Source organism: Eumetopias jubatus, unplaced genomic scaffold (assembly GCF_037043125.1).
Source record: "Eumetopias jubatus isolate StellerSeaLion01/CBP00866 unplaced genomic scaffold, mEumJub1_p1.0 scaffold_12, whole genome shotgun sequence".
NCBI lineage: Eukaryota > Metazoa > Chordata > Mammalia > Carnivora > Otariidae > Eumetopias > Eumetopias jubatus.
Genome location: NW_028274818.1, coordinates 24,924,436 through 24,994,769, shown reverse-complemented (window position 1 = coordinate 24,994,769; position 70,334 = coordinate 24,924,436). Strand labels below are relative to the sequence as shown.

The window sequence follows — 70,334 nt, the reverse complement described above, 5'->3', positions numbered from 1 at the left end:
TATTTTCGGAAAATACAATTCCCATGTTATGGATCAGTGATGAGTTAGAAATTGCCTACCTGAGCATAGAGCAAAGAATTCACATTCCAGTGAATAAATTCCCTGTAGGTTGGGTGCTAGCAGAGCTGTTCTATCAAACTGATATTTTCCCACTATGACCTTTTATAGACGGAATAGGGATTTTTTTAAAAAAAGTCAACCATTTCTTTAAAATCATTCTGGTGATAAATATATGTATATATAATACATGCATATATATGATACATACATATATAATACACAGATATATATGTATTTTATTGTGGTAACGTATACAACATATACATAAACATAAGTTTTACCATTTTAACTATATTTAAGCTCGCAGTTCAGTAGCATTAAGCACATTCCTGCTGTTGGGTATGGATGGTTGGGTATCACCCCCACCCATCTCCAGAACTTTCCCCTCATCCTAAATCTGGCAGTATAGTTTTGAATATTTATTTCCGTTTTATGAAGTGGGAAAAACTTGCATGTTTTCTCAGCCCATCCCGTGGAGGAAATAAGAGCGAGGCTAGCAACCCCCGCGGTGTATTAAGCTCGTCACGTGCTGCTTTCTGGTACCACTACCTTCAATCCCCAGGCCAGCTCATGAAATCCGAGTCTGGGCTCTATGTTGCCCGTGAGGACACTGGAGCTGACCAGGGGCACACAGCAGGCACGGCTTTGAGTCCCGAGAAGGCGCTCCTTCAGGTGGCCCTTGGCTCTTACCCACTCACCCCTGTGCACGTGAGAGCCCAGAGCACGTCTCTCAGCTGGCCTTCTCTGTTCCCCAATCCCCCTGCTAAGCTGGGACAAAACAACAGACCCTGGAGGGCAGCGGCTTCCCAGCCTCACCCCTCCTCACTCACCGGTTCCTCCTCTCCACTTCCCTGCCCTCATTTCATTATTGCTGAGCTTCCCCACCTCTGGTGTTTACTCTACCTCCCCCACCCCCACCCTGCCATGCCCTTGGTGGGGGGCTTGCCTGCAGAAAGACAAACTCCCCTCACTCTCCCTCCTCCAGGGTCCTCCCTCACTTCCCTGGCTTGGCTGAGCCCTGGCTTTTCCTGGAGTCTCTGGACTTTCCCCCTGTCGCCCTCACCAGTGGGGGCTATCTCCATGTGTCGCTCACCACAGACCTCAGAATGGGCTTGCCTGGGGCCTCACTGCCTCTTTCAGGTCTCTCTCCTTCCTCTCTCTGAAGAGCAAAGCCCCTCCCCTGGCTTGGATGGACTCCCCTCCACCCCTCGGAGTCATCACCTGCTTGTTGTCATCCTCACCCTGTGCCCCCCCGCCCCCCGCTCAGGGTAGCCTCACAATTCCTGCCCCCCCAACAGAATGCATCTTCTCTCCACTTCAGCCTCTTCTTCCCGGGTCTTGACTCAGGACCTCCATCAAATATTGAATCTGGCCTCCCATTCTGTGACACAGTCTCCTTCCCTTCGACCTCCTTCCGCCCTCCTTCCTTCTGCTCTGCCCTTCCGTCTTGGACACTGCAGCTGCCTGCTCCTTCAAACCTCCCCTTGGCTCTCTTCTTTCCTTGGTGGCTTGTCCATGCCCCCACACCTCTACTCTTCAGCTACTCTTGTCTGGAAACACCTTAGTCCCAGGTCCCTCGTTCCTGGCTCCCCACCCACATGTGGCTGCTGGAGAAACACCCAACCTGCAGATGCCAGCTTTAACTCCTGGTCTCCTTCTTTCGCTGAGCCTCTAGTGTCACCCACCAGTTCTTATCTTTGTCCTTGACTTCTCTCCAGAGTAACTGGCAAAGCTTCACCATGATTCCTGAGACTTCTACTTGGTTCCCTTCCTTCTCCTGCTCAGTAGAAGCTGGTGCCTCTGATTTCACTGAGAAAAGATCACTCTCAGGCTTGGAATCCTTCAACTTCCCACTCTATGACCTACAGGTTCATGAAGCAGGATGTTAAAATGGAAGTTTCAGCAGAGGCACTACAATTTGATGGATGTCAGATATAAAGTGGGTTGGGAGACAGACCGCCCCAGGACCTTGCCCATTTCCAAAGGTTCATGACCAAGAAATTGTTAGATGGCTCTAAAACCCACAGCATGAATATAAAAGGATGAGAGGAGGATTAGAAAGGATTTCTTTGGAAATAGTTGTGTTGTGGGTATATGCCTTACCCTCCTGCAAGAGGGAGAATAGGTAAAGCCTCACCTCTAGCCAAAAAAAAGGAAGGCTTCAAGGAGGCCACTTGAAAAGCTTAACATACGACCCCTGTAGTTTGGTGGATACCGCAGACAGGCGCCTGGCATGCCTTCGAGGGATCTAAGGCAAAAGGCAACAGGGCAGAGAGAGAACAGACTGCTGTGAGAACCAATCACCCTTGCTCCTACAAGGGAGCCAGAATTCGAGGGCAAGCCTTGTGAAGGAGATGGAGGCTCCACAGAGAGCTGGCCAGCCTGGGGCTGTTGTAAATCTCATCAGGAGGGCTGCCTGCAGGAAGTGGTGCCCTCAGTTGGGTGGAGGATGAAAAATCAGAAGACGAGGAGTGAGAGGCGGAAAATGCAAGACGCTTGTCATAGGAGGGACAGTAAATGCTTCCAGTGGAGGCTTCTTATGGATCCAAAGGTAACCCATGGAAGAGACGACTTGAAACACCTGCCGGGGCCAGAGAGTACAAACTATCTTGTGACAGTACCCATCAAATAAGGATTTTCCTGCTCTGCTGACTTCTTCTCCCTCTTGCTTCATTCCTGACAGGGTCTGAAACCACAATTATCCAGAGAAGGGGAGGGAGTGTAGGCCACATAAAGTTGGCAGTGATAGGCAAAGGACCATTCCCTCCACCTAGACCATAGTTTCTCACCTATAACTGCCCCAAGTGGAAAAAAGAAAGGGAGACAACTTGCCTTTTAATGAACTTAGGACTTTGATTATTACCTGAGACTGGATGTTTGCAATTAAAGAGTTGACACTAAATTTGAAACCTGAAGTGACCATTGAATTGATGATGCCTAGATTTCTATTTCCAGCACAGACATCTCCTTTGAAGTTTTATTCTTGTATATTCTACTGTCATCTCCATTTAGTCGTTCTACAAGTTCCTTAAACTCAGCACATCTAAACTCATCTCTTTCTGAACAGAAGGCTCTTCTTAATGATGGTGGTAGCTTCATTGGAAGCACCATCATCCACCCATCCATCCACCCATCCATCCATCCATCCATCCGTCCGTCCATCCATCCATCCATCCAACCTGTCCATCTGTCTGTCTGTCCATTCATCCATCCATCATTCCAAATGTGCCTCAGTTCTATCCTTTTCTCTATTTGAACCGTTGTGAAAATGTAGCTCAAATATGATGGCTCAGTTCCTCATTTCTTTTCTCCCTTTGAAACACTAAGACAACCTTCTTCAAATGGCTCTTTTTGGTGTCATTTAAGCTTCATTTGGCACAAGAGCATCTTTTACAAATTAAGACTACCTCTCTTGTTTTTTTCATTAGTACGCAATAAGGAAAGAGCTCTAATCAATTCCACTATAGCAGTAAACACCTACACGAGTGGGGTCACTATAGCTATGGAGCAGACCGGCTGTCATGTGGTTAGCCAGATAATCTGGAATACACTCATGCTGATAAAATATATTCCCAGAAAATTTATAGAGTCAAGAATTTATAACTGCAATCCCCTGCCTGGCCCTGGGTAGAAATACTGTTCTATAAGAACTCAAATTCCACCTGCCTTCCTCTGATGCCTTAATTCTTCCATTCCCCGTCTCTAGACAAAATTGCTTTCACTTCTCAACTCACATCATGCTATTTCTTGCCTTTGCTCATGCTGAATCCACCTCCCCTAGGAAGCCCTTTCTATATTCTGGGCTTGAGTAGATGCCCTTTCACTGTGGTCCCCAAATATCCAAGGTATATCTCTATCATTGCATTTATCATAATCATCTTTTAGAGTGTCTGTATCCACTACTAGACTACAAGATTCTTAAGGCAAGGACTGTGTCTGATTCAGCTCTCTATGTGTGGGCTCTACCACAGGGCCTGGTGTGTAGTAGGTGCTCACACAATGTTTGGTGACTGAATGAAAGTATGGACGGTACCTGCCGGTCTGCGAGATCAATCTTGTTTCCCAGCACCACCATGGGGTAGGAAGGCTCCATTGGAATAGTTTTGGCCAGAACATCACCCCGCCAGGTATCCAGCGCTTCAAAGGACTCTAGGTCGGTGACATCGAAAGCCAGGATGCAGCCATCGGAGCCTTTGTAGAATGTGGACACCATGGAGCGAAACCGCTCCTGTCCGCCCGTGTCCCAGATCTGGAGGGGAAGAACAGCCACCCCGTTGGGCTGCAATGAGTGCCTGGAGGTGGGCCCAACTGGATCACGTGATGGCAAAGTTTCCTTTCCCAGGTAGGAAGCAGACACAGGCGCTTGTGGTCCATTCACCCACAGGCATCTTAACCCTGTGGCCCATGTACACTACAGCATCTTTGCACTATCATCTGAACTCTCATTTTTCCCCTGGGTCATCAAGGCAGGCACAGTTATTCTCATCGGATAGATTTGGACCTTGGGAGTGACTTGCTCAAGGCCACTTACCAAGATTTCCAGTGAACCTGAGACTAGGAGTGGGGCCTCCCAACCCTTGGATTTGTCCTTTTTTTTTTTTTTTTCCAGATCAGGGATCAGCAATTTTTTCTTAAAGGGCAACATTGTAAATATTTTAGGCTTTGCAGACCATACCGTCTGTTGCAACTACTCAATTCTGCCATTGTAGTGTGAAAGGAGCCATAACCATAAGTAAACAGTGGACATGGCTGTGTTCCAATAAAACTTTATTTACAAAAACAGGTGGTGGACCACATTTGGTCCATGAGCTGAAGTTTGTTGATCTCTGCTCTAGACCTTTGTAGCTCCTGGTGCACACTACTGTCTGAGTGGCTAGCTAGGGAATGTGGGATGATTTTCAGGTATGCATGCTGAAGAGGGGAAGGCAGAGCTGCTCACCTGTAGCTTCAAAGTTGTGTCGTCCAGGATGATAATCTTGGAGAGGATGCTGGCCCCCAGTGTGGTCTGGTAGTCCTCGTAAAACGTCTTGTGCACATATTGGTGGAGGAGGGAAGTCTTTCCTACACTGAGGACAAATACCCAGACACATGTGAACAACATACATACACACACACACACACACACACACACACACACACACGCACCATTCTCAGATCTTGCCATGCCCCTCTTGCTGCCATCTCTCCAAGATTCTGAATTTCTAACACTTGTAGTCCAAGGACCACAGTGAGCAGCAAGGGATTAGGGAATGGACTCTAGAAGCCAGGACCCACCCAAATAAAGCAGAAACCAGGCAGCCCGAATCCCAGGCTCTTTTGCCATCTGAGCTCTCTTCCTGGGGGTGGGATGTCCTCCCTGGTGCCACTCTGAATCAGAAAGGGACCCATGGTAGGTGGGAAATATTCAGGAGGTCTCACCGCCCTTGGGTAGGGGCTGCTTCCCAACCCCCACACCCTGAGCTGATCTTGGCTTACCCCAGGGCTCCGATGATGATGAGCTTCAGGTCCACCTTCTTCCGGGGATTCATGGAGGGGCTTCAGAGCCTGTAGGGAAACAGGAGTCAGCTGCATGCTGGTCAGAGTCCCCTACAGCCAGAGTCCCCTGCAGGCTGGCCTCTGCTTTCCCTCCCTTGATGTGCAGATCACTGCTCTGGGCCCAGACTCAGGTGGGGTTGTTTTCCAAAAGAGATGGATGATCAGCAACCTTTACGCCACCTCCCCTCCAACTTCCTCTTGGGGCCTCCCCAAGGCTGGAAGTGTGGTGGTCCCATAGGACAGGCACATCACTCACCCTTTAGCTTTACCAACCCTGCTCTTGGAGGCAGCCTGGAGCGCCAAGAAGAATGGACGGGACTGAACAGAGGCCTTGAGGACAGTCAAGCCTGGAGCCAGGGATGGAGGGCAGTGTGGGAAGAGGAGATGGGGGCAGGACAAGGGGTCCATTGTCAGGACTGCCTGAGAGGCTTTGGATGGGAGAGTGCCCCTCCCCCATCCCGAGGTGTTGCTGTAATCACAGAATCAAAAGGCTCTTCTCCAATGCAGCTGGTGGGGGTATAATTGGTACATGTTTCTGGAAAGCTACTTGGCAGCAAGTATTGACAGCCTTAAAAATGTTCCTGCCCTCCATTTCTAGGAATTTGTCCTAAGGAACTAATCTGAAATGCAGGCAAAGATTCTTGTTCAAGAATGTTCTGCACAGTATTATTTATGAACATCCAACAACAAGGAAGTGGGTAAATAAATCATGGCACACAATGAACTATTAATGTGGAGTTTTTGAGAATATTATATTAATGTGGGGAAATGCTTATGCATAGGGTCTAAAGACTTTTAGAAATTATTTTAAAATTATTTAAAATTTTAAAAATTATTTAAAAAAAAAACTTATTATTTGAGAGAGGGAAAGCATGAGCAGTGGGGACGGGCAAAGGGAGAGGGAGAAGCAGACTCTCTGCTGAACAGGGAGCCCGACCCGGGGCTCAATCCCAGGACCCTGGGATCATGACCTGAGGCGAAGGCAGACACTTAACTGACTGAGCCACCTAGGTGCCCCTCCTGGGGTCTAAATGAAAGACAGAAGACACTAAACTGTATATACAATACCACCCCAGTTATGGACATGAGTTCCCACTTACATAGAAAAAGGGCTAGAAAGAAATATACAACAAATTTAAGTGATTAATTCTGGGTGGTAGGAAATTACACAATTTAACATGTGTTCTCTGTGCTTTTTAGTATGTTCCTTTTTTTAAATAACAAACATGGCAAACAGGTATTGTTCCTATAAGAGAAATACACATACGTGCGTGTGTGCATTTTCTATAGACATGCACATATTGATTGTTATTATTATTTTTTAACAAGCTAAAGCAAAACTGTCGCAGGGGGTTTGCTTAACTGGCTTTTTGGGTTCTGCCCTTACATGCACACTTATGTATACACAATTCCCAACTCCTGAGTCTCCTATCCTTGGATGTACTCGGTAGGCATACTGAGCAAACCTTGATCTGACTCTGCCTGGCTGAGGTATTAAAAGAGCCAGCTTGAGTTTCCCCTGGTACTTGGAAAAAGCTCTACACTGGATGTCCTGAGGCCTTGGTTCTCATTCTCTCACTTTGCCACTGTGGGGCATTGGGCCAGTTACTTCCCCTTTCTGAGTCTTGGCTCTCCAACGAGCGAATGAACAAGTTGGGCCCCAAAGACTCAAGGTCCCTTCTGGTTGAAACCTGCTTTATCTACTGGAGCTGTAACTCACTGGCCACAAGAGGCTTGCCTTGCATTGCCTAGTTAGTGCAAAGCTCAAACAAAAGCCCCCAGAGGCTGAGGGCTGTTGGTGACTCTCCATGAGCCATGCAACGGCCCAAGAGTGATTTGAGGCTCTGCTCAGAGCTGCTTGTCCCAAAAGCCAGAGTTGGTGTCACTGGACCTTCTGCCATAACCTAGGAGGGCTGGGTTGGCATGGTGGGCAACAGGTCTTGGTGATCCATGACAGTTATTCCAAAAAGACCTACATGTCTATTGCATTGCAAAGCCCTGCTTTTGCGACAGACACAGGGAGGAGCACAAAGATGGAACCAATAGGAACTTGGGAGAAAGCACAGGGCTGAGTGATGACACCAAAGAGAAGGTGTAAAGCATCCCAACAGGAGCACAGAGAAAGGGCTGTGGGAATTTGCGGGTGGGGAGAGAAGCCAGCAATCCAACTGGGCCCTGAAGAAACAAGACTTGTGGTTAGGGGGTGATATTTCAGAGGGAGGGAATGAAGTAATCAAAACTCTGGGAACAGGTGAATGGAGAAGGTGGACGATTTGCTTCAGGGAAGGGAAGACCCTTTTATGACTATTATTAACACACAAAAGGAGCTTGCGGGACCGACACTATTGGTCTCTATTTTACCACTGAGGATACAGATGTTTAGAGACGGGAGGCAGTTTCTCTCTAAAAATACAGTCTATCTTCCTATGGAGATAGGAAAGCAGGGAGAAGAAGCAAGTTTTAAGATGGGTCGTGGGGATCAGACCAAGGATTCTGTCCATTCATTCATTCCTTCATTCTTGCAGCAAACATTCCCTATGCTCCAGACAGGTAGATGAAGGTAATTCCAGGTATTAGTTAGGGTGGCATTTTGTAGGGATGTCACCGCCCGGAGGGAAGGCACCCAAGGGAGAAATGTCTCAGAACCCTCAGAAAGGCAGCATGTCTCCGAGTACCAGTTACGACCCCAGAAGGGGAGCGGGAGCCACGCTGAGCTCTTTCCTAAAGGCTTTGGTACAAGATGCTAACTTAGCTTCGAAAGCTAATACAGTGCCTTAGAAAGGGAGTCAGAACCACAGGGAGGTGGAGACAGAGGGGAAGGAAGTCGCACCGGCAGAACACCCGCTGGGCCTGCTCTGCGTTCTCGTAGAGCCCAGGGAATCCTCCCAAGAGTTCTGTGAGGTGAGTCCTTGAGACTCTGAAAAGCCGCCTCACTCATAAGTCATCCAAGGCCATCCAGGTGGTACGTGGATGAGCCAGGGTTTGAATTGAAGCCCAGAGAAGCTCCTCTGCCACGTTGCCTCCTGACCTCCCGAGTCTGGACCCGTAGAATCTGCGTGCATAAGATCTGGGGCCCTGGGCTTGGGTGTGGTGTGCCCCCCCAAAACCCTAGCAGAGCTGGAGGAGATGGAGAGAAAAGCAGCCCAAGGGACAAGAGGTACAAATGGGAGCAGAGGGAACAGGTCTGCCGAACAAGAGCTGTTGTGTGAGGACTGACCACCATGGTCAAGACTCGGCGTGCTTACTTGGAGGGCAGTGTGTTCACGCGCTGTGATAGGGCCATGCCTCCATGTTGGAGACGTCTGTGATCCCACTATACGCTGTTAGCCTGGCACTGAGTTGAGGATTTTGTGAATATGCAAATTCAAATATGCATCTCATTGTGAGGTTAAATGAGTGAATACATTATGAGAATATATATACTATATTATTGTAATACATTTACTGGCCCACATTAAAGGTTCAAGAAATGTTAGCTCTTTTGGACTTCTCTCTTTTTTTTTTAATTTTTATCTGGTTCTTTTCCTTGTTCTTTTTTTTTTTTTAAGATTTTATTTATTTAGTTGTCAGAGAGAGGGGGAGAGCAAGAGAGAGCACAAGCAGGGGAGTGGCAGGCAGAGGGAGAAGCCAAGTTCTTGTTGGGCAGGGAGCCGGATGTGGGACTCGATCCCAGGACCCTGGGATCATGACCTGAGCCGAAGGCAGACGCCTAACGACTGAGCCACTCAGGCGTCCCTTTTATGACTATTATTAACACACAAAAGGAGCTTGCGGGACCGACACTATTGGTCTCTATTTTACCACTGAGGATACAGATGTTTAGAGACGGGAGGTAGTTTCTCTCTAAAAACACAGCCTATGAATGGTAGGGCCTGGACTGGGAGCTGGGATTTGAATCCAGGCCTACCTGCTCATTCTACTGTCTTCCATAAGACTAGAACAAGGATCACACACCTGCCACTTGGTGCCCCTGTCAGAGAGGCTCAGGGCTGGGTGGTGTGGGCTTGACGTAGGGCAGCGAAGCTGGTGTGCTTACGAAGGGGAATTTGGGGGTGAGGGCGGGGGAGGTAGACAGTGTGTGTGTATAACAGAGGATCAGTATGCACTACCTGGGAAACTCCCAACAGGTAATCAAAAATAACATACAACATAAAAGCGGGCAAGGAATATGAATAAGCAACCAACAGAAGTCTTATGAATGATAAGTAGTAAGCTCTGAAAGGATACTCAACCTTACTCATTTTTAGAGACATACAAAATTTAAAAATGCCAATTTTTTTTACATGCCAGAGAGTGGCAAAAATTAAAAAGACTGATGGTAACATTTAGTGTCGGCAAATGTACAGCAGAAGCGCTATTTGTATATTGTTGACAGACTACGAAAAGCCTGGCCTTTTTTGGAGGGAAATTGACAATATCAAACTGTAATACCCCAGGTTCTAATTTTAGAAATCTGTCCTGTAGAAACGTACCTATGCTCAAACATACCTTTATACAAAGATAATTGCTGGAGAACGTTGTTGTGACCCAGTACCCATCGATAAGAGAGTCTCTACATAAATTATGATCCATTCAGACTTTGGAATACTAGGCGGTTTTAAAAAGAGGGAAGTAATGAGGTAGAAAAATATGATAACAATTTAAGTAAAAAAGAACATCCCCGAACATTTTGTATAGTATGATCTCAATTGTATAAAAACAACAACCTCACATGTGTTGACCATATATTTAATATTATACTTGTGCTTGTCCTGTATATACAGAAAGCTATGGAGAGAGACACTCTAAATGAATAATAGGAGCTGGGGGAAGGGAGATGAGAAGCTAGGAGCTATTGTTTTATTTTATATATGTCTTGTTTTAAAATTTGCTACATAAGGCTCGGTGTTATTGTAATTAAACAATATCAAATATAAAACCTTAAAATTTCTTTAAAAAGAGCACATGGGTGGATGGCAGCCCAAAGTCATCTGAGTGTGACTTCTTTCTTTCTTTCTTTTTAAAGATTTTAAAAAAATTTTTATTTGACAGAGAGAGAGAGAGAGAGAGCACAAGCAGAGGGAGAGGGAGAAGCAGGCTCCCCGCTGAGCCAGGAGTCCGATGTGGGGCTCGATCCCAGGACCCCAGGATCATGACCTGAGCCAAAGGCAGACGCTTAACCATCTGAGCCCCCCAAGCACCCCTGAATGTGACTTCTTGACAAGACTTTTGTGTCTGGGGCAGAAGAGGGAGGTCCCCTAGTAGCAGGGATTGATCACGAGTTTTGGAATCAGAGTTCTCCATACATTCGTGACCTTGGGTGAATTGCTTGACCTTGGTGAGTGTGTTCCCACGTGGGTGAAGCAGACATGGCTCATGGCTGTGGCTTATTCTGCAGGGTGGCACACGTCATTTCTTAGAGCACAGGCTCCCCCAACTGGGGAAGACCCAGATAAATGGTTAACAATTGCATGGGATGGGGGTGGTGGCAGAGACCAGATTTGTAGCACCTGCCACCTTCTGCCGTGTAGATACACCCACCACGGCTGGTTTCAAGCTACCAGTGGGGAGCCAGCTCCAGCGCACTGTAGAGGGACCTCAAAGATGATCTAGTCTAACCCCCACCCAATGCTTGAGCCATCTCGACTACATCATGGAAGACAGAGCTAGACCTGCCCCCATAGAGCTCCTTCCCTCCACTAGCTGTGGATTTCTCCTGGGGCCACATAAAACATGCTCAATCCCTCTGCCACATGCCAGGCCTTCTGAGGTTTCAAGGCTTCTCCTTGAGTTTTTCTTGAGTCTTTTCTTCTTCAAACCCTTGTGACTCACCTTGGCTTTGACTCTGAGCTCCCTTTCCCTACCCCCAACCCCCTGCCCCCAGGCCCCTTCCCTGGATGTGCCCTTAAAGTATTCTGCTGCTGTAGATATTTGCTGAGCTTGCTATTTAAAATAGCCTGGTCCTTGCACGCAGGATAACTAGCAGCAACAGGAAGGTGACCAGGACCATGTCATTGGTGAGGGAAGGCATCTTGGCAGAAGACACTGGCTGGGCTCACCAAGGAGGCATGTGCAGATTTCAGACGTGGCTGAGTCCCTTCCCATGTCCTCTGGGCTCTGCCCTTGGCCAGACTTTGGCAACAGCTGCCCTTTTGAGCCTCCTCCCACTCACTCAGCTGCCTCGGATGCTTCAAACCTGGGCATCCTCCTAGAGGCCAGGCTGAGTCATCACCTTCCACTGTTAAATAACAGGGAAAAAAGCAGGCTGCCTTCAGCCAGCCCCGGTCCACCCAGAGAAAAATGTGCAGGCGACTCACTGTCTACTGCATGTGACTAACTCGTCTCCCCTTCTTGCCTGGCAATCCTTCTAAGCCTGGAGCCCTGGTCCTGCCCACCCAAGCTACGGTGTAGGTCAGTCCCTGGGGAGCAAGAAAGACTGGGTTGATGTCCGCCCTCCCCCCCGCCACACAACAGCCCTAGGGCTCGGGGCCAGTCTTACAAGGGCTCTTGGATCTGCTCTGCTCTTACCTTCTCACTTTCCTTCTCTCCCTACCCCACTGGCCCCAACCAGGACCCAGGTACAATCTCCTGCATTGCTGGTGTTGGGTGAGGTGTCGTTTCTGCCGACTAGGAGCCAGTGAGCAGGGGCAGAGGGGAATTCTGAAGCAGGCAGTCTCCCCACCTTGCTCCTACTACCTTACCCCACTTTCAGTGCCTCCCCTCCCTGATCCCACATCTTGGAAAATGATAAATATATCCACCCTAAAAATAATGGGATTTACAATCATGGGAATAAAGTTTGTCTTTGAAAAGAAGCTATCTATGGAGTGAAAGCTTTATTGCCTTGAGGGAAGGCTCACAAGTCTGCCTTACCCTCCTAAATCCCAGCAGGTCTAGACCTGCTCCCTCCAGGAAGTGCACCCATAGCCCTGGTTTCAGGAGGTTCAGCGCTTGCTCGTGTTCTTTAAGTTCTTTGGAAGTATTAGTCTTGTCTCCCTAAGTAGAATGTCAGTGCCCAGAGGACAGGACACTGCCTCCCACTTCTCTATCCCTCCACAGAGCCTGACCCATGCTGGGAATATTGAATCTCCAATAAACAGTCATTCATTCATCCCCATGTATCCATCCATCTGTCCGTCCATCTGTCCATCCATCCAGCACATGTACTATGTGCCTACTATGCATCAGCACTATGTAGATCTGAGGCTACAAACTAGTTATTATCTCTATCTTGTGTGTTGGGGCATCGATTGACAAGCTCAAAGAAATTATTTTTATTAATGCATAATGCCTAGCGCTTATAGGGCACTTGGCAATTTACAAAATGCCAGCAGAGTCCACTGGGTTCCTGAGTCAAGAACAACTAATTAGTGGCAAGCTGAGACTAGAACCCAGATCTGTCCAGCTCTGTTCATTGCTTGCTTAGCATTGCAGAGCCGTGCCGGAAGACATTCACGATTTAAAACAAGAAGGACACTTTCTTAACTCTAGGAGTTCCTCCTTCCCCGGTGAGACTCTTTGGCCAGAGGGTTCCACCCAAGAAGGTGCCCTGTTGATGTGGCAAGCCGACCCAGGGCGTTAGCTGGCCCTCCTCAGCTGAGTCAGTAGCTGTGTCCTCCTGCTGAGACCGTTGCAGAGCCCTGAGCCGGGCCCCAGCTCCCTGGGCTGGGCGGGGAAGTCCTTCCTGCCTGGCTTGCTGCCATGCCCTAGATGTTTCTCTGGCGTGGGGGGTCTTGGGGTTGGATCTAAGCCCTGAAGCTGCCAGATTCTAAGCCTCATCCTTGCATGCCTTGCCTCTACTCCCCCCCCACCCCACCCCCAAACCCCAGTACCTCTGGGGGTTGCTGGGACAGACAGAAGAACCGAAAAAAACTTCCAGGGCACTTACAGCTGTGGCCGCTTAGCATCTGGCCTCCGAGGGCAGGCGGCGTTTTCTCTGAGTCCGGCGGTCTCCTCGTAGAGCGAAGTTCTCAGCTGGTTCAGAGGAAAAAGGCTTTGGATCAGAACAGCTTGTTGAGGCCAAGCGACTTCCTTCTGTTTCCCTCCTCTCCCTCTCATGCACAGACTTGGGAAAGTTGCAAAAGAGGCCGGCCCTGGTGAGCTCAGCTGTGTGGGTGGAGGGGGTGGGGTGCAATGTGAAGCTTGGCTTCAGAGCTCACTCAATGGGGTGGGCCCTGTGAGAATTGGGTTTACAGGATGCTGCCTCCCACCCCCCCCCCGGGGTAGGGTGGGGAGGAACAAGGAATGGAAGGCTCGAGGGTGGGAGCGTGTGGGTCAGAGCCTGCAGGACAACATGCAGGTTAGTGGGCACCATGCAAAACCTCTAGCTGGTTTAGGAACTGCTTCTGGGGCTGCTGGAAGCCCCCCAGTGAAGGGGACCTTCTGTTTGTGGAAGTATTAGATTCATATGTGCAGTAGACTCGGTCCCACCACCAGCCTGGCAGGACGACAGTCTGGTCCTCACCCTAGTACTGTACACCCACCGCATCATACCACCTTGCCACGCACGCACGCACGCACGCACGCACCAGTCTTAGGACAGGGAGGCAAGTCCTGACATCTCCCTGGGCTCTCAGATGAAGATGAGTGGCCCCACCTGAAGTACTAAAAGAGACTACGGTTATTTTCAGTACTGTTAGCATGCAGCTAAGTTCGGTATTCCTTTGAGTTGCTGGAACCATGCCCTGAGTAATGATGGTTGGCACATAAAAGGGGGAATAAAGTGAGTTTAGACAAGCCCAAATTAAATGGGTTCCCAGCTCCCCAGGGCTCTCCTTAAGGCTTCTAACACATTCGATGTAGCCTTCCGTCCCCATGTTCCTTCTTTCCTGCCTGGTGGGCTGTCCCTTTGTTTCATGAGCCTCAATATCAGCTCATTCTTCCTTGTGTCCTTTGAGCCTCTGGCCCCGCCCCATTGCTACTGTCTACGTCCGTCTGGTCAGCCGGACTTGCGTTCCCTGAAGGCCAAGCTAGTAACCTCGAACCCCACACCTGGCCACACACAGTGCCAGGGACAGGCCTGGGTCAGGAGTTTTCAGTGGGACACAAGTTCCAGCTGAACCTCACCCGCTTGTTCCAGTTAACATATGTGCCCGGAGGGAGGGCACGGCTGATCTCCCTGAAGTGCGCTAGTAGACAGGGGGCACCATGCTGGAAAAATTCCAGGGCACGTTTACCCATCATATGGTGCTTTGTTTGCTTGGGAAAGGGTGCATCCATCCACCCTCAGGATAACCACTGGTGTATGACGTCTGATTTGTTCTTAAATTCCCTATATTCTACTTTTCTGAGACCAGGTTTTATTTTTTTAATTTTTCCTTTTTTTAAAATTTAAATTTTAGTTAGTTAACATGCAGTGCCATATTGATTTTTGGAGTAGAATTCCTGAGACCAGGTTTTCAATGAACGTGTTGTGTGTGGGTGAGAGCGAGAGAGAATGAGGAGGAACCCCTGTAGAGCGTGGAGGCATATGTGAGCCTCTTGCAGAGAACATGTGAAAGTCGCCAGCCACAGGGTCTGCCTCTGTGGGTGCTTTTGGGGAGGGGAAGTGAACTACCCTCGCCTAGTCCTTACAGTCTCTGAACACAGGACTGAAGCTTAGACTTTCAGAGGATGTTTGCAGAACCGGCCTTAACACCTTTGAAAGCCACCCTCAGGCTTTAGTTCTCACTTCTTCTGTCTACACGGATCAAAGGTCAGCAACTTCCCTTTCTCTTCCTCTGACACATGTCCCAGTGGAAAATGATGACCAGCCTCTCGCCTGCAGGGGCGGCCCTGACCCTGCCTTCACTGAATTTCCTTCCTTCTTTCCCTCTGGCATGCATTCATCCAATCATCCGAGTATGTCCAGACCTTTGGGGGACACAAGAGAGATACTTGCATTTAATCAGTGGAAATAAGACACAGTACAAATAATGATATAAGAAATGCAGCTACAGGGTTGTGGAGGATTTATAGGAGGAAAAGGCTTTGTGGAAAGGAGGGATTTGAAGTTGGAGCTTGAAGGACAACAGGGTACGAACATGTGCAGATTGTGGTCGGCAGAGGAGAGAGTCAAGTTCAACGTAAGAAGTGATCTGTGGATGGATGGAGGGAAGGAGGTGCCGACTGTCTGTTTGGCAGGAGAGTGCACAAAGGAGGCTCCGAGTCAGGGCTGATGACCCGCAGGACAGCAATGTCAATCTGGTTTTTCCTGGCACCGTGTCTAACATTTCTTCGCCAGAATTTTTTTTTTTAGATTTTATTTATTTGTTTGAGAGAGAGAATGAGATAGAGAGAGAGCACGAGAGAGGGGAGGGTCAGAGGGAGAAGCAGACTCCCCGCTGAGCAGGGAGCCCGATGCGGGACTCGATCCCGGGACTCCAGGATCATGACCTGAGCCGAAGGCTGTCGCTTAACCAACTGAGCCACCCAGGCACCCTCTTCACCAGAATTTTAACAATTGTTGTAAAAGGGATGATTTTGGGGAAACTACTCCTCTGGTGAACAGGTTAGAAGTGTTCCTTGGAGCAAAAGCGTGTGAGTGAGAAAATGGGGATGGTTGGGTTTGATCCGGAGCAGAATAGTTGTGAGCGGAGGACAGGAAGTCAAACCGAGGCACAGCCCTAGAGAGCCCTCATGTCAGCTTGGATTCCATCCGTGTGCTGTGGGACCACTGGGAAGTTGGGAGCAAGGGAAAGGGTGTGATTCCAGCTGGGTTTCAGAAATACGTCTGGAAGGAGGAGAGACCAGAATCAGAGCATCAGGATGATCCTGAAATACAGCTGGTGAAAGGTAATGACCAGGGACATGGGGACAAGGAAACAAGTCATAGGGGCAGTTTTGCGACAGCACCAACGTGGCAGTTGTGAAGATTCAAAATCCCTGACTGTTGGGTCATTTGGCAGATGTTACAGGGGCTCTCCTGTGCACCAGGCACCGAGCTGGGCCCTGAGTGTTCAGTGGGCAGCAAGACACCCTTCCTTTGCTCACTCCTGGCAGTTAGCTCTCAGTAAATCTTTTTTTTTTTAAATAGATTTTGTTATTATTATTATTTTTTAAGATTTTTTATTTATTTATTTGACAGAGAGAGAGAGACACAGTGAGAGAGGGAACACAAGCAGGGGGAGAGGGAGAGGGAGAAGCAGACTTCCCGCGGAGCAGGGAGCCCGATGTGGGGCTCGATCCCAGGACCCTGGGATCACGACCTGAGCTGAAGGCAGACACTTAACGATTGAGCCACCCGCCGCCCCTATTATTATTATTATTATTTTTTTTGAGAGAGAGAGAGCGAGCTAGCACATGAGTGGGGGAGGGACGGAGGGAGAGGAAGAGGGAGAATCCCAAGCAGGCTCCACACCCAGCACAGAGCCTGATGTGGGGCTCCATCCCACGACTCCGAGACCATGACGAAAGCTGAAATTGAGTCGGGTATTAAATGGACTGAACCACCCAGGTGCCCCGAGCTCTCAGTAAATCTTAATTATGACGGAAGATGTGCTGGGGGCGTAGGAAGGAGTGCGGGGCAGGTGGAGGGATGAGCTGGGGCTGTGCTCTCTGAGCTGCGTAACCGAGGGCACGCCGCTGCCCTAGCTGAGAGGGGAAACAGTGAGATCGGAAGGGGATGGGGGCGCTTCTGTTTTGTCGAAACTGAGGTTGAGATGTCAGCAGGACATCTCCGTGGCACCCATGAAGGTCTTCCGGGGCGAACTCTCCCTGTCTTGCTCATGCTTTTGTCCCCAGACCACCGCATGGTGCCGGGCGCAGGCTCGGTGCTTGGCCCTGACCCCCATCCGCCCACCCAGCCCCAGCCCCTCATCTCACGTCAGGCCAGAGCGATTCTGGTGATGGCTCCTGCCGTTTTCCTGGTCTCAAACCCATGAGCGCTACCACCGCGGGTCAAGGAGCCTGCAAGCAGCCTCCTGGAGAGGCCAGGAGTACACTTCGGAAGTGCAGGGACCCGGTGAGCGTGGGCAAGACTCTCACCAATGGGGACGGGAGAGAGCAGGAACCGGCAGATAGTTCGAGCTCACCTGCCACCCCGCCACCTTGTCATGGGGCCACTCTGAGCTGCGCCCCGTCCACATGGCCTTGCTGACGATGCCCTGGGGAACCGGGCAGCAGCTGTGCTTGCTGTGAATGTGTAGTAGTCACATTCACCTAGGAGATGAGGCGCCTCCATGTGGGTCTGAGCAATGGAGACAACCCCCACGTCACCTCACACCTCAGGCCACTGCTACAAGGCTTTTGCAGCCCAGCAGATAAGGTGTGGCTGTGGGTTACGGGTGAGCCAGTGGATAGAACGGTGAACCAGACAGAGCTTCTGCCCTCATGGAGCTCAAGTTGAATAGATGTAGAGGAAATGTCCTGCTGGCCCCTTAGCCTCCTTCAGATCTGGTGTGTTAACACATGTTGCGGGATCGGCCACTCTCCCTGTCTGTGGGACACAAAGAATAACTCTGAGGTCCTAGGGGCTGTGGGAACCACAAGACAGAAGGGATCCCCGTTCTTGAATCGTGCGACTCTTTACCTGGATGCTTCATGTGAGAAAGAAACTCTTATTGCGTTGAGACACTGTGATTCGGGGTGTTTATCTGTTACAGAAGTTGGTGTTACATCATAACCTGGCAGGTGTTGAAAAAGCAAGAGGCAGATGTTGAGGCTGAGGAATAGAAGCATATTCTGGTCCTGAGGCCTGGCCTTGCATGTCTTTCACACAGCCTAGGTTTGTGGTCTCACATGTCTCCTCTCCCCTTACTCTCCTCATGGGCACAAGTTCTTCCGGATGAGCTCCCCAGCCAGGTGGCTGAGCCCTGACCTGGAGCTTCACTTAGAGAAGGGATCAGGCTTCACAGGCCCGAGACCTCTGATGCTCACGGCAGGACAGTCATCTGGTCACCCTCCGACAGCGGGATGCATGGGCCAGAGCTCCTCAGCTGAGAACAACAGAAGCAGCAGGAAGAGATGGACAACTGGACCTTGGGAAGGACAGAGGCAGGGTTGCCGGGGTGGTCTCAGCACTGGGGACTCGGGAGCTATCTCTCAGTGTGCCTGCCAGGCCCCCAACACCCGTCCTCCCTGTGAGGCCCACTCAACATTCAGCTTCCCAGGAGAGAGAGAGAGTCTGGTGGGTGTGACTGAGGCCTGTGTGGTCCCCTGTAATGTGGGTGCTGATGACAGGACTGCCAGCCCGCCAGGCTCACATAGACTGGGAGAGGGACGACTCCTCAAAGGAGGTGATGCCCAGCCCAGACATAGCAGGTTCCCAGAAATCCTCCTAGCAGGGTCTTCTTTCCATAGAGGAGCAGACAGAAGGAAGCCATCTAGAGCCTCTTGGGATCAGCAACCATTGACTTGTCAGCAGCAAATCCGTTTTTATTTTAAAAGGTAAATATTATTTAAAAGGTAAATATTTGGGGGGACCGACCAAAATCTACCTGCCATCCTTGCCCTGGTGACATCCTGAACTGACAGATACCTGGGCTTGGGGGAAGGGGTGTAAATTAGAAGCAGGGGGGACGCCTGTGGCTCAGTGGGTGAAGCATCTGCCTTTGGCTCAGGTCATGGTCCCAGGGTCCTGGGATCGAGTCCCGCATCGCTCCTTGCTCTGCGGGGAGTCCACCTCTCCCTCTGCCTGCCACTCCCCCAGCTTGTGCTCTCTCTCTCTCTCTCTGCAAAATAAATAAATAAAATCTTTAAAAAAAATTAGAAGCAGGGGTGAGGGGCCAGGAGACGTGGATTCTACTTTCACTCTACTTTTGACAAATCATTTCATTATTTCATCACTCCAATTTCCTCATTTAGAAAACAGGGTAATAAAACTTGCTCGGTCCAATTTACAGATTTTTTGTGTGTGTGTGTGAGGGGGGAAAATAAAGAGAAGAAAGGGAAGAAAGACAAAATACCAAAATCTCCTGAAAGGACTTTAATAAGCCGAAAATCAAATAGAGTGGCTGGTTAACGACGCCTCTGTTACTGGTTGAATTGTGTTTCCCCCAAATATATGTTGAAGCCTTAACCCCCAGTCCCACAGAATGACCTTATTTGGAAAGAGGGTCTTGGAAGATGCAATTAGTTAAGTCGGGATGAGCTCATACTGGAGTAGGGAGGCCCTCAGCCAATACAACTCGTGTCCTTAGAAGAGACACAGAGACAGACGCACAGTGGACGACGGGGCAGAGATTGAAGTGTCACTGTTATAACACGAGGAACGTGAAGGACTGCCAGCCATCACCCGAAGCTTGGAAAAGGTAAGGAAGATTCTCCCTTACGAGCTTCAGAGAGATAATGGCCCTGTTGACCCCTCGATCTTGGACTTCTAGCTTCCAGAACGGTGAGACAGTCCATTTCTGTAGCTTTAAGCCACCCAGTTTGTGGTACTTGCTCATGGCACCCCCAGGGAATTGAATATACATCCTTTAACAAATTCCCAGGGTGCAACGAAGCTTGGCCAAAGCTCTTGGCCCATCACTGAGAGGTTTGTGACCTAGGGTGAGACATGGGACATGGGACAAAGACCTGAGTTTCAGGGCTAACATCACTGATGTGAAGGTCACAAAGAGCGAAGGTCAGTTTTGGAAAACTCACAGCACCTAATAAGGCTAAGTAGGTGCAGAGCCAGCAGAGTTTAGTCCACAAGGACTGAAAGCATCACTTCTGCCTCGAGAGACCAGCGTGCTTAGAGCAGAACTGGCTCTGGGCAGCCTCCCACCTGCTCTCACTTCCTGCGTGCACGGATTAAGCATCACCCTCAATGCCCAGGCCTCCAGCTCTCAGGCTCCTGGACCCACAGGGACCTGGCTGCACATGCAATCCATCAGGGTAGCCCACTGTGCAGAGATCACCTTTAAGGAGAAAGCCTGCAGCGATGCTATCTACCAGTTCGTTCCCACATGGCTTTTGGGTGCTTTGTTTTAGAGGAGAAATCATAAAGCTTTTTTACTCTAGGCCCTTCTACCCTGTGTGAGATTTGTCCAGGCTGAGTGTGGGTCTGGTCCCTGTGTGATGAGCAGAGGCACACAAACTAGTTAAGTGTTTCTGCATATGCATTGTAGCTATTGGATCCTCACAATAAACCTATGAGATAGTTACTGTTATCATGTCCATTTTACAGGTGAAGAAACAGGCGCAGAGTTCCCACAACTGGGATTAAGAATCAAGCCCAGGCCTGTGTGACTCCGGAGCCTGTGATGTTAACTGCTCTGTTATATTGCTTTGATGGTTTATTTGGATCAGGCTGTTCTGAATTAACTCTGGATGTAATAATTTAGTAAAAGAAAAAAGGAAAGAAAGCAAGCAAGCAAGCAAGCAAGCAAAACCAGAAAAGCATGTGTGTATGTGTGAAGCTGGGATCTACCTTGACCTTATACTTAAAGGCGGGGGGGGGGAGCTAACATTATGAGCTAAGTGCTTCCATCCAGGTAAACTCATTGACTCTCCCCCATAGCTCTGTGAGGTAGGCATCTCAGAGACATGAACTAACTAGCCAAGGTCACCAAAGTGATTGGGGCAGGGCACAAATGTGAATCCAGGTTATCTGACTGCAAGCCTGATGTGTTTTCCACGACCTCTGTGCCAAAAGTGACAGTTGGGATCTGTCCTACCGATCTTGAGGGTCTTAGAGTAACTCCCTTAGTGCCTGGCACAAAATAAATATTTATGGGATTGGGTTGAATTAAACCAAAATGAATCTAATGTTCATTAGGAGAGGATTTGATGAATAAATGGACACCATGCAGATGTTACAAGGAAAGAGCTGACTGTGCTGATGTGGAATCTGTTACATGAGCAGTTTAGAGACAAGTATATGTAGTATGATCCCTTTTCTTTTTTGAAGAGATTTTTTATTTATTCATTTGAGAGAGAGAGAGAGAGTGCGAACGAGAGCATGAGCAGGGGGAGGGGCAGAGGGAGAGGGAGAAGCAGACTCCCTGCTGAGCAGGGAGCCCGACACGGGACTCGATCCCAGGACCCTGGGATCACAACCCGAGCTGAAGGCAGACGCTCAACCTACTGAGCCACCCGGGCACCCCTATGATTCCCTTTTTTGTAGGAAAAAAAAATTCCTTACCTATGGCTATCACTATTTGTATATTCAAAGGAAAAGTCAATGTGCGTTAAGCAACTTCAAAGTAATAATAATGCTTATCTTTGAGGGTAAGGATCATGGAGGACTTTCACATATTTTATAATAAGGAAAACCCTGAAGATACTTGCATTTTGCAAAGTGCAAGAACAAAAGGAAGGAAAAGAAAGACCTGTTGTTTCTGGTGGCAATAGATCCCACCAGAATGGGGATCAACTCGGACCCGGATTCACCATGTCAGCTCCCTCAGGATGGGCCCTGGGGCCCCATAAGAGAAAAGGGCTCATTCAGAGCCCCTTCCCCCCTTCCATCTCCTTGGACATTCTGAAATATTTTCATTTACAACAAAATTATGAGCCCACAGCCAGGAACCAGGACTCCTTGGGAACAGGCTTGGAACATCTTTTTGTGTTGGGGTCAAGTCAAAAGTTCCCAGAAACTAACCTGAAGGGGCACCTGCAGGCTAAGTGTGGAGTGCTTTGAATATTGAAAAAACTGCATTAAGTTGAATCACACTCATTTTTCTGAAAGCTGCTAAATAAAGGGAAAAAGCCAAGTAAGCTTGCCTTTCCTGTATGAACTATACCTAATAGTAAGCAAATTGTTGATGAACGGTTTTTTTGATTTTTGTTTTTGCTTTTGTTTGTTTGTTTTTGAATAGAAGAACTCTGGCTAACAAACACAGGAGGGAAAAATAGAATTAGAAAAAAAATCTCTATTTTGCAGCCCTAATGATAGCTTGGATCTAAGCAATGATAATTAGTGGTTGCCGAAACCTTTGGGTAAAATGCTTAAGGAAATTGGTCATGGATGGATGGATGAGCCTAACAGCTCCCGAACCCACTCGTCAGTTCTAACCTTGTGGCATGATCTACCTCCTGATGGGCTACTGTGGGATGTACCCAGCACTACGGATGAAATATTCTTGCCACAAAACCAGGCTCTAGAGCCAACTGCCATTTTGTAGGAAAGATGGACTCAGAACCACATTGTATGATACCTCTGGATTTCAACCCGCAAAATTCAGAATGCGGTGAACTCTACACGTGGAAAGAGACATAGAGACAGTTCAAATAAACGCAATTTGAAGACTTTATTTGCATCCTAATACACACAAGTCACTGGTAAAAATGACCCAACATTTCCCAGACAATAGGGAACATTTGAACACTGATTGCCTATTTAAGAATATTATAAGGATTTATGGATAAATCTTGGATGTGATGATTTATGATGTGATGCTAAGAATTTGCTTCGGGATAATGCAGGTAGGTGGGCTGGGTAGCAGAGGGTGGTGGTGCAAGCAGATAAAACAGGCCTGGCCACGTGCAGGTGAGTTATGAAAGGTGGGGGGGGAGGGTGCTGCGTGGGGATTTATTGTGCTATAATCTCTGCTTGTGTACATGTCTGGAGATTGCCGAAAGAAAATGTTAGCAACAAGCAACAAAAAGTATGGGCATACAACTTAATTCTTCCATCATGATGGCGGTAGAGGTGGTGTATGTGGTGTGTGTGAGGTGTGTGTTCTCATGCTCTATTTGGACCCAATTCAAGTTGCAGCTCTAGAACAACTGTATCCTCCCGAAAATGACTTTTTGACCATTGTGAAGAATGCCCCAACCGAACGGGCCCAGCTGGATTTCTAAGGGGTGTCAGGCAGCCAGGCTCAAACACAAGGCCGCGACTTAGGGGACTGCCTGGGCCAGCCCAACACGGTTATTCCCACGATCGAAGACTGAGTAAAACTGCCTAATGAAGACATCGCCCAGGATCCAGAGGGGCCCAGCGGGAGGCTGGATGTCAAGCCCTTGAAAGCCGCTGCTGCAGAATTCCATTCCATCCACAAAGTCCTGGGGTGGGAAAGAAGGTGTAAGTGACATAGAGGGAGAAAGGGAAGTAGGGCTGCCTGGAGGCTGTACCGTGTGGTAGTGATGGTGACTATACCAAGCGGCCTTGGTCGGTCACGATGTTGGCTGGTTGGTTCTTCCTTCCGCTTCATACACCTCCACTTGTGTTCACACCGTTTTGTATATGTGGACCTGGGCTTCTAAGTTCTACAATTTTAAGAACTGTTCATCTGTCATACATGCTCCCTGCCTCCCATTTTACAACTGGGAAAAGTGAAACCTTGCTCCATGATTGCAAGAGCAAAAGGTTTGGTTTTAGAAGATCTTGGCTTAAGTTCTGCTTTCTTTAGTTTCTAGCGAAGCTCAACTTAATTTTTTAAGGGAGAGAAATTACACTGCTCTTTTCTTGATGTTCTGGGGAAGAATCCTTTTTTAGGTATAAGGCAAGTAGGCATCCATTGTCCTGTGAGGAGAGTGTAACGTCCCCCCACCTTACTTTTTAGTTTGGCAAAGACTTGGGGTCTACCAGGCGGGTGTGGGCTTTCCAACAACCATTTGAGATTTGAGGTTGCTGATGAGGGTCTGGGAAGTTTGCAGAGAGCTTAAAGCACCTTCCTGAGAGGAAGGGGATAACCATGCACTGCTGTTACAGCGTTCTTGGCAGACTGAGGTGGCTCTGATTGAAATCTGCCAGCAGAAAAGGACAAGGGCACCACGCTGGGCATAGGGAAGGAAGTGGGGTGAGCAGGGACTCACATAGGGTGCAGGTGGGAGAGTATGAGGGTACCGGAATGCCAAAGGGTATATAGGCTGACCGAGCTTGACACAGTTAAAGTGTCTAGCTTGTCCCCAGTTTGGTGTTCATAGTGGCAGCTCCAGAATCCCTTTGTTGGAGAAGCTTAGGGGGCTTGACACGAAGCTGTGAAACATTTGTTTTCTTAGTAGTGCAATTACTGGACCATAGGGTAGTCCTATTTGAGGACCCTCCATACCGTTTTCCAGAGTGGCTGCACCACATTGCATTCCCACCAACAGTGTAAGAGGGTTCCCCTTTCTCCACATCCTCGCCAATACCTGTTGTTTCTTGCCTTGTTGATTTTAGCCCTTCTGACTGGTGTGAGGTGATATCTCATTGTAGTTTTGATTTGTATTTCCTTGATGATCTGTGATGTTGAACATCTTTTCATGTGTCTGTTAGCCAACTGGATGTCTTCTTTGGAAAAATTTCTATTTGTGCCTTCTGCCCATTTTTAATTGGATTATTTGTTTTTTGGGTGTTGAATTTTTTAAGTTCTTTATATATTTTGGATACTAACCCTTTATTGGAATATGTCATTTGCAAATATTTTCTCCCATTCTGCAGACTGCCTTTTAGTTTTGTTTCCTTCACCATGCAGAAGCTTTTTATTTGATGAGTTCCCAATAGTTTATTTTTGCTTTTGTTTCCCTTGCCTCAGGAGACATATCCAGAAAGAAGTTGCTATGGCCAGTATTAAAGAGGTTACAATCTGTGTTCGCTTCTAGGATTTTTATGCAATCGCGCTTCTAAGTATTTATCCAAAGAATACAAAAGTACTAATTCAAAGGGATACATGCATCCTGATGTTTATAGCAGCATTATCCACAATAGCCAATAGCCAAATTATGGAAACAGCCCATGTCCATAGACTGATGAATGGATAAAGAAAATGTGGGAGATATATATATATGAATCTTAGTCATAAAAACAATGAAGTCTTGCCATTTGCAATGTTGTGGATGGAGCTACAGAGTATAATGCTAAGTGAAATAAATCAATCAGAGAAAGATAAATACCATATGATCTCATTCATATGTGGAATTTAAGAAAGAAAACAAATGAGCAAAGGGGAAAAGAGAGAGAGAAACAAACCAAGAAACAGACTCTTAACTATGGAGAACAAACTGCTGGTCACCAGAGGGGAGGTGGGGATTAAGGAGGGAACTTGTGATGAGCACCGGGCACTGTGTGGAAGTGTCGAATCACTATATTGCACACCTGAAACTAATATTGCTCTGTATGTTAACTAACTGGAATTTAAATAAAAACTTTAAAAGAACATCTGTTTTCACTTGCATTGTCTGTTTATGCTTGGTGGCTTGGGGAAAGGGTTCATGGAGATCAAGGTGTGTGTTGCGGGGGGTAGGTAAGTCCCTAAAGTGCTCCACACCTCAGCACCTCCATTCTGACGCAATCACCCTGGTGCTGTGGGTGACTCTCCGGTAAAGTTAGTGTGTTGAGTATCACCAAGGAACTGCATGTGATATTGAAAATCTGGGCCAACTGTGGTGTGAATCGATCATAGATTTCCCCCAGGAACTCCCTTTCTACCTCGCCCTACAAACTTAGGAACCTACTGCAATAAAAGGCCCTTTCTGGTTTGAGGAGAACGTTAATCTGAACGTGAGAAGATACAACCTCATTCCGTACCTCCTCCTCAAGTAGCTCATACCTCGAGCCTCTTAACTTTCCGAGTCTCAATATCCTCATCCCCAGAATGGGATAATAATATCCAATCTTACTGGGTGTTTGAAGGATTAAACTTGGTTAGTTGAAAAGTCCTACGTGACAATGTCGGCAAACTTCACTAGATGGCTTGTCCAAGGTTTGCTGCTGCTTCATGGCTGGACGGGAATGGAGAGAGAACCAGCCCGGGGGTCTTTCCCCCACAGGCAGCTTTGTCCTTTCTAGAGGGAACACCTAGTGCGGGAGAAGATGGGAACGGGGCTTGGGGCAGACGCAGCCTGGGTGTAGGTGACTGAAAAGAGGAAGTGGTGGGCTCGTGGGGAAGGCCCTATGACTTGCAGAATAAGGAAACAGTTCTTACCACCAGGGTATAGACAGTTGGTTGGAGGGTGTAGGAGACGCCATTGATGGTGAAGGTGACATCCGGCATGACGTTGAGGTTGGCACACTCCACCGCATACTAAAACACAACACAGAGGACCCATTTACAGGCCTCCCCGCTCCCCTGCTCCTGCCTCTTCCCTACCCCAGGTGGCACTGACTTCTCCATCCATGGGTTCGGCTCCAATGGCCTTCTGCAGCTGCTTGATTTTGTCTGAGGGGCCTGTGATGAGGGAAGTCCCTGTGTCCACAATGGCCTGGCAGCCCTCAGAGCAGAACATCACGGCGCCTCCCACCTGGATTCTGAGGACAAAGAAAATGTCATCAGCCAACCCCCCGCCCCCACCCCCTTCCCAGCTGTCCCCCTTCCCCTCAGCCCTGAAGTTTCCCAGCCTCCCCAGCTGCTCTCACCCCCCGCTGGGCTTTCAAATACAAATGATTTCAAGTTTGACCGTCTCACACATCCGTATTTCTGTTTTTCTGTGACTGAGATCCATACCAGAAAACACATTTACTTTTGGACCCAGTACACACACACATACACACACACACGCACATGAAATAAAAATGTCATGAAACAGGGCTCAACCTTAGTATGTGAAGTGCACTCTGATATTTTCTATTTTATTCCATTTCGTTAAAAATGCACGTCATGATCCCCTAAAATGGGATCATGATCCATAAATGGGTAAGTCCCTCTGGCTTGAAAAACCCTCAGTAGACTGAGCACTGATGATTTTCGCTGTTACATCCCCAGTGACTAGCACATGCCCTCACCTTGCAGAAGCTTATTCTTGGCGGAATTGAAACCTGAGTTGCATTTCTTTAAATTCCTGCATTATCTGACACAGTGCTCAGTATGTGACAGGCATCTGGTCCCATGTCCCTGATTGCTCCATGCCCAAACACACACACGCACGTCTGCATGTATGTATGTCAAGGCCCAGTCCATGTCACCTACTTCATGAAACCCTTGCTTGAGGAGTTCTTCAGATAGAAGCTGTCTTGCCCTGTCTGCCAGGCCACTCCGGTGGCACGGCTTGTGGAACACTGATCACCTCCACCTTACAATGATAGTGGTGTGTATGTGTCTCATCTTCTGGACATGCTTCGTGGAGGCGAAATCTGAGTCCAGGTCACTCCCGTACCCCTATGTCACCCACCCCTGGTCCTGTGTGTGAATTGACGTTAAATGAGCCCCAAGTAATTGGCAGAGGATTTTTATTTATTGTCTGTTGACTTGCGGGCACAGCACGCGTACCAGGAGGGAAGCTGAGACGTGGTACCTCGTGCCTGTTGCCCTGGCAACCGCGGCCCCTTCCTCCACCTTTGCTCAGCACCTCCACACTTCCAGCCTCCCACGGCGAGCCCTCAGGCTCCTCCCCCAGGGACCAGCACACTGATTCAGGTCAATTCAATCACACTTTTTTTTCAATTCAACTGGCCTTGTGCCTGTCTTGAATTCTTGCCTGTACCCTAACTACTTTGTGGAGAATACTCACGCATCCAGGGCAATCTGCCAGTAGCCTTGCTTGGTGATAGGGACCCAGTTCAGATTCCCCGAGAAATGGGAGTGGTCATAGCCTCCGAAAATGAGTTCGCTCCCTGCACCACCCTCTGGGTCACTGCAGGGAAAGAAAAAAGGACAGATTGTCAGGGAAGGGCCACTGGGGTACCCTAGGAACAAGCTGGTCATGGACACCAAGTACCCCGATAGGCAGAAATATCAGCCTGGGCTTTGAGACCAGGGCTCCCAGCTACTGCAAGTTGATTGACCTGGGCTTTTGGGGGCAGAAGGACAGAAGATAGAAATAGCTCTGCTTGATGATTTGTGAATGTCCTCTTGCTTCTTGGATAAAAGGGCTAGGGAGGAGGTCGATGGGGACAACTACTCTGGTCATGCAGAACTCATGAAGAACCAAGGCTAGGACCGTTGGGGTATGCACACACCATGTGACTTATGCATCCCCAAAAAGCCTTTTCCACCAAGTATCTTTCCCACTATGGTTTTGGTGGTGCCTGGAGTTTCCATATGATTCACTCCGTCGTGTTAAGGTGAGGAAGCTAATGGGAATGCAACACGACTTATGAGAACTTGAAAATTTATTAATTTTCACTGGTGTTGATTTTTCAGAGTGTGATCTGGCACCTAACAGGATTCTGGGGAAATAGGACATGAAACTGATTCATTTTTAGGAGGAAAAGGATCAGAAAAATACAAAACTCAGGGCCCTGAGAGGCATGGTGGTAAAGGGGGAAGGAACCGGGTACTGGGGGCATCTTGGGAAAGCAGACTTAGGGAGGTGGGGGGGAGAACCGCCGTTAGTTGACGGCCTTTTGGCAGGGCCCTGGGCGAAGAATTTTACCTGTTTAATCCTATTTGTTTCTTACATCAACCTTGTGCCCATTTGAGGAAACAGACTGGGGGCGTCAGTCCGTGTCAGCCAGACGGCAAAGCCTTTGCTCTTTCCCACCCTCCTCCCTGTCTTTCCAGGCTGCAAGGGAGCAGGGGGGCAGCAGAGGGGTCTGGGCAACCTGCCCTCTTGCTCACGGTTCTGCCCCGGGGGTTGGTCCCAACTACAGCCGTGCAGTTTAATAAAGGAAATTCAAGGCTCTCCACGTGGAAGTGGAAAACAAGGGCAATGGGCTTGCGTGAAAACAGGGCAAGCTGAGACCAGATATGCCGGGGAGGAGTTAGAAAGGTCAGAAATCTCCGTCCTATGTAGGGGTGAAGGTGAGATGACCCTTTCAGGATCCCAGGCAAGAGTGGCCAGAGGCCGGTGAGCCACATGACCTTTTCCAACTGCAGGAGGCAATTTTTTTAAAAATTGCGTAAATTGGCCATTTTTAAATGTACGGTTCAGTAGTGTGAAGGCTATTCATGCTGTGGTGCAGCCAGTCTCTAGAACCTTTTCATCCTGTGAAACCACAACTCTATACTCATGAAACAACAGCTTCCTTCCCCTCCCCCCACACCTGGCACCCACCATTCTACCTTCTGTCCCTGTGAATCTGAGCGCTCCAGGCGCCTTCGTGTAAGGGAACTCATGCACGATTTGTCTTTTTGTGACTGGCTTGGTTCACTTGAAATAAGGTCCTCACGGTTCATTCTCTGGTAGCCTGTGTTGGAATCGCCTTCCTTTTTCAGGCTGAATAATATTCTATTTTATGTAAATTCTGCATCTCATTATGCCTTTAACATCCCATTATTTTATTGTCAGCTTCCTTTGGAATTTTTTCCTGCCTCCTCCCCCAGGAATCAAGCTTCCTGAGGGCAGGGACTGTTTTCCTTGTCTCTCTATTGCTCTCCGTGCCCAGCACTGTGGTCGGCACACAATAGGAGCTTGATAAACATTTATTCCCTGCACAAATGAATATCCAACCCCAGAGATTCCTCCTCTTGGTTCAGTGCGGTACAGTTTATAAAGTGAGGCAAACCCCATTTCCTCAATATCCAGAGAAGGTAAGCCCAGGGTCTCACAGCTGGTAATAGGTCAAGCAAGAGATCCAAGCCAGGTGTTTGACTGCTAAGTCTAGTGCTCTTTCAGCTGCACCCATGTTGTCTCCCTGTGGTCGTAACTGACTTTCACCTTGGTGGGCTTGCCAGGCCTACCTGCTCATGTACACAGAAAACATGGGTATATCCACCAGGTTCTGCGCCATCATGTTGTCAAACACCGGGGTCACCCCTCCCACAGCCAAGGAGGGGTATCCCAGGCCCAGAATTCCATCAAACTCTGCGTTCACAAAGGTCTGGCCTGGCTCCGTGACACTCTCTCCAAATTGCTGGCTGGCCACAACCAGTCCTTCCACCTGATGGGAGAAAGCCCGAAAGAAAACTGCTCAGGAGAGCTTTGGTACAGTCTCAGATTCCCGGATTCTCCCTCTGGTCTGAAGCGAATTCTTCCCCCACCCAACCTGATTAAATGAGCACAGTGATTTCACCACATTCCCACACCCTTAATTTTTTTATGTAGACTTTTAAAAAAATTGAAGTTGAATACAGAAATCCTAAGTGTACAGTTTGGTGCATTTTCACAAACTCAGCCTGGTCCGCAAGCTCCCAAACCGGAAGCCACTTCACGCACCCTGCTAATCGTTGTGCCTTTCCTCAAGAACAACCATCTGCTGGCTTCCAACATATATTGCTTTTGCCTTTTCTTGAATTTTACATAAACGGAATCATACAGGATTAATTCTTTTCTATCTGGCTTCTGTCACTCAACATTATGTAGTGTACTATGTTGAAATTTCGTTCAATGTCCTCAGTATCCCGTGGTATGAATAACCGTCATTATCCGTTCTACCATCGATGGGTATTTGGGTTGTTTCCTGTAGTGACTGTCGTTAACAGTGCTGCTTGGACATGGCTTTTGATGAACATGCACTCATAATTCTTCTTCTTTTTTTTTTGAAAATTCAGTTGTACTTTTTTTTTTTTAAGATTTTATTTATTGGGGCGCCTGGGTGGCTCAGTTGGTTAAGCGACTGCCTTCAGCTCAGGTCATGATCCTGGAGTCCCAGGATCGAGTCCCACACTGGGCTCCCTGCTCAGCAGGGAGTCTGCTTCTCCCTCTGCCCCTCCCCCCTTCATGTGCGCGCACGCTCTCTCTCTCACATAAATAAATAAAATCTTTTATTTATTTATGTGTGAGAGAGAGAGACAGCGAGAGGGGGAACCAAGCAGGGGGAGTGGGAAAGGGAGAAGCAGGCTTCCTGCTGAGCAGGGAGTCCGATGCGGGGCTCGATCCCAGGACCCTGAGATCATGACCTGAGTGGAAGGCAGTTGCTTAACCAGCTGAGCCACCCAGGCGCCCCTGTACTCATACTTCTGTTGGACACATGCCTAGAGGTAAAATATCTACAATGTATTGGAAGTTTGATAATGTGTGAGGTCGGAGTCCAGATTTTTTTTTTTAACTATATGGATATCCAAATGACGTAGCACCATATTTAATAAACACACTCTCATTTCCTCCACTGCCAGTTTCATGGCCAATAGAATTCAGAGTAGTTTCTGAGTTTTCCATTTTGTTCCATTTGTCTCTTTGCTTATCTTGTGCCAATACCACACTGTCTCAATTACTATAGCTTTATAATAGGTCTTGATATTCGTAGTGTTTTTCTTTATCTAGATTGTCTTGGTGTATTACATATCCATATACATTTTAGAATTAGCTCATCAATTTCTGTTGTTTTGATTGAGGTGACATTAAAATCTATAGATCGATTTGAAAAAACTTCAACTTGTCCATAATACTGAGTCATGAAATACTGAGTCATTTCTGTTTATGTAGATCTTCCTTAATTTCACTCAATATGTTTTCCAGGTTTTGGAGTGGAGATATTGCACATTTTTTGTTAAATTTATTTGTAGGTATTTGATGTTTCTGGTGTTATTATAAGTAATGTCATTAAAAAATCTATTTTCCATTTGTTTTTCCTGATACTCAGAAATACAATTTTGTTTATCTAGTAATCAGCAACTTTGTTAAATAATTATTAATTCCAATGGTCTGTAGATATTTTTGGATTTTTTACATAGAGAATCTTGTCATATGTGAATAATACAACATAGTTTCTTCCTTTACAATCTTAATGCCCTTAGTTTCTTTTTTCTTGCCTTATTGCACTGAGAGCACCTTTGACTCATTCTTTTTTTTTTTTTTGCCTTAACTCACTCTTGAAAAGCTGCCCCCTCAGGCTTTCTGCTCTGTGCACTGTTTCTCTGTGGAATTCCTCCGTGCTGCCATTCTAGAACCCAGCACCCTGAGCAGACTGGCCCACGGCCATTAGTTCAAGCAGGGAGTGCTACTCCTGCCTGGCCAGGCTTCCCCCTTTCCCTGGAAGTCAGCTCCTTGTTTCCACCTCTTCCTGAGGCAGATCTGAAAGTATTCCCCTAAAGGCTCTGAACAATATTCTGTATCCCAAGTTTCTGGCCAAAAGAGAAAAGATGAAGGAATTGTACTCACATAGACTTGGTCAGCTCCGATGATTCCAGACAAGCTCCCAGTCCCATACTGAATGGAGAAATGACTCCCCAGCACACTGTACGTGTTGGACTGGGAAGGATTGAACCTGGCATGTGTCTCTGGAAAAGCAAGGATGCCGCTGTTGCCTGGGCCACCAGCTCGCTGCCTTCCTTCCTGCCCTGATACCCCACAGATGCAGGATCTCTTCCCTCAACTCCCAAGATTGAGTGGGGGCCTCCAGAAAGGTTGGCCATGGCCCACCTTAGTGAGGTACTACATTCTTCTCTAGCCACATGTGGTGGCCTAACTGGTGACCAACTCGTCATCCCTGGGCAAACGTGGCGCCCACAGTGACCTCATGAGGCACACGGAGATAAGCGTCATGTGTCAGGAGCCAGCAGAAGTCTCTGTCAACTAGTGGGGGTCAGAGCCTGGCATTCAAAAGAATCCCAGGGATTAAACAAATGCCACTCCAGGCAATGACTCTCAATTCCTTGCCCGACCTGTAGACACCTAATCTAGGGGTTTTCTGAGACATCGTGTCTCTAGAACTTATCCAGCATAGACTCAGACATCTTTCTTTAGCTCTTCCTTTCTAATGCTAACAAAGACGCCTGAGTTACCTCTGGCCAAACGGACCCACCCCTGTATCGTGCCCCACCAGCCCCAACTCTGATATCCTGGGATAGGCCACCAAGCCCTCTTGAAGCGGGTGAATAGTCAGCACTAGAACCCAACCCACCTACCTGCCCAGAAACAGCCATTTGAATGGAACGTTCCCCCTCACATTCTTTTGGGTGTTCCAAAGGGAGTGAGTCATGGAGTATTCAAAGATTTGTATTGAGTTTGTATTTTCAGTGGCTGAGTTTTCTCCTATTAATTCTGGTCAGTACGAAAGTTGCTAGCTTGGATAGCAATCAAATTTTAGCTCTCTCCCTGGCCCAGCCCTGTTTCTACCGTAGGTAGTCCCAGGGCAGACTCAGAGGTGGAGAGGGGAAGCTGGTGTGGCATGCATGGCCAGTTTCTGGAGCTGCCATTCCCTGCTGGGGATCCTGGCTCTACTTACTGCAGGCTGGGCTGGTGCAGTACACAGAGGGGACCCAGAGGTTGGAAGAGCCAGTGTCAAAGATGACGGTGAAGTTCTGCGGTGGAGAGCCGATAGAGATGGTGCCGAAGTATTCCATCTATGGGGGAGGGAGGGAAGGGAGCCGAGTGAAGGTGGTAGGAAAGGGGAAGGTGCTCACCAGGGAGCCTAGGGAGAGCTCTCTGGGACCAGAGCCCGGGATAGCCACAGACTGGAGCTTACAGAGCCTGGGGGAGTGGCAACAGAAGGTAGAATGAGCGGACAAAGACTACAAGGGAGGAAATCAAATCAAATCTCCCACCCTCTACTACTTCTTTAGCTCTCATTTGCGTTATTCCTCATAATTCCTTTGTGAGCAAGGCAGAAGAGGCAGTAATCCTTTTGTTCTACAATCAGGGAAGGGAAGCTGGTGAAGGTTAAATCATTTGGCCAAGGACACACAGCAGGGCCCTTCTGTTTGGGATGCCATTTCTTTTGCAGAGAGCTCTACACATTTGGGCACACTGGGGCTTGCTCCGTCAAATCCATGGGGACCCAGGGGATCAGTCCCTATGGGCTATCCTAGAGGAGAAATCCACACTGGCCTTCACTTCACTGTTGCTGACCTGACACTGGCCACGCCCAGAGGCCAAGCCATCCTCCCCTCACCCCCTTGCCTAGCCCCTGCCCCAGAATGCCTCACATCCAAGTAGTTGATGAGGGGCTCGTTGGCATCCTGGTTCATCGTGCAGGACTCAGTGAACTGGATCATATCCAAATTCTGGGATTTCCAGAACTCAGAGAGCTGGCCCCGTGCCCGCAGCTTCTTCCGGAGGGACTGATGCCTCCTGAGGGGCACCCTGAGGACAAAGCCCCGTGTGAGACAGAGATGCAGTTCTGCCTCTCGCAGACCCTCCCCTCTCCCAGCCCATTTTTCCAGCGGTAACCTGGGAGATTACACAGGAGAAGATCTGCAAGGCAGCAGAGTTGCCAGAATTGGCCACAGTTTGGCAAGAATTAGTGCCCTCTCTGCCCCCCGCCTGTCAGTCTTGTCTCTGCTCCTGGAGAGTCTCAGAATCTTTGACTTGAAGTGGCCCTCCCTCTCAGAGATGAGCTCTTTGAGGTCCTCCAGGAAAATGATCTGCAGTTGTGCATGAACCTCATAAGGGGCTGATTTAAAGGGACAGAGACTCTTGGAGGCAGCCGTGGTCAGTCCCTTGGGCAAGTACTCGGTCCTTTGAGCTCCGAGTACTTGCCCAAGCTGCAGGTTCCTGCTCTTTAATAATGTGAGAGGCTCCCTGGGACTTGGGCAGGCAGTTCCATCAGAGGTGGGGCAGAGGGATGGCTTGTCGTGGGCTGGGGGTCAAGACCACCACAAGATGGCCACTTTCCCCAGCCCTCAGTTTCTTCTCCTCTTCATTTCCCCATCAGCTTTCCTCTCCCAGGGCAGCGCTAAGCTTGAGGGCAGGCAGCTGCCCCTGCCACACGCAGTGCTAGGGATGTGGCCTTACCTGTGGAGCCGATGTTGAGCCAGCCCCAAGTCCAGGAGCACCAGCAGCAAAAGAATGAGTGTTTTCATCGTGGGCCCAACCAGCAGCTTCTTGCTCGCTCTGCCGTGGCCTTCTTTGCCCCCTCTCCTTTCTGCTCTCCCACAGGCCAGTGGGGACAAATCTCCCTAACTCTCAGATCTGCCCTGCCCAGCCCAGTCTGAGGACCCAATGATAAGGCCTCTTGCGTCAATAGCCAGACCCAGAACAAACACAGCATGTATAACAGGGCGTTTCCCTTCCTCCCCTCAGCCCCCCTTCCCTTCCAGCAGGGGCAGGGGTGGGGGCTTTGTGGATCTGAGGTGGGACTTGGGGGTCTGTGCACCCTCTAAGAGCAAGACAGCGGTGCAGGTTCAACTTCTCCCAGAAATTTTGGTGTCCTCCCCTGACCCCTAGAAACCCTGTGGTCATTCCTTGAGAGAGCACTGTGCCCCTGGGCCCTGGGCCCCCTCCACCCACGTGTTACCACAACACGAGTGGTCTGGCTGAGGACTCCCAGCCAGAAGTGGGTGGAAGCCCAGTCGTCACCTGTGGGACAAGATTCTCACTCAAAATACCAATCAGGTTGTTTTCTCTGTATTTCCTATTCTCCCCTCTTTCCCTTGGGAGCCTCAAGGGCAGTTGACCCTCCCTCCATCCACTTTGAGGCAGAGACTAGCACTCCTCAAAGCCCCTAAAATGGAAGACTGGGCTTGGGGAGCTAGTTTTTTGCATCCCAAGGACTTGATGAATCTGGGGTGGAGGGAGGTTTGGAAAATACAGAAGCAGCCCTGGGCAGGGTGGGTAGCAGGAGGTCCTGCCCGTGGCGGGGGGTGGCCATGATTCTGGAGCAGGGGCCCATATGGGTTTGCTAAGGCTGCCATAACAACTTGCCACAGATTGGGTGACTTAACAGAAATGTATTTTCTCGGGATTCTGGAGGCTAGAAGTCCAAGATGAAGGTATGGACAGGGTTGGTTTTCCCTGAGGCCTCTTTCCTTGACTTATAGAGACGGCCACCCTCTCTCTTCCCTCTGTGTGTGTCTGCATCTTGATTTCCTCTCCTTATAAGTCATATTGGATTGCGGCCCACCGAAAAGACCCCATTTTAACATAATTAACCTCTTTAGAGGCTCGATCTCTACATAGTCACATTCTGAGGTTCTGGAGGTTAAGACGTCAACCTAAGAATTTGGGGGGATACAATTCAGCGCATAACAGTGTCCACAGACAGCAGGACCCTCAGTCTGTTCTGGTGAGTAGGGGGCGGTGGAGCTCAGTGCTTGGTTATCCCAGCATGATTAGCTATTGCTATGAACGCATCTCTATGGCCATCCCACTTCTTAAACAGAGGGTGGGCTTTATCGCCTTGAGTGAGGATGGAGGGTGGTGGGGAGGAGCACCTTCCCCTGACCATGACCCGGAACTGGGGCAGTCGAGGCTCTGGAAAGAAGGCAGAGAACCAGGGTTCAGGTCAGTTTTGCTCTGACCAGCCAGCGATCTGGCAGTGTTTTAGCTGCTGCCGTGGGCTCTGTTTTCCATCTTAGAAGCCCAAGCAACAGACAAACTTGGAGTTTGGAGCTAAGTGGAACACTGCCTTGGGCTCCAAAAATGTTTAAAAGGCCATCAAAGGGACTTAGGGAACAGCCTGGACCCTTGAAGCCCTGACCCCAAGGGCACAAAGCCTCTTCAACATTTACCCACCTGTCAGTTCTCTTTGACCTTTCACTGGGGACGGACGTCTACCCCCAGGAGGGCAGGGTGAGCCAGAAGAGCTAGAGGTTGAGATAATCCGTTTTGGCATTTTGCTCTGTCATGGTTTGCCCATAATTACCCGACCACTAGGTACCTTAGATTTGTTATCTGCCAAGTACCCTACATACATTGTTGAGTTTTAAGGAGGATTAAAAACACAAAATATGGTATGTGGAAGTCCTTGAAAAACTGTAATGTGTCATCTGACTGAAGATCTTCCCTATAAAACCCATGCACCGGGAGACTTCTTCTTGCCATTAGGGCAAGCCTGCTGACATAGCAGATGAAGACACCGAGGCACAGAGTGGCAGAGTGACAGCCCCAGAAACATGTGGTTCCTTTAGTGGCAGAGTAGGGTTAGGACCCCGACCTCCTCACTCCCAGTCCGGGGATCTTTCTGCTACAGAATGATCGTCATTACCACTGCGGATGATTTGGGAACAAACGCCCTTGGGGGTGCCTGGGTGACTCAGTTGGTTAAGCATCTGACTCTTAATCTCAGCTCAGGTCTTGATCTCAGGGTCAGGAGTTCAAGCCCTGCGACGGGACATGCTGGGCATGGAGCCTACTTAAAAAAAAAAAAGCCCTTGGATATATGCCTGTTGGGGGTGTGTGTGTGTGTGTGTGTGTCCTTTAAGAAAAGAGAGGGAAGAGTATTTGGGGAAATGGTGCCATGTGGGCAAAAACAGGCCATAGTATGGGCAAGGATCCTGTCCTTCAGCACTGAGAGAGGCTCTTTGGAAAGAAAGAGAGATCCTCAGGGATGTGGACTGGAGGCTGGTCGGATGCAGAGCTTTTGCCTGTTTCCAGAACATTTGAAGGCTTTTGGTGGGACACCATCCAATCAACTTCTCGTTTCTGGAGCTTCAGCTTGAGAAGATAAATTAACAATAAGAGGATGGTTTCTCAGTGCTCTGTGGACATCAGCTTTATCATACTTATCTGGTAGGTATTATTTTAAAGCCCATTTTACAGATGAGATAACTGAGGCGCAGAGAGTTTAAGCAACTTGCATAAGGTGCTGTAATCAGCATTCAAAGCCAGCGTTGCCTGACTTTAAAGTTGATGATCTGTATTGGGTGATCTTGAGGGTCTGACGTTCGAGAATTTCTTCCCGGAAGAGAAAGACCATGAGAAAGGATGGGAGGGAGGAGGAGAGGGGAAAAGGGGGAGAGAAAACAATTTTCTGCGTGATGGAAAATTTGAGGCCTTTTAATTGTAAGAAGAGAGAAGGGTGTGTGCAGGGTGGCGGGTGGTGGTGAGGAGCTGTGTGATGAACAATCTTATCATTGCTTCTTTTTGGCAAATATTTTCTATTTTGCCTTCAAGGAGCCTCCCCGCAAGGATCATTGCTGTACTGCTGACAGGTGCAAAAATCCCCCCGTACCCCCCTCTGCTAGTTACCCCTGACCCAGACGCTGACTTCTGAAAACTAAAAGTTTAAGGTTATTTTTTCCTTGTTGCTGAAAGAGAGCTCCTGACACAAAGGCTTGCTTTTCCCAGTGGCTTGATCTGCTTTGGTTTGGCAAAGCCTCTTGTTTTCATGCAACTGGAAAAAAAGAAGGATCCGATGTCTCCAGCATCTCGCCATGTCAAGAATTCAGTTAGTGTGAGTCATTTCCAAAACGACTGTCAACCCTATTCTGGGAAAGTGCCTTTCAGACCAGAAATGATTGCAGTTCGCCCTGCAGAGGACCCAGGCACTGGGGCAGTCTCTCACTTGAAGACTGCACGTGTGTGCGTGTGCACTTCTCCTGTCCTGGGATCTGGAAGAACAGCATGCCAACAGCATCGTTTCTCTACTTGTTACTGAGCCCAGGCTTTGAAAGCCAGACAAGGCAAGATTTGGCATCCAGCCCTGCCACTTAGGTGGAGGTGTGATATCGGGGTTGTTTGGGATCATTAGATTGCTCTGCTGTAGAAAAGGAAGAAGGATTTCCTTGCAAGATGATGTGAGGATTCCATGAGACCATCCTCAGGAGGGGGGCTTTCTATGTGCCGCTCAGCCCAGCGCTTGACACCCAGTTAGCACTTAATACTGGGGCCCTGGCGACACCATACAGACCAGGGCAGGTGCCGGACATGGACTAATGCCCGTTCTATGCCATCCGCCATTCAAAGTGCTTTAAATATCCTTACTCATGCAATTCTCCCAAAGACCCCAAGAGGTAAGTAGTCCCAGAGAGGTAAAGGAATTTGTCCGAGCTCATACACCTGGTGACAATGGAACCGGGCTTGAACCCAAGGAATCTCTCTATGAGTCCATGATCGTTTACAACTCCCACCGCCATCTGTAGTCTGTATGTATGTTACTGTCCGTATTAGCTCGCCGAGACACGTTGTGGAGACCATCCGCCCTTTTGTGTCTTTTAACAGTTCAGGAAAGCGATCAAGACTTCTGCCTGTCCTCAGTTCTTCTTGTGTGATCAGGGGCTCGACCATTTAAAGGCTGGGAAATGAAAAAAAAAAAAAGGCTAGGAAATGAAAGTGCTCTCCGACCCTTAGTTTCTTTATTTGTACAATGAGTTTGTTAGGAAGATTAATAAAAGCATCCGTGAAAATGGGTGATGTACAGTGAGTGTGCAATAAATACCAGGTTAAAATTTTATTATAAGGGGAAGAGAGAGTATACTTCGCAATTGTGACAGAAATCCGATGCCTTTCCTTCATTATCTCTGTGAGTTTTCGTTTGCAGACATAGCACCAGGGGACTCAGCCGACAGTGCTCTTGAATCTTTTCCTTCTAGTACCAGCTCTGCTGGCCTCAGAACTGGTTCCATTCTGGAACTTCTGTGAGTGGCTCCAGGGTAGGATTTAGGCTGTGGCTGAATAGGAAAAAAGGCAGAACTTTAATCTCGGGACCTTTGTAAAGTGTGTTTGTCTCCGTTTCTAAAAAGTCTTGTTTTGTTCCTAGTCCATTAAATGCCTTGGAAACCCACCAGAGGGAAAACACGTACTAAAGATGCAGTTAAGATTAGGTCTATTCCAGGACATTGGGATACCGGTCTGATCTTCCTTTCTGGTTTAACAAGCTTCTCTGATCGGAGAGTCTCCAAACGGAGCCCCATTTTCCAAAGTCTTGGCAAACAACACTCATTTACTCACACAAAAATTGGGACACAGAGTCTCACTGAATTTTTTCAGAGACAAGAAATCCAAGGCTCCAAGTTTTTCTGCCCAAGGGGTGGGAAGCAAGGACAGGAAGTGGAGCGCCTCCCACACCAAACTCTCACATGCATGTTCGCTGGGGGGTGGTGGCAGGAGGTGACAGTGGCTTGGAATGGAGTGGGGATGAAACACCAGGAAAGCAGTGGTGAGCTTAGATTTGTTCTGGAGATAGAACCCACGGGCCCTGATCCTGAATTGAATGGGGACAAAGGAAAGGAGGGATCAAGAACGACTCCGGGAATTTGTCCCACGGACACACTTAAACTTGCGCGAACAGCTGTTGGGTCCAGGTTATTTTATTCATCAAACGTTGCTTGCGATGGGAAAGCTTGGAAATAGGGGGTCAGGAAGACTAGCTAAATGGTTATGGTATAGCTATACGATGGAACGTTGTGGAACCATCACAAAATAAGGAAAAAGCTCCAAAGAAGAACCTCTAGTCTATATAGTTGGGTTAAAAAGCATGTAACAGCATGTGCAGTATGGTATACCATTTGTATAAAACAGAAGGGGGAGAATGTTTATAGTTCCATTTGCTTCCATATGCATAAAATATCTCTGGTAAGATATACCAAGAAACTGGTAGCATTGGGTACTTTCTGGGGACGGAACTAGGTGGGTGGGGCAGGGCGAGGAGGCTTGTTGTATACCATTTTGTACTTTTTGAATTTCGAGTCATTGACTATATTACTTCTTTAGTTTTCACGTGACTATATTCCTTTATTAGTTTTCTATTGCTGCTATAGAAAATGACCACAAACACAGGGGTTTAAAACAGAGCAAATTTGTTCTCTGATAGCTCTGTTGGTGGGAGGACTGACCTGGGTCTCACTGTGTTAAAATAAAGGTGTTAGCAGAGCTGTGTTCCTCTCCGGAGGCTCTAGAGGAAGATCCGTTTCCTTGCTTTTTCCGGCTTCTAGAGGCTGCCTATATTCGTTAGGTTGTGGCCCCTTCCTCCATCTTCAAAGCCAGCCAGATTGCATGTCTCCGACCACTCTTCCATAGACTCCTTCCCCTTTGACCACGGTGGAGGAAAGTTATCTTTTAAGCACTCGTGTGATTAGATTCAGCCCCATCACCCCCAGGTAATCCAGGACAATCTCCCCATGATTGGGGTCCTTGATTTCATCCAGGTTAGCCATGTAATTCACATAGTCACAGATTCCAGGGATTAGAACGTGGACATCTTTGGGAGCCACTACTCTGCCTACCACAATTACCTATTCAAAAACATTTTAAATGCAAAAAAGAATGAGTTAATGACCCCTAAACTCTGGGTATGAGCTCTTGGTGGGGAGGGATAACGGTGTTCTTTACTGAGTACAAATCAGGGGAGCGAACACAGGTTGGGAGAGGTGGAGAATCAAGGTTTTGGACAAATTCTTTTGAGGTGCTGGTAGACTTCCCAGGGGTGATGATATCAGAATGATGCTTGAGTATGTGGGTCTTGTGCTCTCATAAGACTTGTTGAGGCTGAAGATATAAATTTGGGAGACATCAGCAAATACAAAGTGGTTAAAGCCATGAAATGGGCCGAGGACGCCCAGGGAGAGTGTGGGGATGGGGAGGAGGAGAAGCCCCAGGATGAGCTCTGAAGCCCGCAGGTGGGTGAGGGGGAGAATGAGCCGAAGAAGCAGGGAAGGAGCCCGGTGAGGATGCAGGAGACCACATTGCCTCCTCCCAGAGACCCCTCAGCCACCTAGATCAGAAGAATCACCACCCCGCTCTGTTTTTCTCCATCACACTCCTTGCCCACTTTGCATGTTGTGTTTATTGCTTGTGTCTCCACTAAGCTGGGAGCTCCCTGAGAGCAAAGCTCTGCTAGTTGGATCATTGCTGTATCCCCAGCACCCAGCCCAGCGCCTGGCTCAGAGTAGGCATTCAAATAGTTATTAAGTGAAGGAGTGAAGGAAAACAAACCAACTTAATCCTTCTCCCCCAATCCATAAATAATGAAGATGGCTTTAAAATCTAAAAGTTAAAGAAGAAAACAGCGCAGGCCTTTTAATCCTCCAGTGACCATTCCCCATGGGTACGTTTCCATAGGAGTTGTCTACAGAGTGTGCTTTTAAACGATACCTCTGTTCCACCTTGCTTGGAATTCCACCATTGTCCACTTTTCCCCTAGAGCGGGGCATTCTCCTCTCAGCCTAGTGCCTTAGCCCCCAGCAAGCTCTCAATAAATCTTAGCTATTTATTTGGGCTTTTAAAAATGCAAATATCCTTGGGAAAGATGGCTCATAGAGTCACCAACTCCTTAGTATGAATTAGTTTCTCAGCAGGAATAGCTTTTTTTTTTTTTTAAAGTTTATTTATTTTTAGTAATCTCCACACCCAACGTGGGGCTCAAACTCACAACCCTGAGAATCAGGAGTCGCACGGTCTTCCGACTGAGCCAGCCAGACGCCCGGTCTCAGTAGGAATAAAGAAGGACCTTAGGGTGTGGGCGGGGTGGAGATGTGGAAGGGGAGATAGTGTTTCCAAAAAAATGCTAGGGAATCTAAAGCAAATCTCAGTTTGTGGTTTTGCTGGGGCCCACACCTGCACAGCATGAAGATTGCTCTGCAAGCTGCATCAGCCGTTGGCTTCTGATTCCGGGGGTGTGAGTCTCCCTCCGGGCCCAGACAGGCAGTGGAGGAAATGAAGAGGCTTTCCAGGGAGGGGCCAGGGCAGGAGGATGGGGTAGGGCGGAGAGCAGCCACGGTGAAGGCAGCTGCCTCTGCAAGACGGAAGGCTCTTCCCGCTGCTGATGCTGCACCTCCAGGTGTCCGGTAAGTGGCTCCGGGGAGCCTTAAGAGTTCGCTTTCAGTTTCTTTCCAGCTTGTCTGGAATCCAGGCAAGCCTGCTGTAGAGTCGACACTCGGTGGCTTAAAGGGATGAGAGCAAGGTGCCCACCTTTCCTTACAGCGGTCCCTAGGGTGCCGTGATACACCCTTAATCCCCTCATTGGATGCATAAGTTGACAACTGTGTACGCAGATAATGGAGAGGAATTTTGTCCTTTTGGTTGGGGTGCGTCGAAAGGCTCATAGCAGAAGGTTGGAGCTGCCGGCTTGGAGCTTTATGGTGAGCCGTTGGGGAGCCTACAGGCAAATGTGTATTGTTGGGACAGACAGACGTATGTGTCCACCCGTCCTAGATCCCAAAGTAGACAGTGAGCACCTTGAGTGTAGCAGTCATGCCCTGGTCTAGACATTTTGGTCCTCCAAATCCCAGCACAATGGTGGGCCCACGGGGATTTGTCAACACCTGCCTGGTCCAATACAGTGACTACCTGCAATGTGGCTAGTCCGAGCTGAGAGGTGTTGCAGGTGTGAAATGCATACTGATCTCGAGGACTTGATAGGAAAAGAGAACAAAAAATATCCCAATAATTTTTATATCAAGGGCACCTGGGTGGCTCAGTCAGTTAAGCATCTGCCTTTGGCTCAGGTCATGATCCCAGGGCCCTCAGATCGAGCCCCACATCGGGCTCCCTGCTCCGCGGGAAGCCTGCTTCTCCCTCTCCCACTCCTGCTTGTGTTCCCTCTCTCGCTGTGTCTCTCTGTGTCAAATAAATAAAAAATCTTAAAAAAAATTTTTTTATATCAGTACAGGTTGAAATAACCATTTATTGGATATATTGGGTTAAATAAAATATATTATTAAGATTAACGTCCACTATTTCTTTTTGCTTTTTAAAATGTGGCTACTACAACACTTTGAATTCATGTGTGACTTGTGTTACATTTCTCTTGGACATGTCCGGTCTCTATTGCCCTGACTTTGGTCCTACCCCTTCTCTCTTTCCTCAGCTCTCTGATCAGACTAGAGATGCCCTTTGTCCTGGGCATATAAAGGCCTCAGAATCTTTAATTGGCCAGAGTAAGAGCTCTTGTGTATTTAATACACGTTGAATCACTGATTACATCTTAGCAAATGCATTGCTCATACCATGTAATCTATAATCATACCCTTTGTTCTCGGATAAAGGAATTCGGGTGGCAGCAAGTAGGAGGGGGACTAACTTTTATTAAGCACCAGTTTCATAAATGTTTTCTCCTTTAACTTTATTTTCATGACAGCTCTGCGAGGTAGGCATTATTTATTTTTTCAGATAAAGAAACTGAGGCTCAGAGAGCTCTGATAACTGGCTCAAGATCGCCCGCCTAGAAAGAAGCACAGTGTCAGGACCCAAAACCTGATGTGCCTGGCCCAGAAGGCAGGTTTCCCCCCCACTCCTAGCACGTGGCTTCATTTTCTTATATTTGAAATAGAGTCCACAGGGGATCCCCCACTTACTTGTAGGTCCTGTTATGCCTGCACATGAAAGGAAGTCATTAGGGAGACCCTGGATGATTTATTTTTTATCACCGATTTCTAGACTGTGCAAGGAACAAGCCCAGGGCTTGTTCTCGGAACACCTGGGAACGTTCTAGTCCTGGCATGGCCCCAGTGTAACTAAGTGGCCTAGGATGCATAGCTTCCACCTCTGAAAACAAAGAGGACCTTTACCACTTGTGACTCCGAACCTGCTGGCTGGAGAAACTGAATGAGGCTGCTCTTGTTGCTTAATCCCTAATGGGTTATACCTAGAGTTGAGGAATTTTGTTCTAAATTAAGATTTTTTTTTTTTTTAACACTCTGAGAACCTGTTCTTTCCTTATGCCAAGATTTCTGTTGATTGCTGGAAACCAAATTCCAGATAAGGGAGTCCATGTTGCGTAGGTGGGCAGGAAACCTCAAGTTCATTTTCAAGGATCAGGGGGCTTTTGACGACCACTATGCAGTTAGTGTTTTCCAGAGCCATTTTGTACATACTGCTGCATGCCTTGGAAATTTCGATCTGGTATAATTGCTCTAATGACTAGAAATCCTCATTATCTGTTTAGCAGATGGGAGGGGAATACCAAGGCTCTTCACAAGCCTGCTTATTAATCCTCCCTGAAAAACCGTTTTAGAAGAGTGACATCAGAGCTGGGATGCCCTGGAGGAGTGCTCTTTTTAGGACTCTGACAGCCTGTCCCCTTGCTGAAGCTGAATGTAAAGAGCAAGCCAAGTCCCGGGGTTCTCCTGGCTGTACCTCTGATCGGTCCACTATAGGCCGTTAAGCTCCCAAAGCTCCCCACTCCCCAGCTCAGGCCCAGCGCAAACCTCTTTATCCAATGAGCACGGACTGCTGCGGACAAGGCCTATGAAGATTCATTTTCCAGATGGTTTGCCATTTCTTGTCGCCAGGCTCTGGAGGGTAAATCTAAGTGTCCTGCAGTAGTTAGTTCTTCCAAATGGATTTCAGGTGAAGGGTGATTTTTATCTCTCTAACTGGGCAGAGCCATACATTAATTCGCTGTCAGTTTTTGAGGCCTGATGTTAAAAGAAATGGGTCAGGGAATATACCCTTAATCTAAATCCCTTCGAAACTTGGTTCTGGGCTCAAAGGCGTGGTGGGGAAAGGGACAGGCGGAACAGTTAGTAAGGTTTTGAAATCTTGTTTCTTTTTTGTTGTTATTAATTTCTTCATTAATTGAATTTTATGAGATAATGGTCTGTATGATATTGAGCATTTGGCATTATTTTGAAGTTGTGTTTCTAGTTACATACACACTCTGTAACATTCTTGGTCGGCCCGTTTTTACTGAATTCTATCTTATATCATTTCCCTTACATTTCAGGCGATGAGTTCTGTCAGCTTTTATTTAACTGAAAATACATTTATTTTATTCTCACGTTTGAGGAATATTATCATCTGATATAGAATGTTTTCTATGGAAGTGTAATTGATATACAGTTATATTAGTTTCAGGTGTACAACATAATGATTCAACAATTCTATGCATTACTCCATGCTAAATGGAGTCACCATCTGTCAGCAAACAATATTACAACAATCTTATTGACTATAGTTCCTATGTTGTACTTTTCATCTCTGTGACTTATTTTGTAACTGCAAGTTTGTACCTCTTAATCCCCTTCACCTATTTCACCCATCCCCCCACCCACTTTCCCTTTGACAACCACCAGTTTGTTCTCTGTGTTTAAGAATCTATTTTTTTTTGTTTATCTCTTTTTTTTTTGTTCCTTTGCTTTGTTTCTTAAATTCCACATATGAGTGAAATCATATGGTATTTGTTTTTCTCCGTCTGACTTATTTTACTTAACTTTATACCCTCTGGGTCCATCCATGTTTTTGCAAATGGCAAGATCTCATTTTTTATGGCTGAGTAGTATTCCATTATATTTATATAACCCCTCTTCTTTAGCCCTTCATCCGTGGTGGACACTTGGCTTGCTTCCATATCTTTGCTACTGTGAATCCTGCAATAAATAAAGGGGTGCATTTATCTTTTTCATATACTGTTTTCATTTTCTTTGGACAAATACCCAGTAGTGGAATTACTCAATTATATGATATTTCTAGTTTTAACTTTTTGAGGAACCTCCATACTGTTTTCTGCAGTGGCTGCCCCAGTTTGCTTTCCCACCAAGAGTGCACGAGGGTTCCTTTTTTGCCACATCCTTGCCAACACTTGCTGTTTCTTGTAGTTTTGATTCTAGCCATTCCGACAAGTGTGAGGTGGTATCTCATTGTGGTTTTGATTTGCATTTCCCTGATGATGAGTGATGTTACGCCTCTTTTCACATGTCTGTTGGCCATCCGTATATTTCCTTTGGAAAAATGTCTATTCAAGTCCTCTGCCCATTTTTAATCAGATTCTTTCTTTTTCTTTCTTTCTTTCTTCCTTCCTTTCTTCCTTTATTTCTTCTATATTTCTTTCTCTTTCTTTCTTTCTTTCTTTCTTTCTTTCTTTCTTTCTTTCTTTCTTTCTTTCTTTCTTTCTTTCCTTGCTGTTGAGTTGTATAAGTTCTTTATATACTTTAGATGTTAGTCCCTTATCAGATATATCATTTGCAAATATCTTCCTCTTCAGTGGGTTGTCTTTGCTGTGCAAAAGCTTTTAATTTTGGGTATAGTCCCAATAGTTTATTTTTGCTTTTGTTTTCCTTGTCCAAAGAGACATATCTAGAAAAATGTTCCTATAACTGATGTCAAAGAAATTATTGCCTATGTTTTCTTCTAGGAGTCTTGTGGTTTCAGGTCTCCATTTAGGTCTTTAATCCATTTTGAGTTTATTTTTGTGTGTGGTGTAAGAAAGTGGTCCAGTTTCATTCTTTTGCATGTTGCTGTCCAGTTTTCCAACACCACTTGTTAAGGAAGAGAATTTCCCCATTGTATATTCTTGCCTCCTTTGTCATAGAGTAACTGACCATGTGAGCATTGGTTTATTCCTGGACTCCGCATTCTGTTCCATTGTCTACTTTTGTGCCAGTCCCATACTGTTTTGATTACTACAGCTTGGTAGTGTATCTTGAAGTTTGGCATTGTGATACCTTCAGCTTCATTCTTCTTTCTCAAGATTGCTTTGGCTATTTGGGGTTTTGAAAACCTGTTTCTTTCATGAGTGTGCTTATTAGCAGCAAGTTCCTGTCGTTCAACACATTCTGTGACTACTAACTAATCAAAGATACTTGCTCAAAACTGTGTAGCTGCAAATAAAAGGAAGGAAACATTTCATATGAACAAAAGTCCTGCTAAGTTACTTCTGGAAAACAAGCTCTTTTGAAGATTTTTCAACATGTTGGTGTACCTGGGTGGCTCAGTCAGTTAAGTGTTTGCCTTTGGCTCAGGTCATGATCCGAGGGTCCTGGGATTGAGCCCCTTATTGTGCTCCCTGCTTAGCGGGGAGTCTGCTTCTCCCTCTCCCTCTGCCCCTCCTCCCCACTTGTGCTCTCTCTCTCTTTCAAATAAATAAATAAATAAAATATTTTTAAAAAAAGATCTTTTAACATGTCAACAACAGAGATCATCAAGATACATGTTACCTTCAAATTAAATTTTTTTTTTCTGTGAAAATCCGTAAGAAAAGAAACTGTAGGTCAAGCTAACCTTGCAGGCAGCAGCTCTGATGGGAAGAAAAAGGCAATGATGCTGTTCTGCTTTGCTAAAGCTCGTTATCTCTGTACCCCTAAAAGACTATAACCTTCAGACTACCTCTCAAAAAAAAAAAAAACCCTAAGGAAAAATGACAAGGCTTACTATTAACATGGCTATTAAGACATGTCATTATCCCAGGCTACAGTGTGGCACGTTCAGAAACTGCCGAGGGAAATTTATGTGTGCTTTTAACTGGGTCAAGAGCCTTCCAAGTTAGGGAGCACTCAGTAGGCACTCAATAGATGCTGAATGAACAGGTTGCGGTGAGGAGCCAGCCCTTTGCTGATTTGCCATTCTCAGGGCTCTTGCTGGTTCCTAAGGCTTCTGGAAGCGCCCTGCATCCTCTAAACCACAGAAGGGAGTGAGGTGCGCTCATGTTCATTCAGCGGGACAAAGTGACATCTCTGTTTAGATGCAAGTCTTGAGATCCTGACAGAACCGGCTTGGCAGTGCTGCCTGGGGTACCCTGGGTGGGGATGGAGATGAGAGAGGGAAGGGAGAAGGGTGGCTGGAAGGAGCACAGTTCTGGTGAGGGTGATGGTTGGTGCTTTCTGGGCATGGTTGGAAGGCTTCAGAGGGACAAGTTCGGATGCTCCTCCTGCCTCTGGGCAATCCAGCAAGTCCTTCCTACTAGTGGCACAAATAGAAAAAGACTGAGGAAAACTGGCTGGCTCGTCTGGCGGGTGATGGAGGGGTGGGTCAGACTGGAGGGTGGGGGCGGGAGGACCTGGAAGGAGACAGAGAAGGGGCAATCCTCACTCCAGGCAGCAGATTCTCCCCAGCTGCCAGCCATGCTCTCCTACTCTCTCTTTCACAGTGATCTTCTTACTTTACGACAAATATTTCACATCTACTCTGCAGGTGGCTTTGAATTTCAAAATGAGCTCAATACAAAGTGACTCCAAAGAGGCTCAGGCACTGGGTACACCAGATTAAGGTGACATTTACTGAAATGTGTTTTAAAATAGGATCTCAGGAACGTGGAGATAGTCCAACCCTTGCTCATCACATATCAAAATCGATTCACGGCAAAACAAACAAACAAACAAAAACAACCAACAACCCAGGTTCATTGCAAAGCTGCTTCACTGACCTACATGAAAAATAGGCGGTACTAGAAAAAGGTCAGAGCGGCAGGTACATTCTGGGCTTCGTCAGAGGCAGGAAGGGGAGATGCTCTGTAAACAGAAGGGGAAACCTAGGGGTTGTAGATAGAACCTTGACCTTCATGAGAATTTTTTTTTTTTCCCCTCCAGGCGGTGGGTTCACAGGCAGCTTCAATTATGCCCAGGCTGCTTTTGGCAATTCCATTCGCCTCTGAACACTTCTTGTTAAAAACGATCTTCACTTTCCAACGCTTCTGTTGCGTCAGAACTGGCCTCTTAGGGTTCCCGACTCAGGCCCCTCATGCTGGCTGGCTCTCCTTATCCTGACTCCTTCCTTTCTTTGAGGACCACTGCCCCTTCTTCTCCAGCCTGAGGGGGGAGGCCAGCTCTCTCCCCACCCTACCCTCCCTCATTCTCTTTTTTCGCCTCTCCTCTTTCTCACTGTCTTTGAACACGGTAAATGCTCACTGCAGAAGGATTGGAAAACCCGGAGAAGTAATAAAGAAGAATATGAAACTCACCAGGAGTCTCACCACCCCGAGATAATTATTACCAACATTTGGGTATTTACCTTTTCCTGATGTGGATGTGGAATGATGGCAATAATATATGGCCAAGTGGGGGAAAAAGGATACACAGTGCACGCATATACGGACACACGTGCGTCTGGCATATTTATTTTAATGGAGCATATTTCACATTCTGTTGTGTTATTTGTCTTTTATTGACTTGACAATAGGGTGTGAGCATCTTCCTCCGTCAATAAATGTGTTTTCATAGATCACTTTAATGGTTAAATGTTATTTCCTACATTTCCTACAAATGGATGTCCTACAATCTGCCATTTCTCCATATTAAAGATGTTTCACAACTGCTCTTATTGCAAATCACTTAGCAGTCATAGTCTCACCCCCAAATGCTAGCATGCTGTTAGAAAACAAAATTCAAGAGGTGCCTGGGTGGCTCAGTTGGTTAAGCGTCCGATTCCTGATTTCGGTTCAGATCATGATCTCAGGGTCGTGGGATCGTGTCCTGCGTGGGGAAGAGGTGTGGAGCCTGCATGAGATTGTCTCCTTCTCCCTCTGTCCCTCCCTCTTGCTCTCTCTCCCTTCCCCCCCCCTCACACACATACACACACAAGTGGACTGAGTAAATTTGAAGATCTAATTCGCCTTATTCAATGATTCATAAACTGGGCAACAGCCCATCTAGCAAGTAAAGGGGAGCTCCAAAGGGCTACAGATAAGGAAAGGTTTTTTTTTTTCTAAGATTTTATTTATTCGAGAGAGAGAGAGAATGAGAGAGAGAGAGCACGAGAGGGAAGCGGGTCAGAGGGAGAAGCAGACTCCCCGCTGAGCGGGGAGCCCGAAGTGGGACTCGATCCCAGGACTCCAGGATCATGACCCGAGCCGAAGGCAGTTGCTTAACCAACTGAGCCACCCAGGTGCCCTATAAGGAAAGGTTTTTAAAGGCAGGACAAGGAAGTCATAAATAGAAAAAAAAATGATTTTAGGAGCGGTCACTTTCATTTGGGGACAAAAGGGTATTAATAAGTAGATTAGTTGATCTTCCTTTGGGGATGGAGAGAGCCTATGTGACAGATTGCCTTACTGGTCCCGACCAGAAAACTCTGACCTGTTAAGACCAGATTTCTGGGGGAGGTTGAAACTGCAGTTAGAGTAGGCTTTAAGTCCCATTTTGGTGACTTGGCCTAAGGACACTATTTTGGGTCTGTGGTTTTCTTTTTAACAATCCACATCCTTGGCTCTTTCCTCAGGATAAATTCCTCTAAGTGAAGTTGCTGGGCCAAAGAAGTAGGGTCATCTGCAGGGCCTTTTGATACACACCACTGAATTTCCCTTCAAAGAGATTCTAACAACTGACTTCCTGCCAGAGTGTCCATTCCTAGAGCATTTACTAGGACTGAGCATTTTCCTTCTTTAAAAAAAATAGTTTTAAATTGTTTTAATTTAACTGCTTTGCTTATGACTGAACTAGAACTTCTTTTATAGATGTATGCAACTGGCCATTTGCATGTCTTTGTCCAGACATATCTTGATATGGGTTCAGTGCCGGAGACTGGGTAATAAGGCAGCGTGCAAGGATCACAAGACATGGGTAGTCTTAGGATTCATGGTTAAGATGAGTCTCCTCTTTCTTTTTTCTAGAATTTTCTATTTTGGAGAAGTTGGCATCAATGTCAAGAGACTACTATTTCTTTAGATTCATTTTCCAAACTCTGTGTTATGTGTTTGGGTTCTTTGTATTTTTTCCTAATTTTTCTTGCAATCCATCAGTTATGGTTGACAATGGCACTAAAAGGTAAATTCACAGCCTGTTCACATTTCTGTGACAGATTCACGTAACCAATGGCATTGTGCTCTTTTATTGTTATTTTTTTGGACTTTCACCCCTTTCTTCCCATATTTATTCAACAATTCAAATAATTTCATTTCTTCTATAGGTAGTTTTTCATTTTCTGTTGTTATCATTCAATACCTTTTTTTTTCACTCCAGTATCTTAGGAGAAGCAGCATATGAACCTAGTATTTTATTTTGGTATTTGTAACTTTAAAAAATAGTATGTAGCAGGCTGTGAAATTTAACTGCAGTTAATTTTTGTCTTGAAGAAATTTCCTTTAACTACGCATAAACAATAGCTGTGGTTTAATTCACAGTCCATTATATAGACACCTCTAATGTATGATAATTAAAATTAAAATAATAATTAATATTAAAAATCAAGATGCTAATGTTAAAAAGAAATGAAATATTAAAAATAATAATTAAAGTAATTATTTTATGGAGACATAATGGTAAATGAGCATTAATTGCTACAAACGTGAGTTATGGCATAATGCAAATCTGATAGATTATCATTCGGAGCTCTGAGCCACCATTCAGACAGCCATATGAATTTTAGTGCAAAATTTCAAATTTACCCGATACACCAATACTAATAGAGGATTTTTTTTTTAATTTAGATAAAAATCAAAACAGCAGTTGGAAAAGCAGCTCCTTGTTCCGAAGCATTATTTAATGTAGATGTCTTAAATCAGTGAGTTCTTTATCAACTCATTCTGCTTCACCTTGTGAAGCAAGTAAATGTCAACACTGTTAGAAAAAGTCTTTTTATTTCTGTGTGTCAGAAACTTATCATAATAAATGGATTTGGTTAGATAAAACATTTTTTGTTGTTGTTATCTGCCAGAAAATTAATAAGAATATAAACCACCTGGGACGCCTGGGTGGCGCAGTCGGTTGAGCGGCGGATTCTTGGTTTCTGCTCAGGTCGTGATCTCAGGGTCATGAGATCGATTGCGGCATCGGGCTCTGTGCTCAATGCGGAGTCTGGTTGGCGTTCTCTCTCCCTCTCCCTCTGCCTCTTCCCCTGTGCTCTCTCTATCTCAAGTAAATAAATAAATCTTAAAAAAATATATAAACCACCTACCGTGGGAGTCAGCAGTTAAATAAAAATGTGAAAAAATTCAAAATGATAATGATGTTTATGATGTGGGTAGTTCTCTTAGATGCCATGCCCTTGAGTAATACACAACCTGAACAACCGCCCTTCACTACTCTAGATGTTTATGTGGCCATTACAGGTAATAGAACGCTCCTACAAGCATAAAAACAACCTGTGTAAGAAACGCAGGAGAGGCTACATGATAGTCAGACCTGTGTTTGGATGAAGGTCACGCTGTTTGCTGTGACCTTGGGCAATTCACTCACCACTCCCTAGGAATCCTTAGTCACCCCATCTACAAATGAGAGTAAGTAATATCAACCAAGAGGCTGACATCCTGATTTTCTTAGGAAGTGAATGTTAAGGCAATTGTTTGAGGCTTTTGAATAAGCCACTGGGCAAACTGAAAGCCTAAAGATGGTCTTTAAAGCAACCTCCAACCAATAATGGCCTTGTCACAAACCTCAAGAGCACAGAGGGTTTCTATTCTGAGAAATGAAATTTTGCAAAAACAACCAGAAAAAAACAGTTAAAGTCCCAGATATGGTGAGAATATTTACTTCAGAGGAAGCCAGGAGGAAGCTTGCTTAAATATCTTCCTTCCTTCTGGCCCTCGTCCGTTCTGCTGACCCCGCTTGATGACAGCAAAACGTCCATCGGTGGCCAGCCTGGAGAAAAGGAATGTGTCCAACCTTCCATCCCTTCCTCAAGCACTTACCTGGGCCTGCTCCATTCCAGGCACTGGCCTCCCCTCTGGGTAGATAAATCAAATCAGACATGACCTCGGTCCGCGCAGGGCTCTTGAAGTCAAGATTGTGAACGGTCTTTCCTGTACCCCATCCTCCCAGGTTCTGTCCTTCCTTCCTTCCACTGTCCTAGGCGACAGCTTCCCTTCCTCCTCAGGTGTCCGGCGGACCTTTTGTTTTCAGTGATTTCAGATATTCACTGAGGGAAACGTGACAGCACGTTCCAGTGGCCGGACTTTGCTCGCAGCACCCTGGCCTGTCCGTGGTCCCAGCACTGCCCAGTTATCTTCCCGTTGTCCAGCACCAGCACAAACGCCACCTCCCCCAGCCCCACACCAACCTTGCCTTGTCACCCAAGCTGGAAGCAAACTGTCCTTCCTCTCTGATCCAAGAGCTCTTTGTTTGTACATCGTTTTCAACACCGTCCCCACACCTGCCTTTGGTTACAGCAGCTGTTGGGGTCACTGGCTGTCTTCCTTGGGGTGGGAGGGGGAGCTGGGATCGCACTCTTCGAGCCAGGGCCATGTCCAATTCCTCCCTAACTCTGCCCGGAATTAGCTTGATTAAGTCCTTCTGTTGGTGGCACTCTGCTACCTTGAGTCCGCCCATGGCTCTCATGGTTTATTTATGGAATATTTTTTGGTCTCCTATATTACTCCGCGCCCATTCCCTCCCACTCAACCACCCCACTCCTGCCATTGTTTTATTAATAAAAGTGCAACCTCTAATCTATCTAAATAACCATAAATTCATTTATACATTTGTGTCAGCTCGAATGACACTCGGAGTTGTTTTGGAGTGAATTTGCCTGTTGACTAAGGGAATGAAACACTGCCTCGGAATGTCAGGCAGGAGCAGCCAGCGAGGAAGGGTTCGGGGCAGGGCAGGTGACCCTGGGAATTTCAGTGGGAGGCGGTCAGCAGCTTAGCCTGGCATGTGCTTCTTCTTCCTCTCCAGGCTTCCCCGACTTCAGAGCCATGTTTCCCCCACCTTCAGAACCCCCCTGGGCTCTCCCCGCTCTGGCCGGGCAGTCTACACAACGGCTGCATTGCTAGCCAGGAGGCCCTGCAGAATTTTCTCTTCCAAAAGATTCTGTCCTTGACGTATACTGCCATTTGGGAATGGCCATGTCTGTTTCTCCTGTGGCTTGTGGTTTGCACCCCTTGCAGAAATACCCCTCTCCCACTCTCTGGGGAAGGAACACCATGAGTCCCTAGACCAGAAGTTCTCAAACTTTTTGGTTTCAGGGTCCCTTTACACTCTTAAACATTATTAAGGAACCCAAAGAGCTATTGTTTATGCAGGTTATATCTATTTATATTTACCATTTTAGAGATGAAAACCAAGAACTTTTTTTTAAAGATTTTATTTATTTATTTGACACAGAGAGAGAGAAAGCACAAGCGGGGGGAGCAGCAGGCAGAGGGAGAGGGAGAAGCAGGCTCCCCACTGAGCAGGGAGCCCGACTCGGGGCTCGATCCCAGGACCCTGGGATCATGACCTGAGCCGAAGGCAGATGGACGCTCAATAGATTGAGCCACCCAAGCGCCCCACCAAGAAATTTTTTAACTATTTAAGTTAATTAAAAAATAATACTAAAACCATTTTGTACTAACATAAATAACAGTTTTATGGAAAATAACCATATTTTCCAAAACATGAAAAATGTAGTGAGAAGTGAGGCATTGATTTACATTTTTGCCAATTTCATTATTAATATCTGGCTTGATAAACGGGAGCTAGATTCTCAGATCTGTTTCTGCATTCAGTCTGTTGCCCTATCACACGGCAGGTAGCCTTTGGAAAGCTCCAAAGTACACTTGAATACAAAGTACTATGTACACTTGAGAAAGACTGAGAGTGACTCAGTGTCTCATAAATAAGACAATAAAAAAGGCAACTAGCGTCTTAGTACTGTTATGGATGTAGTTTTGACCTCACCGACCCTCTGAGATCTCTGGAACCCCCAGGGAGTCCCTGGGCCACACTTTGAGAACTGCCCGCCACTTTATACCATTGGTTTCTTGACGGCAAGGCCATCTTCTTTTCATCCTTATAGTCTGGGTTTTAAGCAAACTATGGTTATGACTCGGTAAATCTTGTTCAAAATACTTGGAAATATCCGTGACATTGAGGAGTATCCCCCCACCACGGCAATAGCCCCCGGAAATACTCCACTTATTCGGGGGATGCTACAGATGTTGATAGCATTTGGATTCTTTTGGGGGACAGCCTCGAGAGGCATTGGTAGTTCCGTTGAATATTCTCAGTGGTCTCAGATCTCTGTTCTTTGAGGAGCATTTTGATTTGGGGGAAGAGCCAAAGGCCATCTAGAGTGAAATCTGGTTAATAATATGGATAGTCAATTGGGTAACACTACATTTTGGATTTTTTTAAAAGTAACACTGACTCCTTAAAATTTGGATTGCAAATCTACTTTAATAGCCATTCCCCAATTCTACACGTATATTTATATGTGTGCAAAATGATGTTGGAGCATGTTTAATAATTGTGCCATTGTTTGAAAAGCAAAAATTAGAAACTATTTCGATGTCTACTACTAGGAGACCAGTTAAATAAATAGTGGGCATCCATGGAATAGAACACTCAGCAGCTGAAAGAAAGAGAATGTTCTGTACATGTTGATAATAAGTTAACTCCAAGATATATCAAGTGACACAGCAGAGGCAGAACAATGTATATAGCATGCTATCCCCTGGACGGCAAAAAACTATTTTGCATGTGTGTGTCTGTACGTCTGTGTGTGTCAGTACGTCTGTGTGTGTCTGCGTGTTTGCTTATGGACATACAAGGTGCACTCTCACCTGGAAATGCTGGTTGCCTCCAGGGCAGGGGGAACAAGCTAACTTGGGTGAAGGGTGGGAAAGCAACTTTTCAAAGACCATCCTTTTGTATCTTTTAAATTCTGAATGATATGGATGCTCCCTAATAAAACAAAAACTTTTAATCTAAATAAATAAGTAAGACAAAAACTTTTAGAAGCTCCAAACTAAAAAGATTATGATGTTCCCTCCTCCCTCCAAAATTAAAAATGAAATAATTCCTAACATTTAGAAAGGCTATTCTCCAAAGAAAAGTCCTTAGTCGTCCTTGAGTAGTATGACTATCAGAAGGAATGTACAAAGAGCAAGGGGCCATGTGCCTAGGCGACACTAGAAGGGGACATTTGTGACAAGAACTGGCTATCTTTGTAGTGGTGCCTTATTCTTGTCGTCCTTGCCCCATTTCACAAATAGGGATACTGAGTCCAGCAGGCTAAGGGACTCATCCACGTCGCCTGGGATCTTGGTTCATTTGGGGATTTCCTACCTGCTTCTGCAGATCTTTTTAGGGGGATGTGGTGGGGGGTACAGAGGGGACAGATCCTCTTTTATTTGGTCTTAAACATACCTTTATCCTCGCCTCACACCCTGAACGGAGGGTGAGTGGTTTCAATGGCGCCTGGTGGGGTGCGTCTCCCTGACTCTACCCCACACCCAGGAAGGACATCCTCCTGCAGGTGCCTCCAGGACACCGCTTTCAGTGTGTGGTAGGCACAGCTCCCCTATTTCTAAAATCGACATTACCCACTTTACCACCTACTTTGTCACACTCCATCACCGCTTTGTCATATGGCTTGGTTGGTTCAGAGGGACTTTGGGCTGTTTCAAATCAACTTCCCTTTCAAAGGATAAAGGTCTGCCAACAACGAAGGGATGCAAAAGTCTGTGGTTGAGGCTCGCCACGACTCCGATGGATAGAGGCTGCGTGGCCCTGGTCGGGGTGCTAGAAAGCAGTTTTTGGCTTTCCTTTGTTCGTTCACCAGATACATATGGGAGCTATTGGCTGCGTAGGCACTGTTGGAGGCACCGGGGATGGAGGGCTGATGAAAACAGGTAAGTGTTCTTGCAGAGCTTGTGTTCTTGCGATGAGAGACTGACAGTAGTCAAAAACCAAATAAATGATAGAGGTAAATTCATATACAGGTAGATCAGAGGGTGACATGACAGAGAGAGGCTGGAGAGTCCACTCCAGCCACGTGCTTGCGGGAGGACTATCTGAAGATGCTTTTCTTTGGAGAGAAATGCTCTCGCAATGCTCTTTGAGGACCTCCCCTCCACTGGTGGGATGCTAACACCTGGCCCACCCCACAGGTTCCGTGGTGGAATAAGAAAGGTGAAGAGAGGGGCCAGTTCCCTGGGGTTCCGTGTCTGCCAGCTTCTGCTAAATACCTCTGAGAAACTCTGCTTCCAGCTAAAGGAAACCGCCTGCCCTACGACCCTCAGGACCTGGCACAGGAACTGCCTGGGTGGACTTCCTGGAGAAATGAATTGGACCAACTGTAGGTTCCAGAACGCCAGAGCCAGCAGCAATGCCTTCCTGGACGACCCCACACCACTGCTCTGCTCCGGTAAGACCAGCTGAAAACCAGCCCAAGGTCAAGTGGCTATTACTTACTATTAAATCATAGTCTGACCACTTAGTTCTCAGCTCTGTGAAGTAGGTATTTTTAATATGTCCATTTCACAGATGAAGAAAATGAGGCTCAGAGAGGTTAAGTGACTGTCCTAAGATCACGCAGTTAGAAAGTGCCCTGAGACCCAAGTCACTGGACCCTAGAGTTCAGGCTCTTTCATGACTATCCTTCACGCTCATTCTCCTCATTCCCACTGACCCTCCTCTGCCTTCCCAGGTATGTCCTTGCCTTCCTAACCCTGGAGGGACCTCCTCATGCTGTCTGTCCTCCTTGTCATAAACAAGTGTGCCCTATCCCAGCCAGCCACCCCCTCTTGTGCCCCAGGCTCTCCTCTCACTGCTCCAGGCTTATGTGCACATCCCCCTGCACATCAAGCCCTATGACTTGGCTCCTCATCTTCGGTGTTGATGCCACGGGCACTGGGAAGATCTGGTTTCCAAATCCCCTCCCTAGTCCTCACTCGGAAGGTGGGCAGGAGCTTGTCAAAGAGAAACTTGGTGAGGTCAACTATCTTACTCAGAAGGGGGGCAGAAAGAAAGACAGAGGGGAAGTGGACCATGAAGGTGCCTGATGCAATTCTATTTGGCTTTTAGTGCCCCAAGAGGCTGTGATTCTTGGTGGGTCCCCTCCTAGATACTATTTATCATTGGTGGGTATCAGGTCGCCCTAGGGATGCAATATGTTCCCTTTACCCAACCTGAGCAACAATCTCTGCATTTGGGTGCCTGACAATCCAGCTCCCGAGGCGTGTCTGGAGAGGTGCTACCTGCCATAGGGGCCAAATTGTGCAGCTCCTCTTTATGGGGGGGAGGAAGTGGGAGGGACTTGAGTGCAGACAAAGAGAGCTTTGGGTTTGGAGTCCAAAACTCCATGGCTCCAGCACTTGTGTGGGGCAAGTGGCTTATCCTGAAGCTTCTCACGGGCCCAGTGGGAGGGTTTGACTAGGTATGTTTTAAGATTCCTTCTGACTCTGAGAATCCAGGGACAGAGAGGGGATGGGCTTGGTGTCTCCATCCCTTGATGCAGGAGAAATGTTTTCACATTGTGGAGAACAGCACCGCACCCCCCCCCCCACCCTCAGTCTGGGCAAGCTCTCACACCTGCTACCTCCACCCAGTATCAGCCCAACTTTCCAGGGTCCTGACCCCTTCCAACCCCACCACATGTCCCTCTCTGGGTACCCCTCATCTGCATCATTCTGGTTATCTTTTTTCTGAACATCCTGTCACATCTGGTATCCCTTAACCCTTTGTAAGGGGGAAAACTTGAGAGTGAAATGGCCACACAAAGACAGCAAAGTGTAACATGCATACACACACTATTTGAAGTCAGAGAGATGTGGGTTCAAGTCCGAACCTTGCCATTTACTAGTTCTAGGACCTTGAGCAAGTCTGATCTCTGTCTGAACTGGTTTCTTTATTAGCAATTATTCATATCTCATTGTCTATTTATGAAGATTAAGTAAGATAATGAATGTGCCTGGCAGATATCAAGTCCCCAATAAATGGTAACTAATATTGCATTGATATCCTGTAGAGCTCATTTGCATGTGTGCTATGAGTCCTTTTGGACTGCTCAGACAAATGACCATAGACTGGGTGGCTTATAAACAACAGAAATTAGTTTCTTATAGTTCTAGATGCTGGTAGATCCAAGATAAGGCAGTAGTACATTCGGTGTCTGGTGAGAGCCTACTTCCTGGTTCAGGAATAACCATTTCTCCCTGTGTCCTCACATGGTGGAAGGGGACAGGGGGCTCTATGGGGGCCTCTTTTATCAGGGCACTAATCCTATTCACAAGGGCTCTACCCTCATGACCTACTTCCCTCCCAAGGGCCCCATTTCCTAGTACCATCACATTGGGGGTTAGGAGTTCATATATGAATTTTGGCAGGACACAAACATTCAGGCAATAGCATGTGTGTGAAAATTACTCTCAGATTTCCTTTCCTTTTCCTTTCTGCAGAAAACTTCACTACCTTGGAGCCAGAGGCTAAACTTGATGAACTCAACAGGTAGATGAAGGAAGGGCTGGACCCATGGACGAGTAGTATTGGGAATTGTGGAGGAAGGGTCTGCTTGGCCTGGGTGTGGGGATTGGTGTGAGTTGGACCATGGCTCTGGAGGTTGGGGCAGAGGAGAGAGGCTCGAAATGGAGGCAGGAAATGGTTGGGTACCCAAGACATGGAAGCCTAGCGATGGAAGAGCTCCTACAAGAGTAGGAAGGCCCCAGGGCAATTCTTTGGAGGGTCACCAATGCCGGCCAAGCAGCTGGGACATCCTCGTTTCTCTTGTCTGCTTCCCCCAGCTTAGGCACTGCAGCTGCCGCCATTTCTGGCTCTGTTGGTGTTGTGGCTCTCATCTTGCTCCTGGTGGGTCTCTTGTCCATGATGCTGAAGAAATGGAGACATGAGAGTGAGTTGAACAAGCTGGCCCTGGAACAAGGGTGGAGATGGGGATGTCTCTCTTAGGGGGCAAGCCTTGGGGGGTGGGAGGAATGGTGAGCTCTGGTGTCTGTTCTCTAGAGCTACCAGAAACTCTGCATAGAGCAACAGATTTATTTATGGTACAAATTCTTTATGCTGAAAGCCATATACAAGCAATCTGCATATATACTTATGGTTTATGGCATCAACTAAGAGAAATATTGATGCCACATAACCTCATCTAAGTAGTAACCCAAATTATAAAGTGTACCAATAGTGCTCACTCTCCCATCTCATTTTGGGCATTTAGCTTCCTCTCAGGAGCCCTTGTGGGTTCAATACAGTGAATTTTGCATATCAAAGTTCAAACCTAAGCCCAGCAACCAACCGAGTCAAGATAGTTACTATGCCCACTCAAGCTGACTCTGAATTTATTAATTTTTCTAGGACTATTTAAGAAACAACTGAGGCACCAGACCAGCTTTCTCCATAAAACTTCGGTAAGGAAATAGTCACTGTACCTAGAGGAGCTTCTGGTCACCTCTGCCATGATTCCATGCTGTTTCCTATGTAGACCCCATATAGGAGGTAGTGGGGATGAGGGAGAAAACAGCCCTAAAGTAAATGTTTTTGAAGATAGAGGGAAATCCAAGGTTTGCTTGGCAAAAACCCAATATTCCACCTGCAGTCCCCCAGGGGACCCAGTAGCTGGTATTGTCTACGGAAGTCTCTAGTGCCTAGATATCTATCTCTAACTGGGGTCCTATCTCTGAAGGAGCTTTCCTGCCATGCTGATGCCATATATTCCAATGTGATCAACCTGGCTCCCTGGAAAGGGGATGACTTCGCTGTCTATGCCAACGTGCCCCCTTTCGACCGCCCCAGGAAGACTTCACCAGACCGAGTGGAATATGCCTCCATTGTATTCCACTGATGGGAAGCCAGCGAGATGCTTCAGGTGGAGCGTCAGACCTATGCCCCAGCTGGATCCTGAGTTGGCTTGTGCTTTAGATGGGTGGGGTGTGTGTGTGTGTGTGTGTGTGTGTGTGTGTGTGTGTGTGTGTGTCTATTTCGAAAAATGCATAAAACATATTCTAATGACTGTAAATGGCTGGGTATTTCTTCTAATTTATTGGAAACAAAGTGCAGTTCTAATGGGAAGGAGTGGCATACGAGAGACAAAGACATGCTGGTCCAAGCCACCCCAGCCCCAGAAGCAGGTTCCTGAGACAACTAAGAAGACTTCTCTGGCTCTTGCCCCTCCTGAAGCTAGGGTGGACGAGGAGGGTTCATACTGTTCAGGGCTCAGCTTCTGGATTGTGTCTCTCTTGTTCTGCCTTGTCAAGAATTAACACCCTGCTCATGTCTATGGAGACATGAATGGTTGCCTACCTTGTATGTCTGCCTGCCAGAACCGCTGCGCAGTATAGCAGGTGTGGGGAGAGGAGGTGGCAGGGGCAGCAGAGACATGTGAATTGCTTCTTACTGAGGGAGCAAGGCCTGGTGAGTGCCTGCAGGCACGGAGGGCCCCCCGGGAAAGGAGTGTGGAAGGAGTGCCTGGCGGAAGTGGGCTACATGTCACCACTGACCAGGGACAGCTCTGTGGGAACTTTGGAAGATGTCTAGAATTACAATTGGGTTTCTCCTCCTTTTCTTCATTTGAAAACATGTATTAAACATCACCATTTTCTAGACTCTGGGAATCTAGCTGTGACCCCAACAGACAAAACCTTGTCCTCACAGAGTTTACCTTCTAGGAGGGGGACACAGTCAATGAACAAATGAGCAACACAGATGGGAGCATATGCTATGGAGAAAAATAAAGCAAGTTGTGGAACGTAGGGAACACCAGGTGGGAGCGGGTGCTATTTTGCATTGTATGATCAGGGGAGGCCTCACCATTACTTGACCTAAAGGAAGTGATGGTAAATGGGGAAGGACATTCTGGGAAGAAGGAATAGCAAATGCAAAGGCCCTGGGGTGGAAGTATACATTACATGGTCAAAGAATAACAAGGAGGTGAGTGTGTTTGGCGTGGAAGGGAAACGGTATGAGGAGATGAGGTTTGTGCAACAAGTCACCTGAGTTTGGGAATCAGGAATCCAAAGCAGCATTTCCCAAAGCATATTCCACCAAATGTTCATTCAGAGCAGCCTGGTTTGGGAGGGATTAGGCCTCTGGCTGTACGTGCCACTCTCTGTACTCCTGTTGCTCTTCTCCGTTGATCTCCAGCATTCTCCTCACTCACAGGGGATGCCTGAACCTCAGGCCTGATCTTTATGCCACCTTAATCCTTTCATCACCCAAGGTGACTTAAATGGCCATTATTGGATTAATCTACTCAAAATTTGTGTCCAAATGGCTTTAGAAAATAAGTTCTAAGGCAGTCTTCCTTGCCTTAGCTTTAGAAAATGAGTTCTAGGCGGTCCTCCCTGCCTCTGAGCTCAAAGTTCCCCAAAGTGTGTCCTTCTAGTTATGGGAGACATTAATCGATTAGGGATGGAGAAGCTAAATGAAATCTAGGACCAAATAAGTTTGGGAAATGATGAATAAGCAAAGAGCAATGGAGAAAAAGAAATTTTCACTTAAAACCAAAGCTGGTGGAAGCCACTGCTTGTCCTGTAGGGAGGGTAGCCAGGTTCACGTCAATAAGAACACTATCTTGTTGATAGTGTGGCTCCATTCCATTCATGGGGAAAGAGGAGAGGGGGAGGTGGTAGAGAGGAAGCACTAATATTTCCAACCCTCTGCCATCTTTTCTGTGTCAATCAAGGGCAAGTCCAGGAGTAGACAGCCCTTTGTTTTGGCAGAGATGTATGCTTATCATGTGCCCTGGTATGCTAGGGACTTTCCTGGTGTATAGTGCTGTCCCAGCGACATTATTATGAGATCCCCTTTCACTCAAAAGTGTCATAGTTTGGATGGTACAGTATGCAGTCACCCATTAACAAGGCTTTGAAAAAGCAAAAGAAGGTCTAAGACCAAGTAAGGAAGGGAAAGTGAAGATGTTTTGCACAGTAAAGTGAGAATGATTTGGAGGGGGTGTGGAGGAGGCTGGGAGAATCATGAGTTAGGGGGTTAATGCAGCAAGTTTTGAGGGGAACAGGGGCTAAAGTCACATAAAAAACTGCTGCCACTACAAACCTCAGGAAAGCCTGCTGAACACACCAATGCCTGGTGCAGGTATTTTGGGGAAGGGGAAAGGGGACTGAAATACACATCTTGGTCAGCATAGAGCAGAAATAAGAAGGAAGTGGTAAAAGGTGCTATATGAATGAGTTGGACAAGTCGGAGGGAGGCTGACCTCAGAGCTGGAAGTGAGAACACAAACCCTCTGGAAATTCTCAGAAATCTAGGGGAGGACCCCAGAATTTCCAAAGAACCAATGGCTAGAATATTGAGCCAATGGTATTAAATCTTAATGGGTAGATTGACCTCTACATAAATCTGGGTTGTAAAATTTAAACAGGATTCTTTAGTGCAAGACTTCTCAGAGCCTTCAATATGTAATGTATTCTGTGAATGACCATGTGGTATTCTTTAAACTCCCTTTCATTCCCTGATGGGCATCCCATAGGACAGAAAGTATTCCTTGTAGCACCTGTGGGAAGAGCTGGTATAAGGGGTTACCTGCCTAGGTGGCTCTGTCACAGAGGGACCCCGGTGACCAGGGAGGGTGCAGAGTAGCCTCTAGACTTTCATGGTGGCAAATGGGGTGACTGCCTAGCCTGAAGCCAGGACACCCCCTCCACCAGCCTTGATTTGTGCACAACAGCTCCAAATTCTTAGTGAAGCAGCAAGAGACATCTCTCTATGGTAGTAGCTCTCAGCTGGGAGAAAGTTCGCTCCCCCTTCTAGGAGACATTTGAAAATATCTGGACACATTTTTGAATGTCCCAATCAGGTGGGGGATGTGTGTGTGTTACTGACATTGGGTAGAGACCAATAGATGCTGTTAAACATCTTACGATGCGCTGGACACTCCCCGCCCCCCACAAACTAGAATTGTCTTTCACAAAACGTCAGCAACACTGCTCCTAAGGAATCCTACTCTAGGGTCCTCCTGGAGCTCATGTGCAAGCCCACCTTGGTGCTGGCTCCTATAGATATCTAAAATAAAGATATTGCCCAGGCTTTCTCTGCCCCAATCTTGGGACCCATGGTGATTCTAACACCAGTTAAATGAACACTTAATGATAATTAAGAAATCTTAACAACTAGAAGGAAGGATGACCAACCATCCTGATTTGCTGGGGACTGTCCCAGTTTTAGCATTGAGAATTCTAGGTTCCGGGAGACCCGTCAGGTCTGGGCAAATAGCTAGGACTCCAATACTAAATCAACCTTTGTGACTTTGGAGCAAAGAGCTGCCCTTCCCAGTTTGGATGGGAGAATTCTGGATATCTCCAGCTAAAGCCTGGAGGGCAAGTGAGTTATGTGCTCCAAAAGGACCCAGGTCCTGGCTTTAAGACAAATTCCTCTAGCTCATCCTCAGAAGAAGTTGTCCACAGCTCAGCAGCCTGGCGGGGGTAGCTGTCTTCCTCTCTTTGCTCTCCACCCGCACCCATGGCTCCTGCCCTGTATCACTCTCCGAGGAGCTGCTCAGAGCATTTTGCTGAGTGAGTGAATCGGATGCTGATCTTCTAGAAGATTTTTAGGAAATTCTGTTAAGTAGGTTGAGTAGCTTCTAGACATTGTGGCAACTGTTCTTTCTCCTGGAAAAGCATAATCCTGCAAGGCTCTGAAAACCCTCAAAGAAAATGTATCTATTTTAACAAGGACAGGGATTTGAAACATGAAATACTTTGCAAAGTCCTAAGAGAAATCTCTGTGACTGGAAATGAGGCTCACTTGCTCTCTTAATGTTTCTATTGGAGGATAGAAAAAGCCAGCTTCCCAGTGCCCAGCAGGGAGGAGTATTTTATCACTGACATTATTTAGAATTACTGGCACATGGTGATAATAAAAAATAGACTGCCTTTAGTTTTATTGTTTTAAAATCCTCTACAGACAACACACCCCTTTAATTCCTGCTTCTGGCTCAACCTTTGCCAAATGAACTAATTTCCCTAAGTCCAGGCTTTCTCATCTGTAAGTTGGAAATAACAATGGCTACTTTAACAGGTGTTGTCTGATGATGTTACATGAAAATATTCTGTAAATTATAAGATGCGATAGAAAATGTGAAGAATTACCAACCAGTTATTACAATTGATTATGTTTAAGGAGTTGTTTCTCATTGATTAGTTGAGCGAACTAGATCAGCAGGACTGTGTTGTCATCATTAGAAGGGACTGGCCATTATCCATTAACACATGTTTTTTTGTTTTGAGAACCTGCCTCAAATATCATTGAGCAGCAGCTCCTCATAAACAGGAACTCAGTAAATAGATAAATCGCATGATCCCCAATTTTTCACTTCCTTAGGAGCTGATCATCTAAGTGGGGAGCTAACATAGACACAAAACAGTGGAAGAAAATTTGTGTGCAAGGTAGGCTAGCCCAGACGGACGAAATGTACAACAATGTACAAAGTTCCAAACATAACGAGACTGATGAGTACAGAGGAATGTCCTTCATTTTCAAAGGATTCTTGTTTTTAGAAAAGGATGTATTTCAGACTTTGCAAAAACAGTGTACTCTTCTAATAGACTCTGAAAATACGGTTTTGGGCATGGAATGTTGAAAACTGGATCTAGTAAATTCATCGACATCCCCTGGAAACACACCAGCTGGGGCAATCTTGATTGCCCAAGGAAAGTGGGGTGGGGGACAGCTCGGGGCTCCAACATGTTAGATGGATCTTCCTTGAGGCCTGGTATCTGTGCACTCCTGTCCCATTCCTGCTATGTCTTTACCATGCTTTTGGGGTCTCCTGGTCAGGCTCCCCCTGTCCTCTGATATTGGAGCCCCTCTGGGCTCCCTCTTGGGAGCTTTGTCCTCTTACTTTACTCCCAAAGGCTTCTGGATGCCACTGAAATCAACATCTCTAACTGCAGACAGAAGCTGGGGCTTCTCTGACCAAAGACCGTGATGAGCCCCTCTGCTATCTATTCCCTGACTCCTTTTAACCTTCCAGAATACAGCATTCATCACACCTTTGTGCGATTTTTTTAAATTTATGTACTTATTTTTATTTTTTGAGAGAGAGAGAGAAAGAGGAGGGGCAGAGAGAGCGGGTGAAAGAGAATCTTAAGGAGGCTCAGGGCTTGATCTCAAGATTCTGAGATTCTGAGATCATGACCTGAGCTAAAATCAAGAGTTGGACGTCTAACCAACTGAGCCACCCAGGCTCCCCCTTTGTGTGATTTCTTATCTGACGTCTACGATCCCACGCACATGAGGATGAGGACCACGTCTATCTTCTTCACTCGGTATCCCAAATGCTTGGCACAGGGCCAGGTGCATCAAAGACCATCAAGAAATACCCACAGAATGAATGAATGGCAGAACCATTTGGAGGGGAATAACATAGTGGCCATCGTAGGAAAACCCTCAATTTTTTTTTCTATAATTCTTTTTTAGTAGCAGCTTTATTGAGGTAGAATTCACATACCATACAATTCACTCATTAACACTCATGCGGTTTTTAGCATATCCACAGAGATGCACAACTAGTACCACAATCAATTTTAGACCCATTTGCATCATCCCCGCTCTCAGTAGCTGTCACTCTCCATTTCCTTGTATGCTATTTTTAAAAGATGGTACACACGGGGATTGAGCCCCAGGTCAGGCTCTGCACGCAGCGGGAAGTCTGTGTGAGATTCTCTTCCTCTCCCTCTGCCCCTCCCCTGCTCCCACGTGCTCTTTGTCTCTAAAATAAATAAATAAATAAATAAATCGTTTAAAAAGCAGGGGGAAGAAAAAGGTAATACAGCCGAACATTTGCAGAGTGTTGTGTCGTCCACAGAGTACTTCATGCAGGCTCATTGATTCCTGAACAACTCTGTGAGGTGGGCATTTTAGGGCATCTGTCCCTGAGGTTAAGCTTCAGGTTATAGAACAAGGCCCCCAATCAATAAAAAGTTTCAGCTGGAAGAGAGGACAGGAGCGGTGGGAGTGGCCGGGAGCAGGAATCTTCTGCCTGTAGACCGCTAACTCTGGAAAGGCACGGGGCTGGGTGCTTCCCGTGTGCTGTCATGTGAACGGAGGGCTCTGTGCCGCACCCTGCCCATGGCATGCTGACCTACTCACCTATGCACAAAGTCCATTAGGGCATACAGAAGGCACACAAATATGGCATAAGGCAAATGGCTTTTTGAAATAATAATAAAAGATCTGAATGTGAATCCTGGTTCTGCTACTTACTTACAATAACCCTGAATTTGAGAACCTCCCCAATTTTCAGTTTCTTTATTTTAAAACAGCATCCTCCTTGTGAGTTTGTTGTGAGGATTAAATGAATTAGTGTATAGGAAGCAACTGCTACAGTTGCTGCTGCTCAATAAATAGTAAAACACTTTATTACTAATGATAAACAGATTTGAAAAAAATAAATTAAAACCCTCATGGCAGTAACACTCTATCATTACTGAAAAATGATAATTCATTGCTCTCCAGATTGTAGATAAATGATCATGCTCAAATACTGCTAATGGAATACATCTTCTGAAAGCAGAAGGTCAATATGATGCAAGAACCATAAGTGCACTTTCCTTGAACTTAGATATTCACTTCTAGAACTTATTCCTAAGGAAAGAATCTGAACGAAGGGGGAAAAAAAAATCTGTGTATACAAAGTTATCCATGACAGTGTTATCTGCAATAGTAAAAAAACAAAACAACCGAGTGATGACCCAAGGGATGGTTTGAAATTTAGGGTTAGACCAGCAAGGTGGATATTATGTAGCCATTAAAAAGGCGGTAAAGGGGTACCTGGCTGGCTCAGTCAGTAAACATGCAACTCTGATCTCAGGGTTGTGCATTCAAGCCCCACATTGGGTGTAGAGATTACTTAAAAATAAAATCTTTAAAAAAATACCATGAAAACCATTTAGGCACAGAGGGAACCCCTTGAGCAGACACCCTGAGGATGGAGGGAGCCTGGAAGAGGGTGAAGAGAGAAAAGCAAGCTAAATACCCGAGATACAGCTTTAAGAGAGTAGGTAGCTGCCAGGTAGTGGGAGCCTTATAAGATCTTGTTCAGGATCTTGGATTTCATCCTAAGTGCAATGGGAAGCTACGGGAGAGTTTTTAACAGAGGGTGACATAACCAGAACTGTGGGTTTTAAAAGCTTCTTTGTTATAATGTGGAAAACAATTTGGAAAAATTATTTTTAAAAAGCAAGTATGCAGGGGAAGTAGTAGGGAAAATATATTAGAATGATTGCATAGCGAGCAAGGTGTTTTCCCTTTGCCAGAAAATCCCTACTCCTGTTGACACACCATTTTCTTCCCTTAAAGATGGAGAGAGAAAATAGCTTCTCCTGCAGACAGCAGCTGTGTTCTCTGGGAGACCCTGTACCCTGCAGCTGTTGGAGGCATTGCACAGGGGAAGGGGCTTGGGAAGGGATGCGGTCTCATGAACCGTCTGGGGAAGGTAGGGGAAAGCGTGTTATCGACGTCCATCAGCCACTCCAGCCGGTGACAAACTATCAAAAATAGCTTCCTGTTGCTGTTACAGATGTTATAACTTCATTTATCACTGTTCTGATCTCCCCTCGAGTCCTGCCTTTGGGGCTGGAGTCTGTCGAGCTCAAAGCAGAGAGAGGAGGGCCATATCATGTGGGCCTGGGCAGATGCGCCCTGGATGGGGAACCATGTGAGGAACGCATTCCTAGGGGCCTCTGGGCAGGAGCAGGCTAAGTGCCTTTGTGGGTGAATCCTCAGCTCATCTTTGGCAGGTGTTTGCGAGTGGTTAGGCGGTGCATGCGTGAGCTGCTGGTGTACACCCGTGCATGTGTAACAGAGCACTTGACTTTATTCCCTCTCTTATTCATGCCACCATCCTACTACAGGTGCAGGCAGAGTTCTGGCCACCCAGGACACAGAGACCCTCAGTAATTCTTACTTGGCTCTGTAAAGCAGAGTCATGGATGATCTAATCAAAACTCCTTCCAGTCCTGTCTGAGGAAAATACAGTCCGGAGAGGTCAAATGCTTCAGATCTTTAGGGCACTGACGTCCAAGTCAAGTGGACTTTCTGTGGTTGCATCACTGTCTAGTGAGAGTGCACACATGGAGGACCCCGAATACGTCCCGTTCAAAGATCCTTGATTAACGACACAATGCGGTGAGCCTCGGAGTGGCATCATGGAAGGTTCTGGTCCAAGAGTGGTCCACACAGAAGCGCAGAGCTGCGTGAAGCTTACACAGCTCTGGCCACTGCCATAGCCATACCAGGTTCACGTCAAAGGGTAAACGAAGAGTCAAGACTCAGCTTGGTCCCTGTAAGTTAACTGCAGCTTGAGGTTAATAGAGTTCATGGCAGAATCAGGAGCACAGAGGAGTGTATTTGATATTGGCAGGTGAACCGGGAGGGTATGGAGAGCCCGGTTAGGAAATCACTCTTGTGGGTTCCTAAATCTTGAGTGATAACAGGGCTCTATGTTCTTAACACAACTTAGGCAAAGGAAAGCAGACGGCAGCTCCAGCTGTGTTTCCACAGTGAGCCGATGATACATCAAGGGCCATAAAACACTGAGCAAGACTCAGCCTAAGGGACGGCTTTCTAACTTATTTTAGAGATAAAAAGATAGGTCACTGCCATTTGTTGTTTACCCCAGCAAGGAACTTCTGTTAAGTGTTTTGCCTATTTATTTGTATTCTTTAACTTTAAACAAACAAGAGATTTTTGTTTCAAAAAATTAGGTATTTATTATTAACCCAATTTTACAAATGAAAAAACTGAGGATCGGAGAGGTCAAGCAACTTTCCTCAAGTCACACAGCTACCAAGTAGTGTAGCAGGGTTTAAATCTGAGTATATCTGATTCTGAAGCATGATTCTACACTGATTACCTTGTCCTGAACAGGGAGGTGACATCGCAGAGGCCTATAAAATTCTGCTTTCTTCGTTTTATAGCAGGATCATTTTGGCCTCCTCATGTCATCTTCACTACCAAATCTGAATCCTGGGGGTTTAGCTTGAGACCCACCAAAAGCCTGTAATTGGCCTTCCTTGCCTTCCTGATATGATCATAGAAACCGCAACAACCATCTTAAGTTGGTGTCATTTAATGTTTAATGGCAAAGAAATTGTCCTTGCAAAATGATCCTCATCTGTTGCCCTACATCCCATCCACAGTCTCTTAATCTAGGGCCACATCACACACAGATTCAAAGATGGGCCAGGCTGGAAGGGACCT

General features: G+C 46.9%; 3 protein-coding genes across 7 annotated transcripts in view; 1 reads left to right on the top strand and 2 right to left on the bottom strand.

Moving 5' to 3' along the window:
* Positions 1-13,678, bottom strand: part of RAB7B (RAB7B, member RAS oncogene family) — a 23,802-nt gene extending 10,124 nt beyond the window's left edge. The window contains exons 1-4 of the mRNA XM_028120328.2: positions 13,463-13,678; positions 5,536-5,604; positions 5,000-5,126; positions 4,094-4,309 (exon numbers count right to left, since the gene is read on the bottom strand). Coding sequence (XP_027976129.1) covers positions 4,094-4,309; positions 5,000-5,126; positions 5,536-5,588 — 396 coding nt within the window. The 5' untranslated portion in view covers positions 5,589-5,604; positions 13,463-13,678. The remainder of the gene's footprint in view (positions 1-4,093; positions 4,310-4,999; positions 5,127-5,535; positions 5,605-13,462) is intronic.
* Positions 13,679-22,711: 9,033 nt separating this feature from the next.
* Positions 22,712-35,078, bottom strand: CTSE (cathepsin E). The gene is made up of 9 exons (XM_028120346.2): positions 34,897-35,078; positions 34,089-34,245; positions 33,389-33,506; positions 32,323-32,441; positions 29,964-30,163; positions 27,853-27,975; positions 26,512-26,653; positions 26,331-26,429; positions 22,712-23,487 (listed from the first exon to the last, which is right to left on the bottom strand). The coding sequence occupies exons 1-9, from the start codon at positions 34,962-34,964 to the stop codon at positions 23,323-23,325; spliced, it is 1,191 nt and encodes a 396-aa protein (XP_027976147.1). The 5' UTR covers positions 34,965-35,078; the 3' UTR covers positions 22,712-23,322.
* Positions 35,079-42,497: 7,419 nt separating this feature from the next.
* On the top strand, positions 42,498-67,278 carry LOC114221942 (uncharacterized). Of its 5 annotated transcripts, XM_028120220.2 has the most exons (7): positions 42,500-42,605; positions 56,950-57,019; positions 57,278-57,534; positions 59,567-59,615; positions 59,909-60,015; positions 60,474-60,526; positions 60,802-67,278. In XM_028120220.2, the coding sequence occupies exons 1-7, from the start codon at positions 42,584-42,586 to the stop codon at positions 60,958-60,960; spliced, it is 717 nt and encodes a 238-aa protein (XP_027976021.1). In that variant the 5' UTR covers positions 42,500-42,583; the 3' UTR covers positions 60,961-67,278. The 5 variants fall into 5 exon arrangements, with proteins under 5 accessions (XP_027976020.2, XP_027976021.1, XP_087873502.1 ...); XM_028120219.2 differs by lacking the exon at positions 56,950-57,019 and having other exon boundaries at positions 42,498-42,605; XM_088017376.1 differs by lacking the exon at positions 56,950-57,019 and having other exon boundaries at positions 42,517-42,605; positions 57,378-57,534.
* Positions 67,279-70,334: the final 3,056 nt, after the last annotated feature.

Bases quoted from the DNA above. Each gene is read 5' to 3' on its own strand.
- CTSE (XM_028120346.2), bottom strand. From the start codon at position 34,964: ATGAAAACACTCATTCTTTTGCTGCTGGTGCTCCTGGACTTGGGGCTG. The intron at 34,246-34,896 runs GTAAGGCCACAT...CTTTGTCCTCAG, and splicing joins GCTCAACATCGGCTCCACAG to GGTGCCCCTCAGGAGGCATC. The intron at 26,654-27,852 runs GTGAGTATTCTC...CTTTGTCCTCAG, and splicing joins TGGCAGATTGCCCTGGATGC to AATCCAGGTGGGAGGCGCCG.
- LOC114221942 (XM_028120218.2), top strand. From the start codon at position 56,877: ATGGATAGAGGCTGCGTGGCCCTGGTCGGGGTGCTAGAAAGCAGTTTT. The intron at 57,535-59,566 runs GTAAGACCAGCT...TCCTTTCTGCAG, and splicing joins CACACCACTGCTCTGCTCCG to AAAACTTCACTACCTTGGAG. The intron at 60,527-60,801 runs GTAAGGAAATAG...CTATCTCTGAAG, and splicing joins GCTTTCTCCATAAAACTTCG to GAGCTTTCCTGCCATGCTGA.